This window comes from Branchiostoma belcheri, unplaced genomic scaffold (genome assembly GCF_001625305.1).
Source record: "Branchiostoma belcheri isolate BF01 breed outbred unplaced genomic scaffold, Haploidv18h27 scaffold77, whole genome shotgun sequence".
NCBI lineage: Eukaryota > Metazoa > Chordata > Leptocardii > Amphioxiformes > Branchiostomatidae > Branchiostoma > Branchiostoma belcheri.
The window spans coordinates 711,570-775,610 of NW_017804431.1; the positions used below are offsets into that span (position 1 = coordinate 711,570).

The window sequence follows — 64,041 nt, forward strand, 5'->3', positions numbered from 1 at the left end:
CCTTAAAGGTTAGATTAACATTCGTCTTAAACTCCCGTAGAACTATAAGTCACGTCACATTCTCTTTCGCTTTAAGAAAAATATAAACTACAACATAAATGGCTATTCTTGAAAGGTTAGCTTGACATTCATTATAAGTGCCCGCTTAGTCTCGTCACAACACCTTTCGCTTGAAGAATAATAGGAAATACGACATGAATGACTATTCTTAAACGGTTAGATCAACCTTCATTTGCTTGACTAAATGTAATCATGTCTTGTCCTGTGTAAATACATTGGAAAGTAGCTTCTACTGGCTTGAATGGGCTACCCAGCCGTTTTAAGATGAAAAATAAATAAATTTCAAGAATGCAGACATTCCTTGTAAGCCGTACGTTGACGAAACTTAACTAGCCTGCGTGGCCCACGTTTAACTGTGAAATAATTCAGTGTAGAACAGTTCATTCTAGTCATGTACAAACTCTTTCAGTAGCTATTAACTTCAAAGGATCTCCACCGCTGATGTAGTCACAGCCGATGATGCCTTTTATAGCAAGGTCGTAGCCTGAGGTAAAATAGCTGAATAGCTATAAATGGCAAACCGTTACTGATCACAAAGGCCACTATATGAATACTAAACCCCACAATGTGGTAAAAGCTTGGCATCATGTTTCATATTGAATCACGTTTTGCTTTAAATCATTACCACTTTAACAGTGCGCAAAGCCAAAGGTAACCTGAGTCCAGAAGTGTGAAAACACGTGTATATGTAGTGTTTGAAGTGTCTTGCATATTTTAGCTAGTCAAATAAATACTATAACATTAACATTAATGGCATATGCAGCCGGCCCCATATTCCAGCGTTGATAGGATATCAATAGTAATATAATATATATCGAAGCCCCGAGTTAACGTAAAGAGATCAGTTGTATAATCATAAAGCAATGGCAATGATTAATCAATCGTTATGCAATGCACAATGGCATTGCATTATCATTATAAAGGCAGACCTAGAAGGTCACTACATCACGTTTCAGCGGCTGCAGAGGCGAAATAAAGTTAGTGATGAATTGAATGTATATAAAGTGGTTTTTTATTGTCAACTTCACTGAAATTGTCCACAGCTTGCAGCCACATGCGTGGCTGAATTGGATTAAGGACATTACAACAATTTACTAGTAGTAGAATTACAGTTCACTTACATAAGTACACATTAAATTAACGTATTAAAATTACAGAGTATTAAAATATGTAAATGACACAGTATTAAAATCTTGTTAAAACGCTTTAAATTGATCGATTGATCGATTAAAAGTCAATATCAATATTGCACTTTAAAAGTCAATGTCAATGTATTTTATCTACCATATAACTACAATAATGTAAATTAAACAAACGTACATGATATTGGATATTGTATAGCTATAGAGAGATAGTAGCAGATTACAAACACGACTAAACTCAAACAGTATACCACTTCTCTTGCATCTAAAATTTACGTATTTTATTAACTTAATAAATATAGGCTCAAACAAACAACCAACAAATTATTTCTCGTATATATCATATTACAACTTCTACAGTCAAACGCACAACAACAAATGTACATGAAGACCATATCTGCTTACGTAGGCCAATTTCTGTACACTTTATTTCATAAGCGAGACCATATCATCAATACATAAACATATTGTAACTCATATATTTTATATAGTAGTTTGTAGTAAGAAATGTAATAAGATAGTTTAGTTTTGTAGTATTGTTGAATTTCTGCCACACATTGTACCATGTATGATTGTCGAGCAATAAAGTTCATTCATTAAAAAAATAAATGAATTAGTCTCTTTTTTAACGAGTGACGCACTCTTACTCTGTGTGGAATTTTAAAGGTACCGATTCATCATTACAACATATACACTCAAAGGTACACTCATACATATCTACAAAAAAATCAAATAGTCTCTTATTTAACGAGTTAAGCACTTTGGCGTTTGGAATTTCAAAGGTAACGATTGTTGGATCCGTAGTCCTAATTGCCTTGTACCCAATTTCCTGAGAAAACTTCCACCCAATTTGCCATCGTTAACAAAATGCCGTTTTCCGATGCTGAAACCGCCCGGCCGGGGCCGATTGGCGTGCTATTTCCCATTGATTGCCTTACAGTTGCCAGTCTCAGGGTACCATGTTTACAGATAGACAAGCCTAAAGTATAGAAACTAGATCGACGGGGCACAGTTTTCCATTCAGATGAGTGAGTATACGATGGCTTGCAAACCTTTAACATACATAAGTGCTTAAATAATGACCCACTTTGCCTATTTCCCATTGATTTCCTAACAGCTACCGGTCTCAAGGTACGATGTTTACAGATAACCCAGCCTAAAGTACAGAAAGTATATCGACATGGGCACAGTTTTCCATTCAGATGGGTGAGTATACGATGGCTTGCAAACTTTTACATACATACGGGCTTAAATAATGACCCACTTTGCCCATTTCCCATTGATTTCCTAACAGTTACCAGTCTCAAGGTACCATGTTTACAGATAGACAAGCCTAAAGTATAGAAACTATATCGACGAAGGCATAGTTTTCCATTCAGATGAGTTAACGATGGCTTGCAAACTTGTACATACATACGTGCTTAAATAATGACTTACTTTGCCTATTTCCCATTGATTTCCTAACAGTTACCAGTCTCAAGGTACCATGTTTACAGATAGCCCAGCCTAAAGCCTAAAAACTATATCGACATGGCCACAGTTTTCCACTCAGATGGTAAGTATACGATGGCTTGCAAACTTTTACATACATACTTGCTTAAATAATGACCCACTTTGCCCATTTCCCATTGATTTCCTAACAGTTACCAGTCTCATGGTACCATGTTTACAGATAGCCAAGCCTAAAGCCTAAAAACTATATCGACGAGGGCATAGTTTTCCACTCAGATGAGTTAACGATGGCTTGCAAACTTGTACATACATACGTGCGTGTTTAAATAATGACTTACTTTGCCCATTTCCCATTGATTTCCTAACAGTTACCAGTCTCAACGTACCATGTTTACAGATAGCCAGGCCTAAAGTACAGAAACTAGATCGACGATGGCACAGTTTTCCACTCAGATGGGTGAGTATACGATGTCTTGCAAACTTTCACATACATACGTGCTTAAATAATGACCCACTTTGCCTATTTCCCATTGATTTCCTAACAGTTACCAGTCTCAGGGTACCATGTTTACAGATAGCCAAGCCTAAAGTGTAGAAACTATATCGACGAGGGCATAGTTTTCCACTCAAATGAGTTAACGATGCCTTGTAAACTTTACATGTATATACGTGATTAAATAATGACCCACTTTGCCTATTTCCCATTGATTTCGTAACAGTTACCAGTCTCATGGTACCATGTTTACAGATAGCCCAGCCTAAAGTACAGAAACTATATCGACTAGGGCACAGTTTTCCATTCAGATGAGTTAACGATGGCTTGCAAACTTGTACATACATACGTGCGTGCTTAAATAATGACGCCCTGGGAACTAAAATAACAATGGGTTAGTCAACCTTACTCTGCACAATGCTTATTAAGCACGATTTGCATCCCCTGTTTTATCCTCTGCTAAGCCTCATAATATCTTAAAGCCAATCAGTGCTGACCCTTTCTGACCCCCACCGGCAATTATACTGGCCTTTTTATTGATTTTTTATAGTAAGACAAACATTAATCACATCCATGCGTTCTGAGTCCCCAAACGCTGCATTAACATGGGCGGCACGCGATCCATAAAGGTTCACAGAGTCTTTAAACTTCAAAATGGCCACGGAAGATTGGGTCAGAATTTGATGATGCTTGGTATTAATATCTTAATTGTAGTGTGAGATGCCGTTTTAATTCTTTCCACATTTGGAAACACCCCGTCCCTATATCCTGTCTTTTTGCGGCTTCTGTCTTCGCTATCTTCGCTATATTTGCATCAAATACCCTGGACACGAAACTAATGATATCCATTATTAGACTTCACATTTTACTGGTATCACTGATGACAAATGTTGACGAATAGATTCAAATTTACCACATTAACTTTAATACAACTTAGCTCATGTATCATGTAATTCTCACTGAAAAACACCACTACTGCATCCAGGCATCCTGGTCATTGAACCTCAGATAATGTGTAGCGGTAGCTCTTCTTCCCTCAAGCATGAGACTTTGAAGATGCGCTAACAAATGTCTTCCGTGCGAAGAAGTCTTTTAACTCGGCGTAAGACGAATGCTGCTCATCCGAGCTTGACTTGTAATTTTCACGGTAGGTAAGAGAGTCCCGGCTTCACCCATTCTTCACCCCATCTTCTTAACCACTACGTGAGGAAGAGCATGTTCTTACAATGAACCTGGAGTCCCCACTCCATGTAATTTCATCCTAGAAGGTAATAACCCTTACTGTGTACAATAGGTAAATATATCAAAGAATGTTTAGACCTTAGAACAAGTAGTATTAGTTGACTCATCTATTGCTTTGGACGTAGGTTAATTTCGCTGTACCCATGTATTTTCCTGTATGTCTACGTGTAGGTTTAGACCTTACGAAAGTCGCTGTACTTTTGTTGTGTCAATAAAGTATACATGTACGTATGTAATTAATTATTCATTTACAAAGCAGTTATGGTCACCACCTTTCTTCTTCTCCATTAAGACAAGGCTATGGAGTGATCAACGTGCTTAGGGATGAGCAAGTGTTCTAGGCTGGTTGACGAAAATCATTTCATTACCTAGCTGACAGTGTATGTTTCAATATTACTTCGTCTGCACATCAGTTCTATTCGGTATGGAGGCTTCAAGCAAGGCTCAAGTACACAGTTTTCTCTCCCAAAAAAGACCACTCATATATCGTTGGGTTCATCTTATTTTGATTCAAAAACACACATCAAAAGAACACCAAAAGTCGGTTATGTTACCGCGAAAAGAACCTTTAGTTAGTTTGTTATTTTCGAAGATTTTGTCTCTACATCAAAGCAAAATCTGATGTTCTCCAACTACAAGTACCATGCCGATCAACCTAACGCTTAAACAATTTAAGCGTTAGCTTGACACTTACACTAGCACAACACTAACACTAGCACAACACTAACCTGTGAACATCTCTTGGCACTTTTCTCTGGGTAGATTGTCTGGGCCATAGGTCCATAGTTTTCGTCTCTACATCAAATCAGATGTTCTTGGACTACGAGGAACCATGCTGATCAAGCTACAACTCACTCAGTGTAGCGCTTAAACAATTCAAGAACAGAACACTAACCTTTGAACAGCTCTTGGCGCCAAACAGTCTGCTAAAAACTCGTCCAGTTCCCGAGAAAGCTCCGCGCTTGCAGACAGACGCACGCTCGCATTGCCGGTCGGCACACACTGCGCCTCCGCGGCGGCCGGACTCGCAAGTCCTGCAACATCGATCTGATAAAATCCGTGGGAGAATTATGTTAAAGACCCTGACGAGACCAGAAGTGTGGAGGGCCGTGTGCCGGTATGTGTGCGTGTTGTGATGAAATGCTGCTGAGTATTTGGTATTTATTTGGTACTTATTGGTGATAGGCTCATATTTTCCGTTTTTGTTGTTGCATTTCAAGTTAGTCAAGATATGTTGATGAATAAATGCCACCGTTGTTTCGCTTTACTGACAGCTGTAATATAATCTTTTTGCTAAACCTTAGTATTAACTTAGATAAGTTATAAATAAGTTTCGTTATATTTTGTTCAAATGTGGTGTTGCCTGGGTATCAACTTTATTATATTGTCGCATTTCCGAAAAAAATAAAAAAAAGTTTGAATACTTGTAATGCTGCAATGGCTGTGATATATCATTACCACCACTATGTTAGCTTTACTTGAAGATAAATCTATCATTTTTATAACACTTACTTCAAACGCTATCCGCAATCTTTACCAAAGGTTTGCAGAAGTACAAATATCAATTCAAACATTGGACAGACTATACTTGGAACTGAAACGATCGAAAGACATAGTAGCTGTAGCAGTGTCCAGATGGGATGGGCTATCTATTTTCCAAGTTCAAATTCTTTCTACTGATGGACGAGTTAGGTAATGAAAGGAGAGTGGACTGAGCACAATTGAAAACGGCTGAGTTCACGGATGTCAAGGTAAATGGCACATATCTGGCTGCGAAACCTCGTACGTAAAAGAGACAGGTAATTGTAGTCGTTGGATTTACAGCCTGAAAGTGCCTAACGTGCATGCTAAGTGCTTTGGCGTTCATAATGGCCTCTGCTGTGGTTGTTGCTGCACAGCTTTCCGGCCAAAGGACAACCCTATATATAAGCTGCTGGAGGCTTTTTTAATTTTACTTTAACATCATTATATGAGTATCTGATTGACCCACTGTTGACGTAACACTTCAAAGAAGCCACGTGACAAGCTTCACTGGGTCAGTCTACTGAAGAAGATCAGAGTCAACTGGTCGAAAGTTCTAATTAAGAACTATTCTCTGTGTTGAACCCAAATGTTTGACTTTAAACATGTAAATGTAACTGTACTGTACTGTACTGTACTGCACGGTACTGTACCGACACAGATGGACTTTCATGGGAGTATCTGATTGAGCTGTCTACGGATGAATGCAGTCCATGCGATACTTGTCAAGACGTTAATCTCAATGGGTCAGCCTACTGAGGAAGACCAGAGTGACTGGTCAAAAGTTCTAGGTGAGAACCGTTCTTTGTGTTAGACCCAAAGATTTAACTTTAAACATCCCTTCCAACACAGAGATGGACTTTCATGAGGGTATCTGATTGAGTTTAGCCTGTGTACCATCCTACTTGTATGCCGGGGCTCCCACACTCGCTTCCCTAACAAGTTTTCAGGGAAACGAGTGTGGGAGCCCCGGCATACAAGTAGGATGGTACCCAGGCTAGATTGAGTTGTCTAAGGATGGAAACAGTCCGTGCGATATTCGGCAAGACGTTAAGCGAACGTCAGTTTCAAAAATACTGTCAGCTCCCGGGAAGATTTACCGCTTCGGTTTGCTGTGTTGACATCTCGGGGTTGAGGTCAGTGACCTTCCCCCCGTACATTTTCACACCTCTGCTCTCCGCACGATATTTTCTCACCGCTCGTGACAGTCCGATGCCTTATGCATCATTCCATGACCTTCAAGGACTAGGCGGGATGTATGCATAATAGTTATAATAAATAATAATAATTCATAAAAAGCAGCCTCGCAGCCTGTACAAAAATGCCGAATAACACTGTTTTTTACAGTAACTTGTCTGGCAAATACAAATTAACATTGCAATACATATACAAACACACGGACAAAAACGTTACAAAAAGCCTCACATGGGCACTAAAGTAAAGACCAGATACATGTAGTCCTAAAAGTCCTACTGCGAAGACTCGTTGTACAGGCATATTGCCTTGTGTAAGAAAGAGTTTTTCAGTCTTTTCGTACGGGCTGCTGGTACTGTAAGTGCTGTTCCATTTCTTAAGGCCGTCCCAGTGGCCGTTGTCCTGGCCAGTGGAGCCAGGAGAGAAAGACACAACATTGTAATACTGCTACATTATTACTAACCTAAAGATTATTCTCTTAAAGCCTTTACTTTGGAAATGAAACCGTCAAAGCAAACGAGCAAACCACTAGAATATATCAAAAACAAATAGAAGGCAATGCCCATTCAATAAGTGCTTGGCGTGGCGTTTAGACCATTATAAGCAATAAAGGTAGTGAGCAATGGCGTTTTTGACCTCGATACGGAAATATAACGACCCTCGCCCATTTCTTGTTAATAGCATCTCTGAATTTGATTGGGTCAATCTGAAGATTCCCCACATTACGGAAATGCAGGAACGGACTTTCTGGATGCCTATGATGTGAGCTAACTGCGGAAATAAGTGCCTTCCTGTTGCCCTAATGCTTGGATTTAACGACTCGTATTTTGTCGTGAACGATTTTGCGGATGAATTGCTCTTTGAATGTATTCTAGCAAACCCTAAGTACTCGGTTTTAGCTTCCGAAGCTGTTAGATATCAAATAAAGCTAATTCATATTTCATATTTGTTTTTGACAATTAGTGAAATAGCCCTCTGCAGAATAGATCTGACACCTGGTTGCTCAGTGTCTAGATGTATGGTTGAGCCTCATCACTACCGGATCCTGATTTTGTTCCAACTCGAAAACAATCGCCTTAAGTGAGAATGAAAACAAAGGGCCAAGTGGTAAGAACACTGTAATCATCTAAAAAGGTATAGAGACGTACCCCCATCCCTCTCTCTCTCAAGTCCATTGCGTACGACTTTGTGGTGCCATTTATTTCAGAGTACGTCTTTCTTTTATGTTACATATTTAAACACTTCAGATATATGTAACTACTCTTATCTACCTCCTACTCTTATCTAATAATGCATTCACTATGTTATCTACTAATATAGATATATGTAAAGCTTTTAATCTATTCCAACACCTACGCCTAATGTTGTCAACTAGTAAAGATCTAGTATGTAATGTTTTAAATCTATTTCAGCACCTACCCGCCATTTTCAACTTAATATTTTACTACCATTTATGATGTTATGATACATTAGTTGGGCCACAATGTAAACAGTCCACGTTCTTTAGCCGTGGCTGCCAAGTGGAATTTGTGTATTTGAAATAAATAAACCAAATATTTTTTTTTAAATCCCATGCTTCAGAAGGCTTTTAGACTCCCCTCTACTTGTCTTTGGCTCTTTGACATTGACATAGCTGCTTAGGCTGAGGACCAATGTCCTTAGGGGAATCCAATATCGATCTGCCATGCTTGACTACGTGAGCGATCGCCTGTTACAGATCCACAAATTACTCATTGCTGTCCTTTTTGCGGCCGGGTGGAATTGCCTGGTGTGGCCGGACCTCTGCCCGGCACATTACTGTTAGATCAATACTGCCCAACCTGCTTTCTGTTTTTTTTGCCAGGGGAGTTTGGTCGCCTTGTAGGTTTTACTGGCCGCGCAGGTGGAAGAAACTACCTTCCCGCGGCCGGACTCCCTTGGCCAATTTTACTCTCTTTTTTTGCCGAATTCTACCATCCGTATTCCCGTAGGAAGGCCTGGTGGAGGCTATCAGGTCCTGGTGCCAATCGTTCACTGCAGGAGGTCCCATATAGCCTCCGTAGCATACTTATAGAACTGGGGGTTTGGTGGTCTTCGGCTGTTTTCTGCTTAGCCCAGTTCTAAAAAAACGGGGGTAAATCAACCAGGCCGGCAATGTTGTCTATATGCAATCAGAAAATAGCACATAAAAGCTTCCAAAGACCATGAAGACCCCCCAAACCCCCAGTTTTTGGCCTGCTATGGAACCTAAGGTCCCCGTGTCAATCTTGCGCTGCAGGATGTCCAAGGATTTGTTAAAGGTTGTAATCAAGAAACATGTTTCTTTGTTATCACCGAGAAAGGGTACTCCGTGTAACTTTTACATCTCCCTACCGACAGGGGGGTTAAAAAGGCAGGTCGAATTGCTTTGCACTTTTTTTGGCCTTTCGACCTTTTACAGTGCGCAGAAGAAAGTAACTTAACCGGCCCAACCTTAATGCCTGTTTAGTAGTCTGGCTGCGTGTTTGTCTGCCTACCTTTATTGTTTTCGTGGCTTGAAGCGCTCTCAAAGGCATACACGCGTCTGAAGTGATTGCGTGATAGCTTATTAGTACGTTGACACCTCCATTACACCATTAGGGCACTAGCGTTGCCGATAAAATAATTAGAGCTTTATTGAAGTTCAAATCAGTAAATATAAATACAGACTATTATTTCCAATTGTGAAATAGCTTACTTGCGTTTGTATTTTTTTCTACTTCGCCTAGCCACTAATGAACACAAAATCGGTGCGTCACTTGGCAGTATCTTAGAGCTATGGATCGCTCGAAGATGCAAGATGCTGTATTCAGAACCACCAGTAATATTCTGGATGGTCGTAGCCAAAACCGTTTCTGGAGCAAATCTATGTTCTTGGATGCGATAGAGACTATCCAGAAACGTTCCTAACCCTAACCCGTAGTTTTGGATAGCCCAAGTGTATCCAGAACTATGCCAGAGATAAATCTACGTTCCTGGATACGCCGAGACTATCCAGAAACCCATTCAGGCTTAGAACTAGATAGGCACAGTTCTGGATAGCCGAAGTGTATCCAGACTATGCCAAATCTGTGTTCTTGGATTCACGGAAACTACCAAGAACCGTGCCTTATCCTAAGACGAACCCATTCAGGCATAGAACTAGATAGGCACGGTTCTGCACACAATACAAGCTGCATGAGTACAACCCTAGATGGTACATGAAACTGCGTGTTGGACAGAAAGACTGATGAAGACTGCAGCGAACTTCCGATGTGAACTCCCTACAGACCGGGAAGCCTTCCACTCGGCTTACACATGAACCAGTCAGTACATCTTACAGCGAGCGCGCTGAATGGGAAAACCCGTCTGGTGCAGAATGGGGAATGCTGCTCAAATAAGCATGAACTAAAGTCAAGGGCAACTTTAGAGTGCAGTGAACCTATAGTTAACTTATAATGCAGTTACTTGTGGGCTTAGTTCCTTTGACCAAAAGGAGATCGGTTAGAAAAAATGAAGGATATCTGAAGTTGGTATATCTCAAAGAGAAAATAGAGATGTACTAAGGCAAAACCTGGTCGTCAGAAGAAAAAATCTGGTGATGAATTAAAAATGTTTGGTGATTTTCATGTATCTTCAGAGTTGTGTCCTGATGATTTAATACTTTTAACCTAAATCTGTGGTTGTGTCAAATGATGAATACGTCGATTGTACTTTCTTTTAACATCGATAAACCATTTGTATTTATTGATTAATTTCAGTCCGGAGAGGACATGATATATATTTGGTATGTATAAACAGAGATTGGCCTTGAGTGTGGCATCAATGGCATTTTATAAGAAGATATGACGGTTCACCTTTGTATGATAGCTGCCTAGCTACCCAATGCCTTGTGAGGATAACTAGTGTCATATTGAGGTCACTCAGGATACCATCTCCTAATAGCTGCACCATACTGTTGTACTGTAGAATCATCAATTGTACGAACTGGCAATCTAACCACATGCTATATGAGAGATATTTTACACAACTGCGTGCCATAGAATGCAGCGCAGCGAGATACAGTACAGTTATATATACAATACAATACAGTACAATACGGGAATTTATCAACAAAAATATGACCATAGGTTAGACTTGGTACAGATTACTCTCCCATGACTCCTGTGTTATATTGGATGTGGTGTGCGTGCCATAGAACGCAGTACAGCAAGATACCGTACAGTTATGTATACAATACAATACAATAAAATACGGGAACTTAACACCGAAAATATGATTATAGATTAGACCTGGTACCGATTACTTTCTCATGACTACTGTGTTATATCGGATCTGGTGTTGGTGAACGTCCAAGTTCAACGGAATAGCAGGCGGTGAAAGGCAAGGGCAAAGTGTCAATTATTCCGGCTTAGACGACCTTACAAAGAGCACAGTCACGAGAGGCCATTGGTAAGATTCATTTATGCGGAATACCAAAAGCGCGGATAGAAAACCTTTTGAACTGTCACGTTTTTCAGACGTGGCTGAGATAAACCAGCGTGCCAAATTTGGCTCGGTAATTATTTTGTTTCGCATGTAACGATCGGCCGTTACCCTGTGAACTGTGGAAAAGTTTCTGATTTTTTTCTACTTTGTGTTTCTGGATTTTATTGAACACAACTCACACATCAGGTACCTTCGAAAGTATCCATAGCCTACGTTCCATAGTGTGTAGAATTACTGGAAAATCTATAAATGGGTGACGTAGTCATCAGACTATAAAGCTATTTTACAGTCTAATTTGTTGCAGGGTGACTTTTTTGTTGAGATCATTAAAATAAATCGTCATAAAATACGCATTTATTGTCCAAAAGTTATGATCCAAATGTGCGTGTGACGTCAATGAATATGTGCCAAAACTATATAAAAGAACAACTCCATTTAAAAGATAATAGTTCTTGGTGCTACTGACTTAAATCAACTGCAGAGTAGACAGCAAACCATCTTTATTTTTTTTCTATATTCCAACATTTTGTCATTTAATCACAAGACGTCGTGGCGACACACTCAAGTATTCTCAACTTATCAACACAGGGGACAATACAATACTCATTTTCACCTGAGCGAAGTGAGGAAAGCCGTGTTAAGTGCATTTCCCAAGGGCACAAGATCGGTGGCATGTCAGGACTCGAACCCGGCCGGGACCTCTTAATTCCGAGTCGAGCACTCTGACGCTACACCACACGACCCTACACATATCTCTAATTTCCCAACAATATAATTATGATAATCACCTTATCCACAGTTGGTGACCCTACGTTGACTTTCTAGCTCTAGCAGAATAGCCAGATTAATCAGTAGAACACTGAGATGATGCTGCTAACGCAGTTTTCGCACGTTCCCTATTGGACACTTGCAAATGGGGTGACATAACTGGACTTCGACCGGCAATGATAGCGTCACTCGGATTTCCAGAAAAACAATTTCACACGGGTCGTGTAAGAATCAATAGCTATCAATTATTGTAAAGTAACGTTTATATCAGCCAAAAGATGAGTCCTCTGTTGTTGTAGGCATACATTTGCATTCGTGGGGATGAACTTTTACGTGTTTGGGTAAAACGGTACGTAAAGTTTATCACACCGTAGGTATTTGTAGTAATGGAACCTTCCATACACTTTAGCTTCCCTGTGTCTTACTCCCTAATCCTAACGCTAAATATAGCAACGCGAGCCGATGCTAGCTGATGGAAGTAGCAAAGCCTCGAAAGGCTGAAAGAAATAAAGAGAGCAGTAGTATTTTTTAATGTTTTGGGGTGGTGGGACTTTGGCGTACTGTTATGTCAACTCTGTATTTTGTTGTGTGGCATTGTTGAAATAAATTTTAAAATTGAGTGCAGCGCCACACGGTCCTTGTTACTGTTTTGTTGTGTATCGATGGATTAAAAAAATAGAGCTGTTACTTACGATCCGTCTGGGTTTTTTTTCGTTCTGTCCTGTTTGTTCGTGTCCGAAGACCAATTGCAAGCCCCCACACTTGTGTTACATACATGTAGTTGACACTCACTCCCAATGCTAATTTACTCTATTCTATTTACTCAATCTATGCAGCAATCCAACATGGACATGAACCACTTGAAAGATTGTTACATCGCACAAGGCGACCCAGTCACCTGCAAAATCCACCCAGTCAGCAATAAGAGGAATTTAGAAGCATCCTGCTGAGTTTCCACATCTGAGTCCGGATTACATCGAGCCGCATTGCCAAAATCCTGGAACAAACCTGGTGGTCAAAGTACCAATTAGGTTGCTTTTAATAGAGATCTGCACTTACTGGGAGGTAATGTACTTGACCTTCACTCATTCATAGCGCTAGAATGGAGGTAAAGTCAATCCTGAAAATCCCCTGCTCACATTTCCCAAGTTCAAATGATTTCGTTCGGGGACATGAATCGATTTCTTTGCCCCCTTTCTCCCGGTAGGTCAACTTCCCAGTTTGGCAACCTTCCCGATTCACCGCCGGAACTCCGCTAGGGAAATGTATTAACAAAGAATAGATGTATTACATGAGAGAGCAACATCAATAACAACTTTGCGAGTATTTAGCAATCCATAGTCGTGGTATGGAATCCACTGACTGGCAGGTTATGCTTTGTTGTTCGTTATAAACCGTTTCAAAGCCTTATTTAATGAAAGGAAGGTTCCTCATAAATCTATATGTAAAGCTTTGTAGATTATCAATAAAAGAACTAACTTTTCTGCTTTGATTTCAAAATGATTCTTCATAGTAGAGCCTTTCACAGCAGCAAGCGTTTCATACATATCTCCTGCAGTGGGCACGCCAACGGCATGTGGGAGAATGCAATATAGAATTTTAACACTGCTCTGGAGTCACGCAAACCCATATATTTCTAGATCACCTGCGTGTCCAAACTTAAATAGTTGGCTCCATGGAAAGGTACTGACTTCTACGTAATCCCTTTGGTCCAAATTAAATAGTTGAGTTGAAGATACTACGGCCATGGGTGACTCTTTATGAGTATATTAATTGTGTTCTCTGAGAGCAGAGGTGAACGCTTATGTTAGACAGTAATTTATTATCCAAACCTAAGCTGGCCATTAACTACCCAATAAATATTGTGAGTTTTCGGAGAGGAAATATTAAATAAATTCATAAGATAGGCGAAGCTCACTTACTTTACTTTGACTAATACCAGTCATTTTCCTTCAATACGTAACTTTAGAGCTGGACTAATCAGAATGTAATGTAAGGTACCACAAACTGATTACATTAAGGCAGACTAACTAACTGATTATCATCACAGTTCCATAACGAGAAACAGCTGTTTCATTCCAAAACGTGTTATGAAAAAGTTTTGGAGTGAGACCCGTCTTGGAATACAGATGCTTTCCACTCTACTCCACTCTACCTATCTGATGGATCCAACATGAGTCTTTGCCAAGATCAGAGTGCACTTATAGGTCCTCACAAACGAATCGTTAGAAAATGTTTCTTATCACTTTGACAGAGTTACAGGAAATTGATATTTGCGGACATAGACGGATAAGGAGCAGATAAAGAGTGCAGATATCGCCGTCGGTTGTGGGATATCTTATCGCAGTTTGCCACTCACCGTTCTAATCACACATGGCACATTGTATTTCATTAGTTATCACTAACTAATAACCTTACTTGTATTGCATAGCAGATTGCTTATCTTGTACATGTACGCAGTGATTCGAGTCGCTGCTGTTAAGATTCAAACAAAATTAGTTTTTAAGACTTTGTATAAATAAGAGTATAAAAGGCATTCGCTATTTGTAATGTGTGTGTGTGTGTGTGTGTGTGTGTGTGTGTGTGTGTGTGTGTGAGTGAGTGAGTGAGTGAGTGAGTGATGGGGGAGTGAGTGAGTGGGTGAGTGAGTGAGTGAGAGTGAGTGTGAGTGAGTGAGTGAATGGTGAGTGAGTGAGTGGGTGAGTGAGTGAGTGAATGGTGAGTGAGTGGGGGAGTGAGTGAGCGAGTAAGTGAGTGAATGAGTGAGTGGGGAGTGAGTGAGGAGTGAGTGAGCGAGTGACTGTGTGTGAGTGGTTGAGTGAGTGGGTGAGTGAGTGAGTGAGTGAGTGTAAGTGAGCGTGTGAGTGAGTGAGTGAGTGAGTGAGTGAGTGAGTGAGTGGTTTGTAATGTAGCACGATCACGACAATACAAATGTTTCATATCCTACGCTTATTCTACACTTGGACCATCAATAACAACTCCTGACCAATAGTAAAGCGAATCAGAAATGCAGTCAGTAACGTAGAATGTCCAAGTCGGGCTAATTAGAAACGCTGGAGGACATAATCTTGTGTCCAGAGCTCTCGTTAAGGAATACGCTTCTTGGCAGGCACGCAAATCTTAAGGAACAGTCAAGGTCATGTCCCGAGTGACCTTGTCTGCTTTTCGTTCTTGGTTGTGACCGAAATAAATTGGATATCGATCCGGGCTCTAATGAGCAGCAAATGAAGGACGGAGTCCGCGGGGTTGATGTGAGACAATCGGCCTTGTAGTGTCAAGTCCCCATTAGTGAAGTTTTCAAACAAAGTTGTGCCGGCGTCCATCCGTGGCAGAAGGTAAAATAGGAAAGTGATCTCGCTCCAGTTTTAGCTCACTGAAGAGCTAATCTCCCACTGGTCGTGACAGAGAAGACAGATGTTATGTACAGTATTTACAGAGAAATTCCCCTAACTCTTCTCGACAATCACACTGAACAGTGAACAACGGCTTAAGGCCCCTTCCTAGGGACAGAAATCCTTTCCGTGAGCGACAACAGCCGGGATTCAAACTCCCAACTTCTTGGTCTAGTGGTAATAGGGTCGCTTAAACCACTGGACTACGCACGCTACTTTCTCCTCGCGTTTGTTTCTTGAAGTTTCCGATAAGGTCTAGGTTTAACTGGCAACTTGCCATCCTCTTTAGTCAGAAATCTATGACAAAAGCGTTTGAATCTCAACCCAAGCCTACGTATACATCATCATTTCCTGCGGATGCAGAAAGTAACATACAAGCTTGCGAGAAAAGTTTTCTTGCCGAAGTCTTTGATGATATCGATTTGCAGAAAGCAGCAAGAACAGTAAATCTATGAGACCAAAGAAACTAGTGATTCTTGTATCAGATTCAAGAGTCAAATCTGAGTGCCTGAAACGCTCGGGGCAATGGAAAGGCGGAAGAACGTTATGGTGCGCAGAAACAGATAACAAAGGACAAAATTTTTTGATGGCTCTATTCTGTACACGAACCTCTGTGTCTTTTTTATTGAAACATACAATGACAAGAGGTGGTGGCGACACAGTCAAGTTACACTTATATTCATGTCGCCACCAGACAATACATAATACAAGCAAGCAAAGCACGAATTTTCATACAGAAGTTGAATACAACAATCAGCTAGTGAAACACATACATAAACACTGACAGGATCGATCAAGACACTACAAGAAACTATTTGATTCCAACAAAAATGTCTACACATGCAGCAGTATTTGAGTATTGTATAAATCACCTTCATGTTTTACGGGCTTTAGCCGATATGCAGCCTTTTATTAATGCTCGACCTTACGTTACTTAGATCAAAGTCAAAAGTCGTAATAAGTAGTATTAAAAAACTTGATTAATTCAGACCTCGAGCATACTTGATAAGTCTAAGTACGATTTTGCTCTCCTTTGAGCGAACAGCTCGGACATTTTTCCGATATCGCCGCGCCCTGCAAAGTGATAACAATTGGCCCATGGGGACTATTTAAATCCCATCTCCTTCACTGAGATGTATGGAGCCAGGAGGCCCGTATCTCTGACACTCAGCGACCAGAAGTGACTAGCCTCAGGGAGGGAATATTTCACAGTGCGCCAGATCGTTAAATTGTGGACTTGGACTGATGTTAGTGCGTTGCAGTAAGCACCCCACCGATCATACTTTTTTTTATTCTATTCAAAGAAGCAATAATTGTTTCGTCTTATTGCAAATTCATGCCCGAGGGCTAATTGCAGGAACAGAAGAAACATTTGGCATAAAAACACACAATTAGTAGACATAGAACTACTGATAACTCCTAAGAAACTAGTAGTAAAAACTACTGGGTTTGACTTCTTTTTTTTAAAGACAGAGGAAGACAAAGGATCCCACTTTTTCTGTAATTTGTGGGTTTTCAGATGTTAAGAGGAGAGTAGTTTTCTTTTGATTTGTATATGTGTGAAAGTTAGGGTAGAATTTGTAGGCTACACCAAAGAATTCATTCAATAATACAAACGAAAGGACGAAGACAAACTGGCGGCCTATTAGAGTTATGCACAACTTATATTCTAGTCAACACTTGTACATTAAAAATGTAATGTTTGACAAGTCACTAAAAACAATACAGATAAAGAAAATAGCTTTGACGAACGTGATCATACTTCATGTTCAACGCGCTATGAATGTGATTGTCAGCAGCAAAGCTGAACTCATGTTGGTTTTATGGTCTCTTTATTAAATTTCCAGAAACACATAAAGCCTCTCTATGCCTAGGAGTAGGCTTGAGCAGACGGATGAGACGCATTTAGATGGCCTTCGCAGATAGGAACCTATTTCATGGTACAGTGGGTAGGATTGTCGTCGGCGTTTTCGCACGTTGTTCCTGGGACGAAATGGCGTTTATAGCTCATTACCAAGCTGACGGTGACGCCCAGCGTTAGCCCCCATAGCATGCCAAAAACTGAGGGTTTTGGGGTTCTTCGGGGTCTTTGGGAGCTTTTATGTGCTGTTTCTGATTGCATATAGACAACATAGCCGGCCTGGTTGAATTACCCCCGTCTTTTAGAACTGGGATAATCAGAAACCAGCCGAAGGCCACCAAACCCCCAGTTCTATAAGCCTGCTACGGAGGCTATCCCAGCGTCCAAACTCCTACGAAGCCATACCAGATGAAGCTCCCAAAATAGTCCCGGCAAATGCGGAGCGCGGAGAGATGGTATAATTTTGATTATCTGCACGCTGCTGCGATCGTTATGACTGATATTACAGGTAATCTGCCCCATACGTCACCACAGCTGCTTACGGTATTACGGCGTTATGAGGAGACGTTAATTTTCTGAGTTTACAGTCATATTGGAAGACTTATCCACAATGGGTGCATTACCTTTAAAGATTTTATCATTTTGCTGGGTAAACTCTTTATATTTCAGTCGCGAGCTTCAAAAATGTTAAATTTCCAGTCCTTATCACAAGTTTGAACATTTCATTGCGTCCCAGAGGGGAAACTGCAGGGGCCAAGTGGGGGGCTTTATTTAAGGCTTGAGTTTTTGTTTTGCCTGATTTTGTTATTTATTTATCTTTGTTCATTTAAATGGAACGTTTGCATGCAATAGGGAGGCTTCATTTTTGTCTTTCTATCTTTGTACGTATATGAATAAAAAAATTATGACGCTTGGCGGGTGGCCAGGCAATTTCCTCTGATGTCCTCTAATACTATCCCCTTCGCCATCTTACCGCCTTCGTCAAAGGCATTTCCAAATCCTTCTCTTTGAGCTCTTTGACGGTCCAGCTGCCATTAAAATGCTTTACTAGCCCATTGGAATTTACAAATGCCTCTTCACGGAAAGTTGAACGGTGGGAATCGTTACCTAACTGCCCATTCTCTGTCCGTTTCATTGCCACTTAAAAGCATCCACTGCTCAGAAACGCCGACGCTAAGTTAAACTTGCTGCACTGACATTTGTCAGACCTTCGCGATAAAAACAACAGACAGGTACGTGCTAAAAACCCTGTAAGGAATTCACAAAGCTGCTGTAGACATTACGATGTATTGTAATTCAATTTATTTACACGGTAGCAAAATTTCACGGTCTGAGAAAAATGGACATGTTCACGGAACTATATATTCACGGTGACAAGAGCAGTAAAAAGAAAGTCCAGGAATTATTTGTTAGCTGTAATGATAAGTTCGCGGTACAGAAGTGACAGTGAAAACAGTGAACATAACAGTACAGTGAAAAAAATCAGGAATTACAGTATTCTATTACTTTTCAGTATCGACCCACCTTGTAACCCGGCGTCAAGACACCCGTAACCTTAAGCGTCCTTATAAAATATACGCCAATCGCCTTTTGTATACACCAGTGAACCTGTTGAAACTATCATTTAAGTAACAGTTCTCACGTGGGGTTGATTAAAAAAAAAAACTCTTTCGTTCAAATAGATCGTACGATCTACCTACGACGAAGATTTTTTTTGCGACCAGCGTGTGCGCCCGTCGTATTTTTTTAGAAATAATGGGGTGAAATAGTTTAAGAATCTATTTATCTGATAAATTGACGTTTTATATTATCAATGTTCTTTTCATGAAGAAATTAAGAGAATGCCAACGGTCTTAAAATTTGTTTAAACCTCTATCAGTACGCTGTAAATTAATCACTTACTGGTTGATTATTTCCCGCCCGTATGAACGCCATCCACCACCCTGCCCATAGAACAGGGTATCGGGTTACAGGTGTTCCCGCGCGCGGGAACCTGGGCTCGTCGCTGGCCTCTTAGAGCCTCACTTACTTCACTTTAGAGCCTTAAACAGTTCTAAAGACTAAATCCGTGACAGATATTACGTCTTGTAGTTGTTTTCTGATGTAAATATTGAGTGTAGTACAATTTATTCCTCAGAAAAGATGGAATGCCACCAGAATTCAGTTTTAACTCAGTGCAAGGCAGTAGAGATTATTTCCCGCCAACAACGAGCTCCTGCCAACTTCCAACGCAGGGTATCGGGTTACAGAAGTTCCCGCGCGCGCGAATCTACTGGCAACAGAACTGACAGCTGACGTCCAAACAATCAGAACAAGAAGGCTTAGGTCTACAGGTCACTGTTATAGGAGTAGAGAAGTGATTGTGGCAGAGCTAGTAGTCTGGACTCCCCGACCCTAGCATGGGAGGAGGAAGACCGGCAGACCGACTGCAACCTACATAGACTGTCTCAGGAGAGACACTGGCCTGGTGAAAGACTGTTTAAGCCAAGCGATGGAAGACTAGAGACTGTTAGGCTGCCATTTTGACTGGAGGCCAGGCACACCAGAACTCGGCGTAAGTCAGTAAGTCAAACACTTTTAAAATCCGCAATTAGTGGTTATGTGTCATATCCAAGTTCACTAAAATTCACGTAAGCATTTTTTCCGAAGGACATACATGTAACTTTGAACTAAATCATTGCGGTTAATCCGAAACGAAAACAAAGTTGGTGCTTATGCTTCCCATGAAGTTTGCTCTTTTCAAAGTCAACCCAAGTACGTGTAACAGTTACGATAGCCAGATTGCAACAGCTATTAGCATGATGAAAACTTCACCTCAAAATGGCTACATAAAACTAAGCCGAGATGATCCCATGCCGAAATCAACTTCATCTGATCGGCAAGAGTTATGACAGTTTCAAAGGCTGCCAAATGGGAAAACCTAAATATGGCATGATGTTCCGATACTGCTGATTGTACATTTTTGCGAAGGGAAGCTTACGACTGTACATTGCTTGCTTCAAATGCTCCTCTTTGTCAACTCGCCTACCGTTAACTTTTAAACAGTCTCTAGCTAAAGCATGTCTGAGTTAGTACCACTATTGATTATCTTCCCTTGAGATGTTTCTTTTAAAGATTAAACATCGCGTAAGGAGAAAACGCATCCAGTTGCCTGAATGTCGTCTTGTGTACTAGTACTTTAATTAAAATCGATAATTATGGTCTGATTTGAGGGAACTTTGGTAAAGAGTGAAACGTGACTGTAGATCTTGTCAATTTAAAGTTTGAGACAGTTTGACAAATTTGCAACTTTCAATCTAATATCGTTACCGTTAGAAGACTACACCTGTGTTTTCTTTTGCACATTTCATGTTTCAATTCAAGGTGAATAATAGTTATAATTCTATGAAGGATATTTAGCCTTCTTGCTTTTTATATTGTCTTCTTCATACTCTTCCACATATATATGTATCAAGCTTCACTAACTTTACCATAAATTCCTGATGTTGGTTTCTATCATGGTGGTTGGTGGCAATCTGAGGAAATGTTACCTTCATCACTACCACCATTATCAAGAAAAAAGTTATTGTTACGGTAGTACACAATGACAGCTGAAGGACAAGAGTATAGCTTTAACACATTTGGCTACAACTTTAACAAAGCAGTGAAATCATAAAGAGAAGATGCCTCTTCATCAACACAACTCATACAACACACCAGAGACGCAGTCTTACCGAACGGCTTTCCTTTTCTTTTTTTCTTCACAAAAACAGCGATTGTGATACACCATGACAGTTGAAGGACAAGAATATACTATATAAACTTAAGACATTTGGCCATGCACAACTTTAACAAAGCAGTGAAATCATTAAGAAAAGATGCCTCTTCATCAACACAACTCATACAACACACCAGAGACGAAGTCTTACCAAACGGCTTTCCTCTTTAGACAAGACAAATTGCAGGGTTCCCTGTTAGGAAGACTCCGGAAATAGGATACGCCATTGATTGATACAGGAGCTTTCTGGCTATTTTGCATTATCCTGTCTTGACTTGTCTCACTTTTGTTCCCTTTTCGACTTCAAAAAAAATTGTCTTCACTTTACTTGCATACCAATCAATAGTTTGACGAAAGCTAGTGGATACTACCTGAAACGTATGGCCGTTTCCAAAATCATTTCCTTTCTTCCTTCACCACCTTTCTTCTTTTCCATTAAGGCAGTACTACGGAGTGATCAACATGCTTAAGCATAGGGATGAGTAAGTGCGCCAAAAAGCAGTTACTCAAGCAACTGGATATGATTTTGGAAACGTCAGACGTTTCAGCTAGTATCCACTAGCTTTCGTCAGTGACTGAGAGACCAGAGGGGAAATGCAGGTTACCTGACGAAAGCTAGTGGATACTAGCTGAAACGTCTGACCGTTTCCACAATCATATCCAGTTGCTTGAGTAACAGCTCTTTGGCGTATCGTATTACCTGGATGTCTAACCTTCACCAACGTACTCCGGAAACACAGTCTTCTCTGAGAGGAGGACACGTTGCACACCTGATTTACAGGTCCATAAGTAAGAAACATAAACGGCCATCCATCTCCAGCTTAGTGCAGAACCAGATGGAACGCGTTCAGCGGTCCCAGGGGCTGGCTCCATTCAGCTAAATGACGGATCCATCAGGCGGAATGGATACTAAGCTGCTTAGAGGAGGTTTGCAGAAGCTTTATGTTTGTTGGTAGATAAGAACACCTGCAACACTGGCGAGGCGAGAATTTGTCTTACTTAAGATAATGCTCCTCGCACCTGCACAGTGTAACGGCCTTCACCCCGGAGTTATCCCTACCAAGTTTCATAGGAGGGCATCCTTACTTAGCATAGTCTTAAGCTTATAGTAATGAGACATAAGAAGTAATTTTTGTGTTTGTAGTATTAGTGTTAATACTTAGGCAGTTTATTGATAGAACACTGCACGTTGTAACGGCCTTCACTCTGGAGTTTTCCCCACCAAGTTGGGAGCGCATCCTTAGCATATATTCCTAAATTTACTAGAGTAATGAGACATCAAAATTGCCAGTAGTGTTTTTCCATATTGTGTTGCGGTTATGGTAGTTCATTTGGTAGAAGATTGAAACATTTGTTTTCTAGGTCCTTGCCCTTGAGCAAGCTTTGGAAGGTGCCCTTCAGCACCTTCCAAAGTGCCAACAAACCAGACTGACTGCTTCTTGAAACATGTAGGAGTCTACTTCTATTTTGTACTTGGTTTTAAGAAATAGAATTGAACAGGTATCGCCTATATGCTAAGCCAGTTAGGTAGTTTATGACTTAAGTGTTTTCATAATCATATTTCATGTAATTTCATTGAAACAACTGCTTTGAAACTTATGCCAAACTGTCCTTGAAGTGCACTATCCACGGGCATATCTCGACTGTGGATCGTTATACTAATTTTCCGGTCTGTTAGACTTAGCATATTGACACATTATTCTTAGGAGATCAGAGGTTTTGTCGGAAACGCATTTTAAGCATACCTATATCTCGTGTCACCCTTGGTGGGGTCGTGAGGCGTGCTCGACTCGGAACCAAGACATCCCGGGTTCGAGTCCTGACATGCCACCGATCTTGTGCCTTTGGAAAGGGCACTTTACACTTTCCTCAGCCAGGGTAGTCCAATAACTAGCCTGTGGCCTGTGGCTAGTACAAATGATACTTGCCCTACTGACAAGATAAAACAAGACAAAACTTTACAGTAAAATATGATGCGGGTAAGAAAAAAAAAACTTCAAGAACCTCCGTAAATAGTTTCATCAGGTTGGTAAGACACTGAGTAAAGAGACTTGTTTTTTACACAACCAAGTCTTTTATTCAGCCGACGTTTGGGTGACCGTCTTTCACCTTCCTCAGGACAATTCTGATGCGGGAATGCATCTATAGCAGCGACACCTGTGATGCAATGCAGTGTGAACCAGTTAAAATTGCCCTAAGGAAAGTGATAGAGTCTCTTTACTCAAAACTTCTAGAAGTTTGCTAAGTTGACAAGAACAGTGTATGTGGTATTTCGTTATAGTGTGCGTCCGTGCTTCCGTCCAAAAAAAAAGATTGCCACATGAGGAATTCACTTCATTGTGTTCGTGCCAATGTAACAAATAACCCTTCGGAACGGTGCCAAGTAAACTATCAGACAGACGCACAGGCGGGAGACTAACCACTGCTCCCAGAACAACTCATGTTATTATAGCCTGTCGGCTTTCCCTATTGATAACCCCGCTTGCGGACGAATTCTATCGATTACACCTCTTTGAAAACCTGCCAAAGAGAACGAGAGATATGCCCGAAGAACGTCAGGGTAATATATAAGTACTCTATTACCAGCAGCTGTAAGCTCCCTGCTTTTGATGTTTAAGTCTGGCTAATCATATCTACTGTGGAAGAACCGTGATATCAAAGTAGGCGTATTACATATGGGCGATATGTGGTTATCTGATGGTCCAGTGGGGCTACTGGAAGCTTGCCTTGGCTCTAATGTTCTCCTTGCGGCCAATTGGGACATCAACCTACCTACGCACTTCTCAAAAGTGCTTCCACTGCGTTTTAAAAGTTACAGGTGGGAGGAAAATTCATGGCTTGATTCCATATTTTAGTGCAAATCAAGCACTGAAGTTCCCCTGGGTTGATGATTCACGTGTCGTTTCACCGGTTCAATTGTGGAATATTTTGTAAGAATTAAACTTTTTAATTTTATTTGTTCTAGACAGTAGGCACAAACGCCACTGATCACAACTGTTGTTGCTATTTCACACGTGCTTGACATAACTGAAGTACAAGGAGCAAAGACTTTGTGAAATTCCTGTGTAAATGAATGTGTACAACAAGACGGAACTTTGCAGTTGGCTGCAAAGTTCTTGTTTTTTATAAATATAAATCATTTGATTAATTCATTGATTGATTGATTGATTGATTGAAAATTACAGTGTCATAACTTGTTTTAACCATTCTTTATTCATGAAAAGCTGCAGGCCAATAATGGTAGCTTCTTTAACGTTTCTACTGTACGAACAAGGTGGCGTCAGTAAAATTGCAATTGGTCATGATCACAAGTAAACTTGCAATTGGTCATGATCCATAACCCAAAGCAAACGGGTCACACGAATGCCACGTGATGGTGTCAGTTAAACTATCCAGACGACTGTATCTGTACGATATAGCCGGTATATATAACCACCACCCTTCAGTGCTAGCGTAACACACTAGCTTAGAGATAAAGAGCAGCATACTGTATGTATGTAATAGGTTAAGTAGCACCCAAAGTTTCAAAATTTATCCATCAGGTCGAACTTTAGGAACTTGACTACTGAATGTTATCTGTACAATTAACAACTTTTCATTCATGGGATTAAATCGGATGCACATATTGACGAGGCTGAAATGCGAGGTGATAATTTATTTGTATCAACATATCAACAACAACATCTCTCTCAGCCTTGACATACAGGGCTGAATTCTGATGTTTGTTTACAATATAAATCATTAATTAATAGTAGGGAAATACAAATTACAATCATGTCGGAATCTACAGATTAATATGATATCACTTTGGTTCATCAAATTTAGGTATTTAGATAAATACTCATCTATCCTTTCACAGCAGGGATAATCGTGTAATAAGAAACACCGTTAAGTTTTTGCATGTTCAGACTGAGATGTAAGTCTAAGTATAAGACTGAGATACCTTCACTGCGTACTTCAATAAATGAATAGTCATTCCTGCAGGAAGGCATGCGTTTCAAGTGATCTGTCACTAACGGGAACGACATAAAAATGATTCGATCAAGATCATCTAAGCCGTGAGCTTATTGAAACCGTTTCAGGGGATCTGTCACCGGCTTACAGCGTCAGGGCCTAATGCGTAATCGATGTGGAGGGGTGCCAGGCAACGTTTCGCCGGAATCAGCCACGTCGGGTTTCATTACACTCAAAAAAGTTTGAAGTGAAAAGGTAAAGTTTTGCCCAACTTGGAATTAAGAGCTGTTTTTATCCTCACCCCTTTGATCACCTTGAAAGAAAGTGGCCACCGATCATTGTACGTTAGCTTTAGCGATGGCAAGGCATGGTGGGTCTTTAAGGGAAGGAGAAAGAAAAGGCAAGTATGAGAAAATAAATTAATTGCTAATGGCGGGAAGAGGGGCAATCTGAATGCTACGTTGAGACTCACAACAGCATCTATGTCTTCAAAGACAACGTTTAGCCCAACAGAGAAAAACAACATAGGGAGAGGGAGGCAGAGAGACAGAGATGGTTAATAGATGTGGAGGGGTGCCAGGGAACGTTTCGCCGGAATCAGCCACGTCGGATTTCATTACACTCAAAAAAGTTCTCGGACAAAACTTTGTAAAGTTTTGCCCAACTTGGAATAACAACTGTTTCTATCCTGACACCTTTGATCTTATATTATATTAATTAAGGAACGTGAAGGGGGGTGTACGTTAGCTTTAGCAATGGCAAAGCCAGTAGGGTTTTTAAGATAATAATAAAAAAAGGTAAGTATGAGAAAAAAGATTACTTGCTATTGGGGGGGGGGGCATCTGAATGCTACGTTGAGCCCCTGAATCAGCTACATTGAGCCCCACAAGAGCATCTATGGCTTCAAAGACAACATTCATAGCCCCTCAGAGGAAACAACATAGAGATAGACAGAGACAGAGAGACATAGACAAAGAGATAGATATAGACATTAGACATACTTCCTAGAGATATCCTAGAGATAGACATACATACATACATACATACATACATATGCATTCAAAATTCATCGTTCACTTAGCTCACCCCTCCCCACACCGACATGGATATAAATACTCATTCAATCACTCACTCATTCACGCACCCATTCACTAGCTCACTCACTCACACTAATGACTTCCTACTTGATGACCAAATACGTCTTCCACGCCCGATGTTCCTCCCTGGCTGCACTTCTGCCAAATCATCGGCCCAATGATGAGGCACGCCCGCATTTTCGCTTCAATAGCCTTTTATCGTCTAAACGGCCGGTATACATCACTTATGTGACGGTGAAAAAGAGGATGCGGCTGGCATTAGACAGCACCGGACAAAAATCACGACTCTTTCCAATGTCTTTAACTAAAAGACATTGGAAAGAGTCGTAATTTCTTTCCGGTACTGTACGAATACGTGATTTCTGTCCGGTACGAATTGCCTTAAAGTTTGGCAATTCGTGGAAGTGCGCCGGTATACGTGGCATCTCTGTTCAAGTGGGAGAATCCTCCTACATTAAGTGTGCGGACTACTCGGTCAGAGTTAAAGTGTCTTAAGTACTACGACCCTCACCTGCTCTTCTGTCCACCAGCAAGAGTCACGGCATACCGGAGCAGTCTACAATATTATGGACCTTACCTCTGGAACACTCTTCTGCTATGATGAGGCATGCCCGCATTTTCGCTTCAATAGCCTTTTATCGTCTAAACGGCCGTCATACATCACTTATGTGACGGTGAATAAGAGGATGCGGCTGGCATTAGACAGGACCGGACAATGGGCTAAGTAGGACGTATGGAAACCTCGGAGAAAAGAGTTGGCACCAAGCATTGATAATAACTCTCTGACTTACAGTAGTTAGAGGTACTCACAAAGTGCATATTTTATATTCATTACATTGTATATCCATGCCCAGGTGGACTAAATGCACATGTGGCCACATGTGGTTGAAGAGATGTACATTGAACACCAGTTTTGGGACTTCAGAGGCGTTTGTTAAAATATATGAAGGAGGAAACAGTTGACCGATCGTTGTGGGTTTTTTTTTGTATATTTGGTAGCTTAAGTAATGCTTGAAATAATAAGACTACAATTATGCAAATCAAGATCAAACTTACATAATCATTGAGGTAATTCCGCAAATCTGATGAGTTCCATGATATGACTATTCCAACTTGTGACATTAGTTCTGAACGGTTTCTGAATGCGGTTGCCCCGAAAGCCCACAGACAAGTTTATATAAAAAATCAACATCAATTTTCTGTCACTGTATCCATTTGTGTTACAGCGTTGAAAGTTTGAAGGGGAAACATAACTGATTGTCTTTCCAACTTTCGTGAAACTTGTCAAATTTCACTGTTCTGTCAACGTCACATGCATGTTTAATACCTCAAACACAAATGAGAGCTCTGCAGCTCATAATCCAGCTAAAAAGGCGCCTGAGTAATACCGTGTTCTGCATTTAATACTAATAATTTTCCTGTCAAAAATCATTTTAATAAGCAAAGTTGATGAAGAGGCAGACACATAAATGATAGCCTGTCAAACGCTACAGTCCCACCGACGCCACAGGTATTACACCTTAGATTAAACAGGGCGAGACTTGAAATAATTAACAGTATCTGTACTAATACCAATAATTCCCGTGTCAAAATCTATATAATAGTACAAAGGTGTCTACATTAATGAACTCTTGTCAAACGCCTTGCTTTCAACCTGGCTTAAACTAGGTAATGATTGGAAAATGATTGAGTGTATAAACCATACCGGGTTCTGAATGTAATACTCGTAATGTCCATGTCAAAAACATTTATTAGGAAAATGGCTTACGTGTAATTAAAAGCTTGTCAATCGTTTTTCGGTACTGTCAACGCCACATCGAGAGCTCCTTAGTTTAAACTTGTTAAGAAGTGAATTAAAAAAAGAATTAAGAGTATCATGATGATGATGAGCCATAACGTGGTCTGTATATATCTAATGTAATTTCCATGACTTATCAAAATCCATAAAAATGTACAAAGTTATCGATATCCGTTTCAATGAAATCTTTAGAAACGTCTCTGTGTAAACAAAATGAAGAGTGTTAACCATAACAATTGTTTCGTACCTAATGTAAATTCCGTGTCAAAAGCTACATGAATGTACAAAGACACCCGCGTGAATGAAAGCTTCAGAAACACCCGTGTTTCATTCTCGCCACATGTTTAGACGACACTGTTTCGAATGTAGCTTTCTTCCTCGCCACATGTAGTGTAGCAACATCCCCATGCAACGTGAAACGAGCGAGAAGCAGAAAGTAACGAAGTGTGAAACCCTGATTACTCCGCGGTCTGCATCTAAACACACCAATTTGCCAGCCCTTCCATTAACCCACATAGGACCACCGGGACGTCCCAAAACTCCATCTATAACCACCAAACCACTTACCCGGTCCTCAACCCTCAGTAGTAATGGCAGAAACGGAGCCTCGCTAACCCCCAGAACGATCCTCAGAATTTAGGTCGCTCGTTTAGGCTAATTCTGCGCCCAGACGAGGCTGAAATGGGGTTAACCGTGATCCCATTTCAGGCTGCGTTAGCGCCCCTTGACTTAGGCCACAGCAAGTAAATTTTATGGATGACATCCTCCGCAGACCCCAGATCTAATGAGAAAAAAAAACAACAAGGCGGGCCGAAAAAAACAAGGTTCCTACATTTTAAAATTTGTACTCAATCATTGTACAAATGATTTTGATTCAGTGGGAACACCACATATACACAGCCAGCACCACATATCAGTGCATCAAAGTAAGAAACAAAATATTAAATCAGAGCCTTTCCTTGTCTCCTCCCTTCATAGTTATCTGCCATCTACCTTCCGGCATGGCAACAGACATCTTTGCCCATTTTCGGTATGTTGACCACTGTCAGAAGGCAACAAAATTTCTTTTTTTTTCTCCAAAATCAGGCGAAAATTAATGCGCGCGCTGATGTCATCCATAAAAATGACTTGCTGTGGCCTTAGCGCCCCTTGACTCACGATGGACGGATGCTGATGAGAAGTAGCGTTAATGGCTCCCGTCGGAGCTGCAGCAAGTCTTAAATATGATCCACAGGTTACTGAAATGAAGGCCTTACCGGTGTATGCTGTAGGTAGGTCAACCGACACTGTTCCATTGGGTCTATTCTGTAAGGAGAAGGCTTTATGCAGCCGCCTGTGCAGGCCTTAGAGGGGGTGGGTTTTGTAATACTGGGTTTTGTGAAATTGGTAACGTGTTCTTTGCCGGCCATCGTATAACCAAAAAGGCAATCGTAGCACCGAGGCGCGCGTTTGTTCTACAATTGCCGGTTGGTTGTACGATGGACGGCTAAAGGACGCGTTGACAATTTTACAAAACCAGTATTAAAATCCCCAACCACTCGAAGGCTGTATAGGAAGCTTACTCTTTGCCCTCCCAACGAAGTTACAAAGATACGTATTGTTTATAGCCTTTAGACATAAAGCTATCAATAATGAATTAGTTACACATATTGAGTCCTTTCAAAAATGGGTCAACCGTCACTCTCCCCTTGGACCTAGTTTGCGTTGGAAGGACATTATGTCCCTAGGGTACGGCATTTCAGGATACTTTATGTTTTATATAACCGTCATCAAATGATATAAATCGTTCATGCATTCGTTCCTGATATGCATTCATACCCATATGAGTCACTTGTCACTTTAAACTTTAAGTGTACAAAAATAGGTCAACCTTTACTCTGTCTTTGGTGGCAGTTTGCGTTGGAAAGTCGCTTTGCCCCAAAGGTGGGAGATTTGACGAGACGTAATATTTTATCGAGCCTCCATAAAGCAACTTCAAACCGTCCATGTTATCAATTTGTTAGCCATATGACTTACTTGTCACTTTTAACTTTAGATGCACAAAAATAGGTCAGCCTTCACTGTGCCTTTGGGTCTAACTTGCGTTGGAGAAGAGATTAGGCCCCTAGGGTACGGGATTTGAGGATGCGTAACGTTTTATATAGCCGTTATAAAACATGAAGTAAACCCTTCAAAAATCCTTCAGCAATCAATTTGTTACCCATGTCAGTCACTCGTCACTTTTCACTCCAGGTGTGCAAAAATGGGTCAACTGTGTCTTTGCCTCTGGGTCTAGTTTGCGTGGAGAAGACATTAGGCCCCTAGGGTACAGGATCTGAGGATGCGTAACGTTCTATATAGCCGTCATAAAACTACATAAAACCGTTCATGCAATCAATTTGTTACCCATATGAGTCACCTGTCTCTTTTAACTTCAGGTGTGCAGAAATGGGTCAACTGTGTCTTTGCCTTTGGGGCTAGTTAGCCCGAAGAAGATATTAGGCCCCTAGGGTATGGGATTTAAGGATACCCAATGTTTTATATAGCTGACATAAAACATCATGAAACTGTTCCTGCAATCACTTGGTTGCCACTTGTAAACTTAGGTGTAAAAAATAGCCGTCAGCCGTCACTCTGCCTTTGGGCTTATTTGTGAGGAAAAGACGTCATGCCCCAGAGGTGCAAGCTTTGAGGATACTTTATGTTTTATACAGCCATCATAAAACGATATAAACTGTTCATGCGATCAATTTGTTACCCATATGACTCACTTGTCACTTTTAACTTTAGGTGCACAAAAAATAGGTCAACCTTCACTGTGCCTTGGGCCTAGTTTGGAAAGATGTTATGCCCCATGGCCAAGGGTGGGAGATTTGAAGAAACGTAATGTTTTATATGGCCATCATAAAACGACATGAAATCGCTCATGTCTTCAATGTGTTACCCATATGAGTCACTCGTCACTTTTAACTAGGTGAGAATACAAACTGGGTCAGCTGTCACTGTCCCACTGGGTCTATTTTCATTTTAAACGTTTGAAAATGAAGTACATGGGTTGATAATACATACATATATCATAACGTTATGGCCTTTAGAGAACGGTAGCAAGACATAAAAGTTACAAACACGTTGCAATTGCTGAAATGAATTCCTAAAGGCCTTATAATGTAGGCGTGAAAACTAGGGCAGTCGCCACTGTTACTGTACCATTGAGGACACTTTATATTGAGAAGAGTCTTGCCTTCAAAGGAGGTACGGAGGTATTGAGGATATGTTACGTTTTTATAGTCCTCATGGAGCATTATAATGTCGCGAATGTTATTCACAGGTTACCCAAGGAAGCAAGAGGGTTGATTATACGTTACATAAATCAGAATCATATAGCATTCAGGGAATAGCAACAACCGTAAAAGTAGCTAAAAAGTTGCTGAAATGAAGGTCTTATCGCGTTAAACCGTAGAAGGGAATACGAAACTAGAATAACAGTCACTGTAGTATTTTTCCTCTGGTCCCATATTTCACATTGAGAAGATTTTAGGCCTTACAAAATGAGTTATGAGCACCGAGGATATGCAATGTTGTATAGCACTTTAATACAAAACTTGGCCAGCCGTCACCAACAGTCCCACAGTTTATATTTTACCAGGAGAGAAGTTTCTTCGAAGATGTACATGAAGTGGGTTGTTGCACAAAATAGCCTGATAACTTTTACATATATCTATGCAGCATTCTATTTGTTGTTGGCTCATGGAATACGCATTACTTTTGCAAATCTAAATATACGATATCTAGAAAATTCATCGAAAAACCTTTTAAATTGACTGTCAGACATGGCACTTACTCATAGCAGAAGCAGATCTACTTTTAGATGGCTTAAACGAGGTCAACACAGACAAACTGAAAACTTTGTCTACTCAACACTACATGATATTGATATGCTCTTCGTTACCACCTGTTCGTTTTGATAACTTCGAGAAGCATTTTTATTTGGAAGACGGGTGTCATTTTGGTAATCCCAATGCCGTAAACAATAAACTTAATTAATCCCTGATTCCCTTTGACTTTATTCTTTAAAACCGTTGAGAAGCATTTTGATAGGGGGTGTCATTTTGCTTATCCCAATGACATAACCGATCACCTTAATCCCTGATATCCTTCCGTACTGAGAAACTTTAATAACATCGAGAAGCATTTTTAATGAAAAGGGGTCTTTTTCCTAATCCCAATGACGTATCACCTTAATCCCTGATTCCATTCCGTACGCTCAGAAACTTTAATACCACTGAGAATCATTTTAGCTGAGAAGGGATCAGTTTACTTATCCCAATGACGTAAAGATAATCTTAATCCCTGATTACCTTCAGCACCGAGAAACTTTAATACCATTGAAAAGCATTTTTGATGAGAAAGGGGATCATTTTGCTAATCTCAATGACGTAACCAATAATCTTAATCCCCGTTGAGAAACTTTAATACCATTGAGAAGCTTTTCTGATGGGAGGGGGAGGGGCAAGTTGATAATCTCAATGACGTAACTAATCATTTTAATCCCTGATTTCCTTCCGTGCACTGACAAATTTCTCCTGTCTTGCCCGGATGCCTTCCATCACCCTAATCTCCTCCTCAGCATCGTCTTTCCCGTCTACTTTGTTCAAGAACTCGTCTTTAAGAAACTTCTCTAGCGATTTGTTGTACTTTCTCAGGTAGTCGCAGTCCTTGGAGAAGACCGTGCACTGCGCATGCTGGAGGGGTTCGATGACGTCAATGTACATGCGCATGCGCCTGACGCCCGGGAAGCCGAGGCGAGTGATCTCCTGGTGCGACACGCCGCCGCTGTTGTACAGGATCCGGAACTTCGTGAAGAAATTCTTCGTCACCGTCACGTAGTTGTCGACCTCTTCCACGTCGTTCTGAAACAAAAGGTGAGAAACTTACTATAGTATAAAGGATTGAATTCCATTTCTCAAGCTAACCAAACTGGGGCTATTATATCACTCTATTTCAAACCAAAGACAACCCCCGAATGTAAAGTTTCGCACCCATCACTAGAAATAAAAGACCATACCAATTAATCAACCCAGCAAACAATCCACCACTCCATCAACCACACTCATCTCGGATGCTGCTTTCGACAAGTAACATTTTTACCCCATTCCCAGGACTAGAGTGAAGCTTGGCCATAGAAACATGAAACACACGAAAACTGACTAAACGGATACCTTAGCTAATAGAACGCGGCTGGGACACCTTTAAAAAGTATCGACCTTGTACAATTTCCGTTGATTGAGTTGGGGTGGGAATTCTCGCCCTCCCGGTTGGATCACGCTAAGCTCACTCCTAAGCCATTAACGCCACTGAGCTATTCTGGTGTTCTAACCAAACCCGTGATGTTGTACTGGGACCGATCCATCTTCCACACCTATCCACGATCCTGAACAGAATGGCTCAATATCAGTTGTTTTATCCAGAACAGTGCTATATTCTGAACCATGCCCTGACACAGTTCTGGATAGTCCACGTGTATCCAATACCTGGGATAGTACCTGGACGAAATTTCGAAAATCCACGTTCTTGAATACGCGACCGGACTATCCAGAATCCTATAAACCTGACCCGTTCAGGAATAGAATTAGATAGCCAAGGCTCTGGATACGACTGAGACTATCCAGAACCGTGCCTAATCCTAACCCCAACCCATTCAGGCATAGAATTACATAGGCACAGCTCTGGATACGATAGAGACTATCCAGAACCGTACCTGATCCTTTTTAACCCATGCAAGCATAGAACTAGACAGACTTTGTCTAACTAAGGTCAGAATCTTACAATGCATATAGAAGTCCTTCTATTGAAAGATCCTTGGTCTAACGTACGTCATACCTAGTTTTCGCACTTGAGGTATTTTCACAGTTACAAATCGTAGATCTGTCAGAGCGGACCAATTAAGATGATGTATTTGTTATGATCGTAAGACGGATTACAGAACTCGGTGATAGTTTGTCACAAGGAGTTTGTCTCAAGGAAAACCATGTGCCTGCACGTTTGTCTCAACCTGACAAGTGGGTGTTGGCAGCTCAGGCATTGCTATGCAAACAAATATCGCCAGGAGGTGCTTTTGAGCTGTGTGGCCACATGCTGAACACCCTGGACATAGATGCCATGCATCATTAGTTAAATTAGTGGACAATTGTCTGACTGAATTTTCCAAGTGTTTGTTTTCTTTGTTCTAGGAGTAACCAACGTTCTTCTGTCTCTAGGACGGTCAGAGCCCCGGCTAGTGTCCATTGTTTGTTTGTTTGGTCTAACAGTAACTAACCTTTACCCTGCCACGGCCATAACTACAGCACTCCGGCCAACTGTTGTATCCAGTGTTTGATTGTTTATTTATCTGTTTGTTTGTTTGTTTGTTGTAAGAATAACCAACCTTCATCTGCCACGGCCACAGCCACAACGCTCCGGCCAGTTGCTGTGTCCATTGTTTATTTGTTTTAAGAGTAACCAACCTTCATCTCTGTCCACAGTGTTTGTTTGTTTGTTTGTTTGTTTGTTTGTACTAGGAATTACCAACCTTCACCTGTCTCTGCCACGGCCATGCCCGGGTATTTGTATTTATTTGTTTGTGTGTTTATTTGCTTGTTTTGTTTGTTTGATTGTTTGTTCTAAGAGTGACCAACCTTCATCTGCCGCTGCCACGGCCACAGCCAGAGCGCGCCGGCAAGCTGCTGTGTAAAGTACTTCTTCTTGGCCCAGTCGGCGGCGAAGTCGGTGACGTCACCCTCCTGCTCGGACAGTCCGTACAGATAGTGGATCGCCGCGTCCAGACGGGAGTCGAAATAGTCGTCCACAAGGCTAACCAGCTGCAAGGACGCCTGCTTCTGCTGCTCAGAGTGCCACTGTGGTACAAAAAGAGTACGTTACAGTCAATATTGACAATTTGTGGCGTAGCGGCAGAGTGCGCGACTCGGAACTAAGATTCCCGTGTTCGAGCCCTGACATGCTACATGCCACCGATCTTGTGCCCTTGGGAAAGGCACTTTACACGACTTTCCTCACTTAGCTCAGGTGTAAATAAGTATTGTCCTGTCATGTATTTGTCCCCTGTGTTGGTGGCGGCATTAATATAAGTTGAAAAAACTTGAGTGTGTCGTCACCACCTCTGGTGATTACATATTGGAAAAAAAAATATTGACAATTTCTGCTGTTCCTCTTGCCACTGAGGTTAAGGAGGAAAGTCGCAGGAAGAGAGTCTCATGATGTTTTTCTTTTCGGATGGGGACGTCAAGCCGACATATGAGGGGGATCACGGCGTCAAACGTTTCTATCTAAAAGTACAATAGTGCAAGAAAGTCGTGCAATTCTGGACAATGGGTAATGGTGCAATACAGTTATCTATTCTACTTGTGATTATAACCAGGCTGACCAGCTGTAGGGACGCCTGCTTCTGCTGCTCAGAGTGCCACTGGGGAGAGAACAGGGAGAAGTGGTCATTAATGGGAGAAGTGGTCATTAATAACCAGGCTAACCAGCTAGAGGGACGCCTGCTTCTGCTGCTCAGAGTGCCACTGTGGGGAGAACAGGGAGAAGTGGTCATTAATGGGAGAAGTGGTCATTAATGGGAGAAGTGGTCATTAATGGGCAAAGTGGTCATTAATAACCAGGCTGACCAGCTAGAGGGACGCCTGCTTCTGCTTCTCAGAGTGCCAGTGGGAGAAGTGTACCTTTGGACTTTCAACAATGCCATCTAGCGGTTCTCTCCGAAAGTACAGGACAGAAACACAGGAAACGGTGTCAGACATAACATCAAACCACAAAGTTCCTTGTTGAGAAAATCGTGTCTGCCATATGTACATTTTTTCACCTCGGTGAAAAATACTTCATTCATTCATTGTGATATACTAGCAATCGCTATAGGTAGAGCCCTTGCTCGCATTGACACATGGCGTTGGGACAAGAATGCGGAAGTAAATACAGTTGACCCGATGCTATTTACCATGTAACACGCCTTGCCATGCGACACAGGTGGGGTATTGTACACTGAGTGTCAACATCAGGGATAGTGTAGGGAAAGTCATACACAGTCATAAAGTGAACTATGTATTCTACGTATCAAAATGTATTGGAAGAAATAACGGAGGAATAATTATTTTGATAGGCCTGTTTTTACTTCGAATACAGTTATTACATGTTTTGTTTGCATTCCATTGTCCGTTGATTTACAATATTGCCACCACATTTTTTTTTATTATAACATTTCAAGACTGGACATGGTGACGGCACACTCAAGTTATATCAACTTAATATGCAGTCACCAAGGCAGAGGGCCAGTACAGGTCAAGACAACACTTATTTTAATTTCAGTTAAGAGAGGAAAGTCGTGTAAAGTGCTTTTCCCAAGGGCACAAGATCGGTGGCATGTCAAGACTGGAACCCGGGACCTCTTGGAGTCGAGCATGCTGCCGCTACACCACACGACTCGAAGTTGGCCTGTGATATAGACAACTCGCCCGATATACCAGTCCGACACTGCATGGAAGACCCCCAGGCTAAAACGTGCAGCAAATGTCACATGTAACTAGGGCGTTACTACAGCACAGACAGACCCTAGGGAACGCCCCTCCCCTAATAAACTGACACATTTGTTGCGATTTGTTGCCATATTACCATTTGTAGCGAGTCTCACGACAGAACTGCCACAGATAAGGATCGATCTTTATCATAGACATCTATTCCCGTCACAATACAGCTTAGATTTACACGACACCTACAGATACACGACTGTTCCGAGAATTATGTCACCATTTCACTGTACCAAATCCGCCGTGCGCCGTATACACGTGCAGCGACGCGTTATCACTCAAATAATCTTATCATTGGTGAGACAACATATTTTACAATCCCAAGCTTACATGCAAAGAATACAACGTATGTGCGCACCATGTGTACATGACGTCCATGTAAGCTGTCTGTCAGGGGCTTAACGCAAACACAGACGTATCATTGGTTTAGCTTGCATGCAGGACGGTTATCCATTTCCTGTCGTGTCGTATGCATGCACTACACGTATGTGTACTGTGTATATCGTCCATGTATAAAGGCTGTCTGGAGCTTAACACAAACTCGTAGTCTAATAACATTTGATAGACAATATATTTCACAGTATACGTTGCACATCCACCATTTCATGTTGTGAACATACAATGCGTGCATGTGCGTATCGTCCATGCTAGACTGTCAATAAAACACGGGATCATATGGGCGACTTCACCCGTTCATAAGCCCATAACGTTAACGCACCTGTTCCTGTGACACATGGAACTGATAGTAGGAGAACCCGGCCGCGGCACACGACACTGCAGCAGAGATCTGTCCGATATACCGTAACATGAACGACATGATGGCCGCTTCCTTACACACACACACGCACACACAGCCGTGCAAACACTGAGGCGATACCACTGTCCTGATATAGCCTCCCGGTATGACCTCTATTCATAGTCATATATGCGAGTCGGACGTAAGGGGAGAGCCATTTTCAATAGAGGGGATGTGGTAGCTGGTAGATTATTTTTTACACACTCTGGTATAAGCGACTACAGACCGGATCGTAACTGTTACCTGTTTGCGTTTTACAGTGCTGATTCCAAATCTGTTTGTTCAAATATATTGACACATCGGGGGTGGTCACGGTACGTGAGCGGAATAAACATGTTAACAGTGAAGCTGTAACCCCTGCCTACGCAAATGAAATCTGCCGTTACCTTTAGGATGATCCGATCACTTCAATGAAAGATGTACAACAAGTTTGGCTAGAAATTGAATCGGGGCTGGGAGAAAAAAATTGTATTGTTTCTCACCATTCTTTGTATCTTAGCCTGTTAATTAACATGCAGTTGAGCGGCATTGTCCATCTAGAAATAGAACGTGGCCGTATCATTATGAACAAACGTACAATAATATGCACTCAAATATCATCATAATTCAGTCGCAAAACAATTTTTGTGATTCTTTGTTTTAATACTATAGCTAGTCAGAAATATGCGACACAAGGGTTGAACCATTTACAAAACAGGGGTGCAGTAGCCTTTATACGATAGTTAAGCAATCTATATTAAGTATATACAGACCATCTTGTCTCCTGTATGCTCACAATTTATTGGATATATTGACATATTGGATGCGGTAATCCACAACGATGCCCCCCCCCCCCCCACGAAAATAGTAGCGCCCATTCCTGACAGCAAGCAAGGAAGAGAGAAGCTGTCTCCAGGTTTGGGAAAAATTGGAATCTGGGGGCGCGATGTGAAATGTACTGTCTGTCCCCTTTGGATACAGAAGTTTTCTTTTACACAACCAAGATTTCTCACCCCTAAGTGCTGACGTTTCTATCAGACACCTTCCTCAGAGCTTCAGACTGGAGTTCTGCCTCTCACCGCTATCTTATATTACTATATACATGTACATGCCAATTGTTATAATTGTAGTCACATTCATTATGTTACATATATTTTAAGTTCACATAAATATCGCATTTACACACATGCTAATGCATGTAAATGTATACACCATACCCCATAATAACATTAATAACAACAGAGAAGAAACTACTAGCGGAAATCTACGAAAATAAAGTTCTTACTCCATAGCATAAATAAGTAGTATTTACATCTTCTATAAGTTATGCTTTGCACAGCTTTCCATAACTTTTTTCCATAACCATTTCCGCTATCTTCCTCAAGGCATACAGTATATCACATTAACGTTCAACTTATGGGTTCTATTGGTGCGCCAGCCATTTTCATCTTCTGTCCTCTATATATACTTTTGTATTTGGTACCACAATTTGTATTCATGTTTTTATGTTTCATTAGCAAAGGAGCTCTATAAGCACATTACATGCTTTCTGTCAAATGATCACAGATCTATGTGACGTAGAAAATAAATATAATGCATTAACAGACTACTCCCCACGGAGAGATTTTTAACTACCTACTTCATCGTCCGTTGTACAAGCTATACATGGACATTGCCACCAACACAGGAAGGAAGAAAAACACCACTAACAGAACAACTGTCTGTATCCATGCCGGGCCACTGGGTGTCAATTTACCTGCAGAAAAGACAAATATTTTCATTACAATGTCGAATAAAGAAGAATTTTGAAGTTAGTAAGCAGCAGTATATAACTGAGGTAGGCATATTATCATACATTAGTTGATATAAATATTTCTATTCAAGATATGAGAAAAATGCATTCATACCTATCCAAAGCTTCCAGTTACATATGCGTTTGCCGAAAAAAGTTTTGAGGTTTGTCTTCAGGAACCACTCCATTTTCTCTTCCTGGAAAAAAAATCATAATTTGTTTTCTTTAAGAAGGTTTCATGAATTTTAATTCCAATTTCAAATATCAAATTAAGATAAGGGAGCGGAGTATCTCCTAATTCCAAAATAATTCTAACCAAACTTTATCAATATTTATATTTACCCCTGTACTCTCATCAGACCACAGCCACGCCATGTCCTCCTCAACTTGTATCTCTTCTCTCTTCAACAACCCCAGTCGCACCTCTGCAAACTTGACTTCAGAGGGGAAGTCGCCGTTTCTGGCAACCCTCAGCGCTTCTTGTGCCATCTCTGTGGCCCTCTGTGTGTTCCCACGGCGTCTGAAGAGGTCGGACTTTGCGAGGTACCAGGAGCAGCGCATGCGGCTTGTGATGCCCTCCCATAGGCTGTTCTCCACTTCCTGAAGGCTGCTCTCTGCTTTTCTCAGGTCCTCATCCGAGATGAGGTCGGGGCTTGTGCCGGTCGCGGTGCCATCGTACCAGCTGCCTACCAGAGCCATGGACAAACGGACATGACTTCTTCGCAGGCTGTTCTTGCACGTTCTCTCCTCTTTGTCGAGCCCAAATTTGTAGTTCTCAATGGCGGCCTCAAAGGCGGCCACTGCCTCCTGATATAAGGCCTTAGCCACGGTCGGGGGGTTTTCGCATTCGTATAGAACTTGGGCTTTCAGCGCAGCCAGGTTGTACCAAACGGACGCCGTGTCTCTTCCGGGTTTCATGTAGGGTAGACCCTGGAAAAGGACAACAGATTGATAAAAAAATTAAAGTTAAAGAGAGATTATAAAAGAGAGAAAGCTATCACAGACCATACCATCAGACAAATCTGCCGACTATGGCTTGGTTGCCTGTATTAAATGCCCCCCCCTCCCTTGTCTACCACCACACAACGCTGGCTGAAAAAATTTTAACCAAATAGGAAGAATGATTTTCTGTGGGAGTTCATTTGTGGGAATATGTTACCCTTACATTTTGTTTGCAAATTTCTACTATCCTATAACTTCATGGGAATACCTTTGGTTAGATAAAATAAAGGAATTATGAATTCATAACACCTGTAGAGCGAGATAGTTGACGTTATCCGCCTCGTCATGCCGCTTTTCCTTGCGGAGTAGTGCAGACTTCAGGAACAGCCTGTGTGTTTGCTGCTGTGCCGGGTCAGAGACTTTCTGCACAAGCTCTTCGGCACGCTGTAGGCTGGTGTAGCCGCTTTGCAAATCGTCACGGAAATAAGCACCGACCACGTCCTGTGTAGGGAAGGAGGATCAAATAGAAGATATACCACATTGTAAAATACTTTGTCTAGTATTATGTTTACAAATAAAATATGATGACATCTCCTAGGGGGAAAACATTAGCTTTGAACAGCAATTTTAGACCCTTGCCAAAATGTAGAGGCGAATTATTTGCTTGCAATATTCTGACCGCCTAGCCAACGAATGTATGAAGCACAATTAAAGAAGTGATAAAAGTGCGAGCTAAAGAAAATAGATACTAACTTCTCCTTGCGTGTGAAATCAAAAAACTCCTTAGCTAAATGCATAAAAAAATGTCCCAGCCTTACCTCAAGAACAACCCGCACCAGAATGTCGGGATCGTCCTTAAAGTGCTTCATTGTAGCCATCAAAAACTTGTCATACATGTCCCAGTTTCCTGTCAAAGTAGTAAGAAAAAACAATAACAATACCTATGAAAAATTTATATTGATGTGTATCTCTAAGTCCTTTCGTTGGTGAAGAAGAATCGATCCAACCCAACGACTGATGTAATCATTTTTTTCTCGTTTGAGCATTGTTTTGTGTTTTGCAGTTTCTGCGTGTATTGCTAGAGGGCGCTTTTCACCAGAGGGGTGAGGTCTGCTATATTTGCTTGTTATTGCTTGTGCTTGAAACGCACTTGACGATACACAGTGATGTACCTTGCCCTTGTAGCAGTTCCATCCTTGTGACGATACGCTGGGATATGTTGTCAACCCTTTTACCTGTTGAAAACATGTTGATAATAGCCAAGTAAAATACAAGATGATCATCTTTCCCTCAAAGTCAAGTAAAGTATAATCATGAAATTTAAAAAGGGTTGATACTGATGCTATGAAACACCATAGAGAATAAATGGACGTAAGTACCATTCACAAATAAACATATCTTAAAAACACAAATAAGCACAGACAAATATTTACTTTGTAACATGGCTTATCACAAAAGAAGCCTTCTGCTGTTATCACATTTTAACGACCTCTTCGTTATGAATAACTTACATGATCCTAGCTTTGGCATGGATTGTAATACAATGAACGGAGGATGCTCTGGGATTCCTGTACAGAAAACAGCGGTGATCAATGCATAAACACAAATACAAAATCAACTGACAGCTTTAACACAATGATAAGTTCTATTATGTTGCCTTTTGATAATCTTGATAATGTCAGAAACAGACTGGTTATCAAATTAAACGTCTGTGTTATATTCAATAAAAAAACTAACATACCTTTATACGTCCAATTGCTGTTACTGCTCTTTGGCTGCTCGGTTTTCAAACCGAGTTTAGCTGTCCAATCGCCTTCGTCCTCTTTGTAAATAGGCTCTTTGGCATTTTCGCTGTTTTGGTCTAGAAAGATTAAAAAAAATGTTCTGAAATTCTGGAGTAAACTTTTTGCAAATCATGCAACATGCCTTATGGCATAATAGGTTATTGTGTCCATGTAGATATACCCGCATGTTGCCAGTGTATGTGCATTTGCATCTCATATTCCTAGTTTATGTCTTTGTTGCACACATTTTATTAATCTTTAAAAAAGTAAATAAACCAACCCACATTTAAAATCTAGTTAAGATACATAAATAACTATGGGTCTACTGAGTAAGACCAGAGTGACTGGTGGAAAGCTCTAGGTGATAAAACTACTTTGTGTTGGACCAAATCAAATTTTTTAAAGTCTAAACATGTACATGTAACTACCAATACAGATGAACTTTCATGGTAGAATAAATGACTAAAGGGCCCACCTGTTTGTGTTCCAGTTTCTGTGTACCTTCGTTGGTCATCTTTGAGAGTCTTACTCGGGTCCTCCACCGCCATGTAGCTGCCGTGGCTTTCTATCTGTATGCCGACGGGGTTGGTGATGTTGTACACTTTGTACACCACAGGCGGCCCTATGTAAGGTACCAGTGGAAGGCCGCCGGGCGGTAGGTGTTGGACTACCTGTGTCTGCCGCTCAGAGTCGTACGGAACAAGTGACTCGCCTGGAGACATACATTTTCTGATAAGCTTTGTAATGAATACACGCCGTCATTCAAATACTGTTTGACAAGCCACCCTAGTGGGTGGTGGTACCAGTTGACTGATACAGTTATGTTTGCAAGTGCGAAAGTTTTAGGTATAGAAGTTGGCCATACCGGAGTGTAACAATGTTACAAAAGTATGCCTGGATGATGACACTAAGGCTATATACACTTTAATAAAGTATGTCCCTCCACTATGGGATGAAAAATCCCAAACCGTAAGCTTTTCTGCACGCACCGGAAATGATGCTAGTGTTCATGTGCCACCTCAGATGCTAGATCATAATAATATGACGTCAGCGCAAACGTGACATAAGCAACCAGTCACAAGATGGCGCCTGCATGACGTCATTGCAACATGGCAGCGACTATGTGGCCGACGAAAACAATAATTCTAACATTCGTCAAAGTTGTAAACTCGTCAATACTGCAATAAAGTGCTAGTACTCGGGTACTTGGAATGGCAAAGTAAGAACAGTCTGGCTTACCTAAATCAGCCCCCGTGTTTCCAGCCATTTGGTCTGTGTCCATTCTGTCTGGGTCAGTTACTGTTTACTAACAAGAACAGTTGTGTCCATGAAAATGGAGGCTCACTAGTTCAAGGAAAGCATAGGTCCATCCAAAAAGTCCCCTATTGATATGCACTCTTCCGGGGAAAGTCTTTCCGCATCGCTCACAAGTCAGAATATGTAGAATGTGTACAACACTACGAAAGTGAAACCGATCCCAGTAGCCGGCGGGTTTCGCCGGTCTTGCGTCACATCCAAGGTGGCTGGAATGACCTTGAAATGACCTTGAAGTTCGGGTTATCTGTACTCGAACTCCTATAAAACGGAATGACGTTCCTTCTTCAAGTTCTTGCCTACCTGAGAAGCTGTAACGTTCGCAAGTGTCGCGTCTCGTTGGCCCAACTCGTCCTGTATGCCAGGATTGGAGGGGAATCCCCACATATTTATAGTTTCTGAAATTCCCGTTTCGCGGTAGGCGTGAATGTATTTAAACCAATGCCTGAAAAATCTCTGCTATAGTGTGTAATGAAATGGTAGAGAGGAGGACTAAACGTTCAGAATTGGAATTTGACTTTAATCACTGTTCGCTAGATCTCATTGCAACACTTCCGGATAAAAAGACTGAGTACACGTCACCTATATATGGATGACGTCATCCATCCAAACAGGGGGCTTGGAACTTGGCTACTTGATTACATCGCATGGTGTTTTTGTTCTTCTGATTTCCCAAGTTGGATTGGGTAAAAACGATTATTTTTTTTTAATCCCTACTTAAATTACCCCCCCCCCCAATAAAAGGAGCCTGAGCAATTGAAACCTCCCTGTCGTAAGCTGATGTGAAATTTTTACATATGACGTTTTAGAAACAACCCTGTATCGATAGGTGTATGTTTTTAAACCTTGTTACACGCCTATTCGCACGTTATGAAGTATTGGAGCGAGCTCTTTAATGGGCCATACTCCTTTATAACAGATCTCAAATCCAGTAAGACTGTTCTAGGACGTTCTTGTTTACTTTGCACCGGTCCCATAGTTTGCCTGCGTTTTCTTTGTTTTGTGTGTAAGTTGATACGAGTGTACAAATCAGTGCAATTCAGCTGCGAATTATTAATAAAACTGTAAGGCCTGTAAACTGTAAGGCCTAGGCGGCACCAGCATTATAGCTGACATCATGGGTGGGTCGGAAAAGTTGAGAAATAAGAGCAGGCCTGCATGGTGGGTCGCTAAAAACGTTTCAGTTCTTTCGACATTTATGGCTCAAATATATGCTGGGCTATTTTTATTCTAACTGCCAGTGTTTGTTGATAAACGCCACACAGAGATGCTCATTCATTGACAACAACTGGAGTCGCAAATTTGAGTAAGTCCAATCCTTTGTGTTGGAAATTACAGCTTAAACTTACTTCATAACATGGGAATATGATTAAGTGTGCAAAACATGTGCGACCAAAAATGTTTATAGCAGCGTACGTGACATCGGACACGCGAACACGACGTTGTTTGTACAGCCCTACATGACCCACCCAATTTAACGAGCCTTCTGCTTAATAATCTCTTCCCCTTTTAGTATAACCAAGCAGCAAGTTTGTGTAAGATTAGTTGTTATCAGTGAAAGAGCAGAAACCAGACGGAGAATTGTTTTCTTAGACGGCCTGTGCGTACGTGACACCCATACAAAAGTTGTGCATCCCTACAAGCCATCATTGCATACTCCTTGACTTTTAAGTCTTAAAAGACTGTTTTGGGCGTATTATGTACAATTGACTTAGTTTTCTGATTGTAACAGGATTCTGAAAGATAACGATTATGATATTTAATCAGAAATTGGTACATAATAGGTACAAAAAGCCAGGTAAAGAAACTATGGAGACTAGGTATACACTGTAGTTTCGTACTTGGTACTGGGGTGCCAGAGTATACAGTGCAATTTTCGGGAATAGAGTGCAATTTTACGGAAAAGAGTGAAATCGTATTAGTATACAGTACAATTTTACGGAATACAGTGCAATTGTATTAGTATAGTACTAGTAAAGTTGCACTGTATATTAGTAAAATTACACTGTAAACTAATACTCTAGTATTAGTATACACTTGGTATACCCACTTATATACTAGTACTCTATTCCGTAAAATTGCAGTGTATACTCCGGCACCCTGTGTTAGCGCGTGAGTCACAAAGAAGGTACGCTGCCATTCATTGAGTCTCTACCTTGCGTGGAGCCCTTTGTTGTCGGGACGCTCATATTTCAATCACGTGCGTGTGTGTCACGTCAGACAGACAGACCCTCCGGCTACTGACGGTTCCGTGTTCATACAAACACGTACGGACACGTTCTGTCAAGTTTAGCGATTTCTGACGCAGATTTTGTTATTGGAGCTCATACATGGCATTGTGTGGAAGCTTAAGAACTCGTGGGATGGTCTAATTGTGTAAATCTTTTACGTCAAGATGGAGAATACTGAGGGAGACTCACAGGACTACTTAGATCCAGGAGAAGGTAAGAAGCTATCAACTATCGTAAAATTCTTAAGAAGAAATTATGGTTTCATTTTGAAACTTAGTTAACTAGTAGTGGGTACCCTGGTAATGAAAACTATGGGAATGAAAGGTCTTGTAAGACTTGCAAGGCGCTGTCTGTGTTCGCAGCAGTCCCAATTAAGTACCAAAGCGATTACGTGGAGTGGGAGGGGGGCAAGTTACAACCTTTGTTATCACCAAAATAAAGTGATCCCCTTACACGTATGTATTGGTACCTATTGGCAGTAACATAAAGTCGTTTTGGGCAGCCGATATCTTAAATCTTTATGAAAATTCAATCCAAGGTTTTCGAGAGCACTACTAACTGTATATTCCTTGTCGAGTGCGTTAAGGTGTTATAGGACAGTTAATAAGGAACTGCCTTTAAAGTAAGTATATAGTCCACCGTGTAATACAATTATGTAGTTTATTTTTATAGAATCGTTGTTAAGTATATGCAAGTTGACATACGTGGTATTCTATCACATTGATGTACAATTGGTAATTGGTATATAAAGATGGTTTTACATGTACCAAAAGTTCTAATCGACACTTTTACAGCTGGTCAACTGGTGCCTTTCAACCCAACCCAAGCTGTGCAGCAGTACGTACCGTGTTCACATCAAGCATGTGGTGCGGTCGCGTTACCCTACAACGGCCCACCTCCAGTTTACAACGTGTACAACATCTCCAACCCTGTTGGGCTACAGATCGACAGCAAAGGAAGTTCCATGACAGTGGATACGAAGGACGTGGACAAGAAGGCAGAGAATACGAAACATACCGCAACACAGACAGGTTTGTTTACTCTCCAAGCAGAGGTTTGGGTTTTGGGGGTATTTTTAGCGTGCTTTTAGGCTTTTTTAATCGGGGTTTCTCTTTTGCACTTTTTTTCCCTACCAAAATGGGTTTGGTGGGGAAAAAAATTCAGTGCAAAAGAGAAACTCCGATTAAAAAAGCCTAAAAGCACGCTAAAAATACCCCCAAAACCCAAACCTCTGCTTGGAGAGTAAGGTTTGTTTTCATTTGTGGGAGTGTTGGACAAGAGAGACTAGACTTAACAAGAATGTATACTAAGTAGATCACACAACTTATTCCTCAGATGTGATATACATTGGTTATTGGCATAGCAAGTAGCACACATATTATATCAAAGCAAAATAATAAACCTTTCACTCATACAACTTCCATTCAACTTTTATCTGATAAACAAGACACAAACAGATCACAAAACAGTACCAAATGTTCCACATTACATGTTGTGTATTACCTACTCAGAACCAAACTGAAACTGTGTCTCTATGTCAGACCCTTCTTGCAGACAAAACGTTAGTGGAACAAAAGAGGAAGTGATGTGCAGAAAACATGACTCATCTAGTGAAAAGGTATGCCAAGATTTGTTTGCAAATGTGTAAGCGGCACAGCTCTTTGTTCTTATCTAACACGATTTCTCTATCGGCGCTAACAGAAGTAAAAGCACGAAAAAGTTAGTTACTAAGCTAAGCTTAAGCGATTTCCACAAGAACTTGACTAGCTTTGGCAGGAAACCTTACCTTTATTGAGTTTTCAGAAAATCAAAACACAATAATAAGGTCACCTGCGTTTCGTTTCAGGGTCATAGGCCTCAGTATTACAAGTCCTTTTTGTTTACAAATATGTATATATATGACGCCTTAAACCAAGAGTAAAATACTAGTTCTGGAGACAAGAAAAGATATCATAATAAGACTCATATTCAACTGTGTTTTTAGTCCACCCCAAGTTATCAAAAAAAAAAAAATGCTGCTGTACTGTACCCGTAAAGTAAAGTACACTACAGTACACGGGTTTACGTATGGTGAGTCATACTAAGCATTTAAAGCAGCTTAGTGTTATTATTATCTTACAGAAAGAAAAGCAGGAGACAGGAAAAGAGCCGACCAGGACCTCGAAGAATGGTCTACATTTGATGTTCAAGAAGATGCCTCGGCAAGGAACTTTTGGTGAGAAAGAACTGTACTTTAAATCACATTAGATTGAATTTACCTGTTCTATTAATATGCCCCCTGCATGTCTTACACCACCTGAGGGGTGTTACTCAGTACCTTTTCAAGATCATATACTCTGTAATTTACTTTATGTTCACGGTAGCAAAATTTCACTGTCTGAGAAAAATGGACATGTTCAAGGAACTATATATTCACGGTGGCGACAGGTGCAGGAAAAAGAACGTCCAGGAATTATTTGTTAGCTGTAATGATAAGTTCATAGTACAGAAGTGACAGTGAAAACAGTGAACATGAACGTACAATGAAAAGAATCTTCTATGTAATATAATTACCTACATTCTACATGTATTAGTAACGAAGGGACATCTTTACAGGTGACAAGAAACTGGAGGGAGATTGTCGAACGATAATTTCGCGAATGGAAATACTAGAGGAAGAAGGTAAACATTCTAGATTATCATACTGCATTCAAAAATGCAGTATATATTCACTTATCAGAAGTACTTATGTATTACAACATCAAACTTGAGTATCTTAGAGACTTAGCAAGAGACAAACGACAATGGATTGAACTGTACAGAGACATACACTGATTTGGTGTCAATTGTAGTTTAGAGTTTGTCTACTGCTAATTTACAGCCAAGAACAGTTATCATTATTATCATCAGTTTTGTTGTGTATTTGATGTTTGAATTCAGTACATTACATTGTGGACTCCAGTAGAGTGTCACAAATAGGCTGTAGAGAATCAGAAAGAAAATCCATGCATTTTTTACAGGAAAATGGCACAAGTACGACAAGTTCTACAGAAGAGCCTGTAGCCACTTTGCGGAAAATCCTGACATTCTCATCCGTATAGTTCTTGAGGCAAGTCATGCTTTTTCCTAGGGGTGACTTTCATAGAAATCTATCTATAATTTTTAATCTTATATGAATTATTTAATAAAACCTATCATAAATAAAAAGGAATACATTGTAACTCATTACATGAAGCCTATCGTGTATATAAAAAGATAATACTATAACATTAATTGTTTTATATACTGTGTAGTTGTTGTCTATACTTTTCATGTGTACCCAGGATTACCTGAAAAGCAGGCCGAAATAGCATGAGTTGCAATAACTGGTAAAATAAATAAAGTAAAAGTTAAGTGAAAGTAACAGCATGTTTTTGTTGTTAACAGAACATTGTTGCAGCGTACTACCGCGACGACTTGGCAGCGGGCCAACAGAGCGTCCTGCGCGTCCAGGAGTTGATATTCCTGACCCGGGACCCGGTGCACCACCAGGCAAGGACGAAATGGCTTCAACAACCCTTTCTTAATGCTGAGGTCACATTTCCAAACCGGGGCCCGGCCGGTTAGCCTTATGGAACGAAAAGTATGATATAAAAGACAGCAAAGCACAAATAAGTTCTTGAAAATGATAATGGGCACTATTTGATCATATTATTGATATAAATTGTTGATTTTTCGTTAATCGAAACAGCCCGGCCGGGCCCCGGGTTGGAAATGTGACCTCAGCATAAATAGGGCCATAACACTGTATCTTGTCCGTTGTAATTTTCGGTACGCAAACTCTTTGGAATTTAGGGAGTTTTATCCCTGCTGTATGGTTTGCTTTTTGATGTCACGAATAAAGAATAAAGGTCTTCTACACAGGCTCACATGCTGTACCTAAAGTCTGCGCTGTTTCGTAAGGAGAAGAGGTACAGGGAAGCTGAGAACGCCATAGTCTTGGCAAGACAGGTAAAGCACCCGATAGATAGCAACGTTAACGTTAGGACCAATTTCCTTTTAACATTACATGCTCAGTAGTTATTTTAAGGAATTCGTATTATCTGTAGGTATCATTCACGAAATGTAATATATATACAGATTACAATAAGAATTCAATGTCGGTAGCAATATGGAAAACTAGTCTGTGTATTCTGGCCATGCCAATTATTGTACATCATAATCGACATCTGCCATGAGCATTTTTGGAAAGTATTACTAAGCATTTATAGGGATACAGCAACAATGGATTGATCTTTTATATTTGATCTTTAGGGTTTGGACCAAATGCAGGTAGGCCGCGACACGGGAGAAATCTGGTACAACGTCGCCGCTCTGTTTGCGCAAGTTCTCAACGACGAGAGCGCAGAGATCGCCACTGGCGAGTTCCAGGCGACAGCCGCAGAGGCCTTCCATGTAAGTAGAAGTAGTAGTCACTGTAGTAGAATGCTTTTTGGCGACGTCTCAGGGAGGAGCCTAATGGTACAGTATCGTGTGCAACTTGCAAGAATTCTAGGATACCTACCTACCTACCTACCGACCTACCTACCTACCTACATACCTACCGACCTACATACCGACCTACCTACCGACCGACCTACCTACCGACCTACCTACCTACTTACCTACCTACCTACCTACCTACCGACCTACCTACCTTCCGACCTACCGACCTACCGACCGACCTACCTACCTACATACCTACCGACCTACCTACCGACCTACCGACCTACCTACCTACCTACCTACCGACCTACCGACCTACCTACCTACCTAACTACCGACCTACCGACCTACCTACCTACCGACCTACCTACCGACCGACCGACCGACCGACCGACCGACCGACCTACCTACCTACCTACCTACCTACCTACCTACCGACCGACCGACAAACCGACCGAACGACCTACCTACCTACCGACCGACCGACCTACCTACCGACCGACCGACCGACCGACCTACCTACCTACCGACCGACCGACCGAGGTAGTTGACCGAGTTGATCGAGTTGACCGAGTTGACCAGGGTAGTGGACCGAGTTGACCGAGTTGACCGAGTTGATCGAGTTGACCGAGTTGACCGAGTTGACCAGGGTAGTGGACCGAGTTGACCGAGTTGACCAGGGTAGTGGACCGAGTTGACCGAGTTGACCGAGTTGACCGAGTTGACCGAGTTGACCGAGTTGACCAGGGTAGTGGACCGAGTTGACCGAGTTGACCGAGTTGACCAGGGTAGTTGACCGAGTTGATCGAGTTGATCGAGTTGACCGAGTTGACCGAGTTGACCAGGGTAGTGGACCGAGTTGACCGAGTTGACCGAGTTGATCGAGTCTACTGAGGAAGACCAGAGTGACTGGTCAAAAGCTGTAGGTGAGAGAACTTTTTGTGTTGGACCAAAAGTTTTAACTTAAAACATGTAACTACCAACAGAGATGAACTTTCATGATAGTTGACTTGACGTGACTTCCAGTCCGCCATAGAACACTACAGAAAGGGCGAAGATGAGGACGGATCGTGTAGAAACAAGCTGCGCAGAGCGCACATCCGCTACGCCATGTCTCTGCTTCGCTGCTGGTCGGAGGTCCGTTCGTCCAACAGAGGGGAAGACGTAACGGAGGAGGACCTGAGGCAGGCCGGGGACAGTCTGGACGAAGTGGAGAGAAGTTTGTGGGACGGGATTCCCAACCGGATGCGCTACTACTGGCACCTGGCTAGGTCAGACATGTTTTATGTTTACCGAAGGAAAACATATTCTTTTTGCTGTTTCTTCTTCTTCTCCAAACAAATAAGGTCAATAACCTGAACCAGACGTATGTCACCATGGTAACTAGTGTTGTGTTACATCATGTTGCAATTTACAGCAAGAGGGATTTAGACTCCTGTCACCATATATATGAATGTGTTTGTGTAAGAATTAACAGAGCAGACCATATGTAAAGGTAAACATTATGCATTTGCTTTGCAAATGTTACCTTTCTAGTTACGTTAACCTAAAGAGGATGTGGTTATGTAACTTTACTACCATATATTCTATTTACAATATAAACCCTAAAACTCTTATTGAATAATATCTCTAGTATTCAGGTTACATAATATGATTATAGTTACTGATACAGTCAAACCAAGTGATGTCGCCTGTACTAAGCATCGCACATATATTGGCCTACACATTGATACCACGCTTTTTTCTTTCAGGTCGGACCTGTTCAGGTACAAGAACAGGACGCAGAGAGCGTTAGAAATGGCAGAAGAGGCGCTCAAGATCGCGGAGGCGTCAAAGTTTCCGTCCGAAGTGCAGTTCGCAGAAGGTCGAGTGAAACTTCTGTCAAAACTCGTCTCTGATCAACGATCACTGAGCGACATAAAGGATAACAAATCAGATCCTATTTTGGAAGAACTATTTGAAGATGAAGACCACATCGTGACGTGCAATAGTAACAGGAACTTTTACCTAGTTCTGATTGGTGTAGCGGTTGTTTTTGTCGCTCTCTGTGTACAGTACCTCTTGTATTATCATCAGAGATGACGATTTCAGAATGAAAATTCGAGAATTCTAGATAATAATGTATGTTACAGATTATAATCTAATGTTTGTAAGAATATGTAGATTGTTGTGAAAACCTTTGCTATGTTGTCACCACTGAGCAAGAACAAGACTGGTTATCTGCTTGCAATTACATGTAGGACACAGTTTCTAATATGTTGTAGTATTTATTTCTTTGGAAAACTGTTGCTTCATACCTTAGGTCATAAGCAAAAACAATGCATGTACAAAATTTATACAAAAGCAAAGCTGGACTTTGAAAAAGATCAGTTTAATCAAACTGACTTCTGACAAGACCAACATACTCTACTCTCTTGTTATGAGATTGGTCGGGACTTGGGATTCCTATTGGGATTCCTATTTATCTGCTGCGCATGCTGTATAAAACAGGCAGGTATACTCATGCAGAAGTCTTTTTACACTGGCGTTGATGCTTTGCATGACTGTCTAGGACAAAAACGTAAAAAAAGTACTTTCTGTCATCTATCTGCTAAATGCAGGTGATTAAAGAATTTGAAGGGCTAACTGTGCCTCTACATATATACACCTACATGTATCTGTGTTTCTTTTTGAAGCTTTTGTCCAATCATCTCGATTATAGCTGCATGGTTCTATCAGCTTATTGGCACCATATGATTCAAAGGGGGAGGGGGGCATTCCCCTTTCTTTAAAATCTTCTCTGCATATCTTATTTTCTCCCTAGCTCCCCCTAGCAATTTTGAGGTACTCTACTGTAGCAAACGGACATGCATCGCTACACATCGTCACAGCCTAGTCACTAGTCTTTTTATGCTACTTTTAATGCTTTGTAAGACTGTTCTTTTTTAAGCTTTTGTCATCAGTGTCCTATCACTTCAAAGGGGAGGGGGTGTTCTTTCTTCTGCAATGTCCCTTTGCTATTTCTCCCTATCTTCCCCCAGCGATTTTCAGGTACTCTCCTGTGGCGAATGGACATGCATCGCTACACAGCCATGTAACTGCCTCCGCTACTTCCTCAGGTGTGGCGACCCTGCCTGCCGGATAGCTGGCGTCTGTTTTCGCCTGCCAGTCTGGCCACTGCGCTTCAAACCGATCTCGCATGGGGGTGTCTGTCGTAGCAGGACACACCGCGTTTACTCGGATCCCCTCCTTAGCGTACTCTGCAGCCACGGTTTTTGTTAAACCGATGATCGCCCACTTCGTGGCGCAGTACGGCGCGAACTCTGGCATCAGGCCAAGCCCTGCGGTGCTGCTTGTATTCACGATGCTCCCCCGTTGCCCCTGGAAACGACATAGGTCAGGTTTTCCCGCCCATTTTTTAGGATCGCTGACGATTCTCTCCTGTTTCAGCATCTGGGCAATCTCATACTTCATACACAACCACACACCCTTTAGGTTTACGTTTATAACGCTATCGAACTGGTCTTCTGGATAGTCGGCGATTTTCGCTCGAGCAGTGCCCTCGATTCCTGCGTTGTTGAAAGCACAGTCGAGTTGCCCGAAATGTTCGACTGTTGTCTGGATCATTGCCTGGACACTCGCACTGTTACCGACATCTACCTGCACAGCCAGACCTGGAGATATATGAAGAAACTGATGAATTAATCGTTGACTGAATAGACAAATGAATAAAAGAACTGCTGAAATGTAGAACAGATGAAATGTAGAGAAAGAGAGATAAAGAAACAACTATAAAGAAAGAAAAGTAAGTGAGTGAGAGTGACTGACTGAGTGTGTGCGTGCATGCATGAGCGAGTGTGTGAGTGCGTTAGTGAGTGAATGAATGAGAGTGAATGAATGAATGAGTGTGAGTGAGTGAATGAGTGAGAGTGCCTGCTGTGTTGAAAGCGCAGTCGATGCGACCGAAGTGTTGGACGGTTGTCTCGACCATTGCCTGGACACTCGCACTGTTACTGACATCTACCTGCACAGCTAGACCTGAAGATATGAACAATATTAATATGAATTAATCGTTGAATAGATAAAAGAATAAAAGAACTGCTGAACAGATGAAATGTATAGAAAGAGAGATAAACAAACAACTATAAAGAAAGAAAAGTAAGTGAGTGTGACTGAGTGAGTAAGTGCGTGCCTGCGTGCGTGCATGCATGAGTGAGTGGGTGACTTGAGTGAAAGAATGAATGAATGAGTGTGAGTGAGTGACTGAGTGAGCAAATGAATGTGTGCATGAGTGTGTAAATGATTGAGCGAGTGAATAAGTGTGAGAGACCTGGAATTTTCAGCATGGTGACTGTCTCCCTAGCACTGGCCCAGTCCCAGTGAACAAATGAAAGAGAGAGAGAGTGAGTGAATGAGAGAGAGACCTGGAGTTTTGAGCATGTTGACAGTCTCCGTAGCCCCTGCCCAGTCCCTGTCTGCCACGGCACAGTTGTACCCCACCTCAGCAAACCTTACTGCCGCCGCCCGCCCGATGCCACATGCGTATGTGTGTGTGTGTGTGTGTGTGTGTGTGTGTGTGTGCGCGTGTGCATGGGTGACTGAGAGACCTGGAGTTTTGAGCATGTTGACAGTCTCCGTAGCCCCTGCCCAGTCCCTGTCTGCCACGGCACAGTTGTACCCCAGCTCTGCAAACCATACAGCCGCTGCCCGAGTGTGTGTGTGAGTGAGTGAGTGAGTGAGTGAGTGAGTGAGTGAGTGTGTGAGTGAGTGAGTGAGTGAGTGAGTGAGTGAGTGTGAGAATGAGTGAGTGTGAGAGTGAGTGATTGGGTGAATGAGTGAATGAGTCAGAAAGAGAGACAGACCTGGAGTTTTCAGCAAGTCAACTGTCTGCCGAGCGCTGGGCAAGTCCCTGTCTGCCACGGCACAGGTGTACCCCAGCTCAGCAAACCGTACTGCCGCCGCGCGCCCAATGCCGCTGCCCCCGCCGGTCACCAAGGCAACGCACTTTCTCGTGGTCCCGCCGGCCGCCATGGTTCACGGTGTGTTGTGTGGATATCTAGAAAGGAAAACATTAGTTTATTTCGATACCCTTTAGTCTAAGACGACTAGTCTTCCAGGGTTCAAAACATATACATATGAACATACTGACAACAATATAAAAGAGAATGAACATACATAATCATCACCAATTATATACAGGTTAAACAAACTGATCATGAATTAACTTAACATATACAAGTTTACAACTTAGCTCATGTACAACTGGTGGATGGCCTTTATGAATTGATGCAGACTGGTCAGTGTTTTGATACTGGGTGGCAGGGTGTTCCATAGATTAATGGCGTGGCAGAGAAATGTTCGCTTTTTGCTGTTTGTTTTTACTAAAAAGGTAACATTTGCAAAAATGCATAATGTTTACCTTCTCACATGGTCTGCTCTGCTAATTCTTACTTAAACACATTCATATATATGGTGACAGGAGTCTAAATCCCTCCTGCTATAAAACTGTGACATGATGTAACCCATTTAAAAACACTAGCTACCATGGTGACAGACGTCTTGTTCAGGTCATTGACCTTATAATATGCAAAATAACATGCGAAACGACACAAAATACAGTCACGTAAAATGCAGTTCCTATAACTTGACGTCTTACTTCTTTACTAAGTAACGTTACATGTTTGCAGTTACTTTTTTCCACCACGCCCCCCTCCCCACCAACTTTCGAAGTCACTGCGCAATAATGTGTCATATTTACCAGAGCTAACGCTGTATCTTTATAAAATTTCCCTCTGTGTTTTTACTCACATTATTCATGTCACAGAGGTACTAAAATACTTGCAATCACGGTAAAAATGGCAAGAAAAAGTCCTACCTAAATGTTACAGATATCAGATCTTGGCAACCTTCGCTGTGGGGTCGTAGGTGAAAGGTTATTGGACTAGACCACTATAAAAAGGGGTGGTGGAACGTTGTTTTGAACAAATTTTGCAGACAATGAAAATTTCCCGGGGCTGCACAGGATACATCATAAAAAAACTAATTAAGTTGCCCATCGCTGTTTTTAGAACTTGAAAACCAGATTTTTCAAAGTCACTAATCTAGTCACGGACTTTTCAACCTGAAACAACAGTATCCCAATGTGCCTACTGGAAACTCGTAAGGCCATGTTGAGTTGATTATATGGATGACATCCACGCGGACATGAATTTTCGGCCGTTTTCCAAAAAAAAAGTATTAAACCATACTGTAAATCGTACAAAAAGGTTGCAAAATGAGCAAATATAAAACGAAACCAATGTCGTACAATGCCAAAATCAAACCAAAACTGCGAAAATGTAGCCAAGAAATGAAGTTGAAGACTAGATTATTCGCCAAACCATACTCTGTGCCATTTGTTCAACCTTCAAAACCACGTAGATTTCATAATGACAGCAACTTCTTTTTTGGCCAAACTTTTTATTTATTCGCACGCTCGCATCAGTTTTGGTCGGTTATACCGGCTATTCTGATACAGAAACATCCAAAACTGGGCTAAGAAAACAAACTAAGCTGAGTGACGCACACACACATGCGCAACAATGTATATAATTAGTGCCTCCCGGCGCAAAAGTGTTGTCTCAAATAAGTCGAACCGGTTTTCTTACTAGGACCTATGACGTCAAAGGGTCAGCTAGTTTGACATTTGCGACACACGTTACGCAGACGACATGATTTTTTGACACATTTTTGGCCACATTTTTTGTTTTGCCACAGTGGTGTACATAGGAGGTTAACGTTCTTGGGTGTACGTGTTAAGAACATGGCCTTTTTGCTCAGAAAGGGAAGGCAATGTTGGTTTGGCGTTCGCGGCCTGGCGTCCTACCAAAGGCAGGGTGCAGCGGCGGTCACAGAGTTTCCCGACAAAGTATCAGAGGTACGTAACACTTGTAGTGACCTTTTATAATTTGTTAAACGGCATTGTTCCTTCGGCAGTTAATACGTAGTTAATAGCTAGCCTCCATAGCATGCCAAAAACTGGGGGTTTGGGGGGTCTTCAGGGTCTTTGGGAGCTTTTTATGTGCTATTTTCTGATTGCATATAAACAACATAGCCGGCCTGGTTGAATTACCCCCGTTTCAGTTTAGAACTGGGCTAATCAGAAAACAGCCGAAGACCACCAAACCCCCCGTTCTATAACATAGTATAAGCCTGCTACGGAGGTTTAAGTTAATAGCAATATCAAGATCTCACGAGAATCAGCTATTTCCTAAAAAGGTTGATTTTTCGTCAGAAGAATTTCTCGACTAGCAGTGACCCGATTGGCTTCGATGGTAGCGACATATTTGACAGACTACTACGATAATTTGTTGTTTAGGGTTCTGATACAGACTACACCATAACAGCTACGTACAGACAAAGCCATGCCCTTGTACATACAGGTACCAAAGCATCAAATACATTGTACAATTCCATTTTATTTTTCACATCCATTCCAGAAGACTAGTAAGTTGCCAGTAAGTAAATGTGATCAAGAATCTCATAACACTGCCTAAGGCCATGTTGATTTGATTATATGGATAACATCAACGTGCGAATGAATTTTCGTCCGTTTACTCACTCACTCACTCACTCACTCACTCACTCACTCACTCACACACACTCACTCACACACTCACACACACTCACTCACTCTCACTCACTCTCACTCACTCACTCACACTCACTCACTCACACACTCACTCACTCACTCACACACTCACTCACTCACTCACTCACACACACACACACACTCACTCACACACTCACACACACTCACTCACTCTCACTCACTCACTCACTCACACACACTCACTCACGCTCACTCACACACTCACTCACACACTCACACACTCACTCACTCACTCACACACTCACTCTCACTCACTCACTCACTCACACACACACTCACTCACTCACACACTCACTCACTCTCACTCACTCACTCACTCACTCACTCACACACTCTCACTCACTCACACACTCACTCACTCACTGGAGACACTCATTCGTTCATTTATTCATTTATTCCTTTGCAGCAGCCTACTAACAAAATCGCACCAGCCGCTTCAGTAGACCAAAGCCAGAAGTTTAACGTGCGAGTGGTCACCAGACACATCGAGGTCCAGTCCACGGCCGACCGCGCCCCTCTGTCCGACGACAGACCTCTGGTCCTGCTCTTCTCGTGGTTGTACGCCAGTCGGAAAGTGTTGGACAAGCATCGCGTTTTGTACCACAGACGGGGGTACGACGTTCTGACGCTCAAGGGAGATCCTCTGTTCGCCTTTTCACCTACAGGTCTGTTTGTTTGTTTGTTTGTTTGTTTGTTTGTTTAGCCAGTCGGAAAGTGTTGGACAAACAACGCAAAAGGTATCTTGTAGACTATGTCGGGCCCCGTCGAGGGTCAGTTCAGGTTTGTTTGTTACGTTTGTTTGTTTGTTTGTTTGTACGACGTCCTCACGCTCATGCAAGGGCGACCCTCTCTTCGCGCTCTCAACCACAGGTTTTTTTTGGTGATCTCCATTAGTGTGGATTTTTACACTAATCTTCCTGGAGTCTGCAGTGAAGTGTCAGGTAGTAGTATTTTTTAATGTGCGTGGGGTGTGGCTCTCCCCACCCAAAATACGGGACCTCGATATAGCGTCCTATCCGAGGGACGTCCCTAACCAAAGCTAAGTACTCATTTTCACCTGAGTGAAGTGAGGAAAGTTGTATAAAGTGTCTTCCTCAAATAATCAACAAAGATAGAATACTTATACTCGTACTATACAAAAGTACATAAAGATGACACAGAAATGTACACAAGCAAACAATACAAAGCAGGCATATTTGGGACAAATTAGATATAACTAAATTATTTCATTTGACTACAGGTTTGGGTGGGAGAGTTGCCGAGGACGCTCTGAAGTTGATAAAGGCGGAAGCGAAGCCGACACAGCCGTTCCTCGTGCACAGTGTGTCTGTAGGGTTCGCCCCATACGCCATGCTGCTGAAACAGGCACGGGAGAACCCGGAGTACGCCGGCGTTCTGGACAGGATTGTCGGGCAGGTGGGTAAAGATACTCTTTTTACACATCATCATCATCATCATCATCATGCCTCCTGATTATAAATCCGGTGAGGTACACTCAATAAAGTTACTCCAGTACACACTGTCCCTCATGGCGGACACTAGAGCAGTCCCTGCGAGACCAGTGTCTCTCTCTAACATGGACAAAAGTGTAGTCAATGGCCGTCCCACTCTACGTCTCCCAGCAGGAAGCCACTGCATTAGTCTACCAGCTGGTTCGTTACTACGAACAACATGCCCTGCCAGGGCGAGTCTATGTCGTCGGACTACAGATGGAATGGGGGTTTGTTTGTTAGATGTTGCCTCCATGAAACATTATACACTGTTCTTAACATTCTTGTATATTCTATATGTACGATTCAGTTTCTTGCTCTGGGTAGCATTCATGGCCCATGACTCAGAGCTGTAGAGTGCATGATTTGTTTATTTCTTGCAAAGTATTTATCAATATGTGTTTCTGAATAAAGAAAATATTCACGGTTGTCGGTTAGGTGTTCGACGGTCCAGTCGGTGACACCAAAGGGTGTGCAGTCGGGGTGGGCAAGTCCATCAACAATCCTGTCGGGAAGATGATGTACACAGCCAGCGTCTGGAGCTATTTCACGTTCGTGCCGGGAGTGTTGAAGGCACACGATCAGGTATGTAACAAGAGTTTTGTTAAGTTTGGATGTCTTTAGAAAATGCATAGTTTTCATCTCACCTTGGAATGAACACGAGAAAAAGTCATAAATGATGACATTGTCGACATGTTTTTCGTTTAATGATATTTCATTATTCTTCGTAGATATACATGTAGCTGGAATACAGCATATTTTCCCCGTCTTTGCTGCTTTAGTTTTCTCTCTCTCTCTCTCTCTTTCTCTCTCTCTCAATTTCTCTCTCCCCCTCTCCAATCTTTCTCTCTTCTCTTTCTCCCTCTCTCACTCTCTACCCCCTTTCTCTCCCCCTCTCTTTCTCTCTCTTCCTCTCTCTCCCTTTTTCTCTTAGTCTCTTGAGTAACTGTTTTTTGGGGTATCTGTTTTGTTTTGTTTTGAACACAAGAAAAAGTCACGAAATGAATGAAATTACATCATCACAATGATTATGGCCAAAATATGGATGTTTTTCGTGACATTTCTGTTTTTACTTCCCCAGACCCGGTACTGTTGGGAAACCATGGTCCCGAAGACGCCGATCCTGCTGTTCGGTTGTCATGACGACCCGATGTCCACCCGAGCGTACAACGAGCGCTGCGCAGAGAGCTGGCGCATGCGCGGCTGCGACGTACGAATGCAGTTCTGGGTCGAGTCTGCGCACTCCAACCACATGAGAATCCACAAAGAACAATACGTCACCGCTTTGGACAATTACCTGGATAGTATAGAACTGTAGATACAGTTTTAACTGAGAAAAATGCAATGGTGACCACTTCTGCACCTCATTATACGACCTCATGACGAGTATGCAAACTAGTCAAGAACTGTAAAAATAGTCTTGAAACTAACTAGAAACACATTCATTATATATGGTGACATGAGTGTAAATCCCTCCTGCTATAAAATTGCAACATGATGTAACCCAACACTTGTTACCATGGTGACAGACGTCTGGCTCAGGTGATTGACCTTACTTGTTTGGAGAAGATGAATAAGAAACAGAGCAAAAACAATATATTTTCCTTCTGTGAAGGTAAACAATAAAAGACTATGTCTATTATATAGTAAAGACACCTACACTGGTGACCACTTCTGCATTTGGACCACCTGGTCATTAAAGTATTCCCAGTCCAACCACATGAGAATCCACAGAGAACAGTACGTTACTGCCTTAGATAACGAAATTTTATTGCAAATTCATGCCCGAGGGCTAATTGCAAGTACAAAAGAAACATTTGGTATAAGAACAGGCAATTTATATACAGAGAGCTACTGTTAACTCTAAAAACTACTGGGTTTGACTTCATTTTCGAAGACAGAGGAAGACAAAAGATCCCACTTTTCTGTAACTTGTGGGTTTTCTGATGTTAAGAGGAGAGTATACGTAGTTTTTTTGATAACTACCTATATCGTCTACAACTGTAAATATAAGCTAGTCAAACAACAAACATGCCCCGGATGCAAACTTCTCGTGCAACACTGCCATCTTACGGTATTTTGTCAAACTGCAAGCAAAGAAGGCCATGAACTCATTGTCTTGGTGACGCAATGTAGTTTACCTATTTTAAAGGTTCGTTTCAGAATCGGTAAGAGCTGTTTATCCCCAAATGCAGGCATGGTTCTCGTATATTATTTTAGAGCTGAAATTTAAAACATGGCCGCATAATTTCACATATTTCAATGTGTGTCGTCTGTTATATTCTTTGTTACGTACCAACTTATGATCAGGTAGTGAACCATGAATTTCAAAACACAATGTTCTTCATACAGTACACGTATATGCGGACGCCATTCTTTGGTCTGTGAAGTAAGGGCATGTGTCATAGCAAAACTGCCACATTAAAACTCCCTTGCTAGCCTTCCCAAAAGCTGCCACAATAACTAAGCCTGGTAGAGGCTATACGAGTCCACGATATAGGTACGTGGGGCTTTTTAATCTCCTTCCACCACCTTTTAGTTACCTCCTTAATTGAAGTCAGGTACCTGGGTCGTGTAAAGTAATCTCCAAACAGATCTTGCGGTGAGGGTAACACAATGGAACAATGTCCAAAGACAATATCAAATTGGCCAGCCTGTATCCATTTCCCCAAGGATACTGTCAGGCAAATGGATACAGGCTCGCCAATTTGATACTGTCTTACCACAACCGAGAGATCTGCCCTTCCCAACACAACTTTTATATATCCAGGAATGCCAGTGATCAAAGGAAAACACCACCCCCAAGGGCACAAGATCGGTGGCATGTCAGGACTCGAGCCCGGGACCTCTTGGTTCCGAGTCGAAGGCTCTGCCGCTAGGCCATACTTCCCCACTTGCCTTACCAACCTAATGAAACTATTCAGATATGATCAAGGACAATCTCTGATATTGACATTTACTGCCATTTCTTAGCACGTTTTTTTTTGCCGTCGTTTCATACTTGAGGCGTTTGAAAAAGCAAAACAGGCTCCATGATGTTTATTTTTAGTACCACAAATAGCTAGACACCAGCGTACGACCCAGGATTAAAACTATCAGTCACGGATATAAATAACTGGGTTGTGTAAAAAGAGTCTCTTTACTCAGTTATTTATATCATTTATATATAGAATTAATGGATATGTACGAAATACAAATAATTTGCCATTGCCCTCATACAGAACTGAAATGTTTCCTTGCTTACTACAACCTTCCAGCCTACAAAATAAAACTGCATTTCTATTCACATATCCCAGTCCATAAATCTCGCAATTTGTCGGGCATTTCATACTCATACCGACCTGATGAAACTATTCCCGGCTATAAATAACTGTCGACTCAGGAAGGTCTCACCACCTCGTGAGAGTCCCGTGATGCTACATGTATACACCCCCAGGCATACAGGTTGTTGTCGTCCCTCTGTCACCAGTAATTTACATACAGGTGATCAGGTGTGACGACTTCACACATATACAGGGACACAGGTAACCGTACAAGGCACAACACCTGTCACTAGCCAGGTAAACAGGAAGCAACACAGCGAAGGAGAGACAAAGGGCTTTGTATTCGTCTATACTTCGGAGAAAAAAACACCACTGACTACTGAAAAACTCACCGCTGCTTCTTGAAGCAAAGTTCAGAACCATCTTTGATACAAGGTCAGTATAACAGATCCTTTTTTGTTTGAGTTTTAAAAACTTCAAGAAAACTACAAAAAAATTTCAAGAAGAACTTCATATTGCGTTCTTCCGTGGATCTTAACTCAAACCTTCTCATGACTTTGCCCGTTTTTCAAATCAACCCTGTCCTCACTATTACAGTAGTATTCTAGACATGTATATTACAGTATGCATAGTTGCATATAACAAAATTTCAGCACAACAAAAGAAATTATATTCTGGTTGAGAAAATCTGATCAAGGACAATCACATTGTCTGGTATTTACTGCCACTTCTGGCACATTTTTCATTTTTTTTTAATTTTTGGAGCGTTTGAAACAGCAAAACAAGCTTCATGATGTTTATTTTTAGTACCAAAAATAGCTAGCTTGAACCAGCCTACGACACAAAGCAAGCAAGCAACCGTTTCCGTATTTTTGCCACACAGATATCAGTATTCTATGGGGTAGGGTTGATTCGTCTTCCTATATTTACAAAAAAATGACTGCCTTTGACATGTTTGAGAACGATTTTAAATGGCCTTAACTCACTTTTCCGGACAAATTAATGTTATGAAAGGGTGACATTTACAAGATGTACTAATTACTTTGTTCAAAAGGACGTTAGCCTTTATATATATATATATATATATATAACCTTTTGTTTTGTCTGGACCTCTCGATTTAAAGAACGTTAACCCATTTGTTGGAAAAACCTTTAAACGGACGTTAACCTTTAACACACTGACAGAAGACTTGCGTAAGAAGCTATTTGTGGCATATCTGACAGGTGTTACGAAAGAGACTTCTGCTCTAATTTCTAACAATAGTTTAGAAATTAAACCATCACACCTGTTTCTTCTCGAACCTTCTACGGTCTTCAAAATGAAGCAATATGGAATCTACATACAGCTCAAAATACATCTAATCGCTAAGGCCAAACCGTCTCAATTTTATGGATGACATCCGCGCGCGCATTGATTTTCGTCTGTTCTCCCTGTACAAGAACCAAAGCCCTACATAATGAATGTCCAAGCAAATCTTTCGGTGGCCGCAAAAACAGTATCAAATTGGCCAGGCAGTATCCATTAGCCTGACAATGTCCATTAGCTACTACTCTGGTCAATGGATAATGGAGATTATACATCATTATCAGTATTATCAGGTGTAAAACGGTTCCCTTGTGTACATTG

General features: G+C 41.5%; 5 protein-coding genes and 1 long non-coding RNA gene across 9 annotated transcripts in view; 3 read left to right on the forward strand and 3 right to left on the reverse strand.

Moving 5' to 3' along the window:
- Positions 1-32,711: 32,711 nt before the first annotated feature.
- Positions 32,712-37,630, reverse strand: LOC109485645. Of its 2 annotated transcripts, XM_019789335.1 has the most exons (4): positions 37,469-37,630; positions 35,583-35,633; positions 34,849-35,016; positions 32,712-33,084 (listed from the first exon to the last, which is right to left on the reverse strand). In XM_019789335.1, exons 1-4 carry the CDS (start codon positions 37,565-37,567, stop codon positions 32,719-32,721), a joined length of 684 nt encoding a protein of 227 aa, XP_019644894.1. In that variant the 5' UTR covers positions 37,568-37,630; the 3' UTR covers positions 32,712-32,718. The 2 variants fall into 2 exon arrangements, 1 of the variants encoding a protein (XP_019644894.1); XR_002141143.1 differs by lacking the exons at positions 32,712-33,084; positions 34,849-35,016; positions 35,583-35,633 and adding an exon at positions 35,696-35,736 and having other exon boundaries at positions 37,469-37,572.
- Positions 37,631-39,611: 1,981 nt separating this feature from the next.
- Positions 39,612-43,310, reverse strand: LOC109485563. Its single transcript, XM_019789251.1, has 9 exons — positions 43,283-43,310; positions 42,519-42,755; positions 42,001-42,120; positions 41,771-41,827; positions 41,432-41,494; positions 41,078-41,166; positions 40,569-40,760; positions 39,997-40,247; positions 39,612-39,927 (listed from the first exon to the last, which is right to left on the reverse strand). Exons 1-9 carry the CDS (start codon positions 43,308-43,310, stop codon positions 39,612-39,614), a joined length of 1,353 nt encoding a protein of 450 aa, XP_019644810.1.
- Positions 43,311-45,528: 2,218 nt separating this feature from the next.
- On the forward strand, positions 45,529-52,139 carry LOC109485623. Of its 2 annotated transcripts, none has more exons than XM_019789312.1 (9): positions 45,529-45,801; positions 46,383-46,619; positions 48,184-48,249; positions 48,588-48,676; positions 48,994-49,098; positions 49,471-49,557; positions 49,861-50,001; positions 51,058-51,302; positions 51,783-52,139. In XM_019789312.1, the coding sequence occupies exons 1-9, from the start codon at positions 45,753-45,755 to the stop codon at positions 52,111-52,113; spliced, it is 1,350 nt and encodes a 449-aa protein (XP_019644871.1). In that variant the 5' UTR covers positions 45,529-45,752; the 3' UTR covers positions 52,114-52,139. The 2 variants fall into 2 exon arrangements, with proteins under 2 accessions (XP_019644871.1, XP_019644870.1); XM_019789311.1 differs by lacking the exons at positions 45,529-45,801; positions 46,383-46,619 and adding exons at positions 47,133-47,206; positions 47,710-47,803.
- Positions 52,140-52,934: 795 nt separating this feature from the next.
- On the reverse strand, positions 52,935-56,250 carry LOC109485624 (2,5-dichloro-2,5-cyclohexadiene-1,4-diol dehydrogenase-like). 2 transcript variants are annotated; one of them, XM_019789313.1, is made up of 3 exons: positions 55,886-56,250; positions 54,873-55,066; positions 52,935-53,684 (listed from the first exon to the last, which is right to left on the reverse strand). In XM_019789313.1, the coding sequence occupies exons 2-3, from the start codon at positions 55,039-55,041 to the stop codon at positions 53,038-53,040; spliced, it is 816 nt and encodes a 271-aa protein (XP_019644872.1). In that variant the 5' UTR covers positions 55,042-55,066; positions 55,886-56,250; the 3' UTR covers positions 52,935-53,037. The 2 variants fall into 2 exon arrangements, with proteins under 2 accessions (XP_019644872.1, XP_019644873.1); XM_019789314.1 differs by lacking the exons at positions 54,873-55,066; positions 55,886-56,250 and adding an exon at positions 54,435-54,542.
- A 376-nt stretch (positions 56,251-56,626) lies between these two features.
- On the forward strand, positions 56,627-60,484 carry LOC109485625. The gene is made up of 5 exons (XM_019789315.1): positions 56,627-56,926; positions 58,068-58,326; positions 58,902-59,077; positions 59,590-59,736; positions 60,233-60,484. The coding sequence occupies exons 1-5, from the start codon at positions 56,813-56,815 to the stop codon at positions 60,467-60,469; spliced, it is 933 nt and encodes a 310-aa protein (XP_019644874.1). The 5' UTR covers positions 56,627-56,812; the 3' UTR covers positions 60,470-60,484.
- A 2,037-nt stretch (positions 60,485-62,521) lies between these two features.
- The window catches only part of LOC109485586, a 3,698-nt gene continuing 2,178 nt past the window's right edge, over positions 62,522-64,041 (forward strand). Inside the window, exon 1 of the long non-coding RNA XR_002141139.1 lies at positions 62,522-62,849. This is a non-coding gene — a long non-coding RNA (uncharacterized LOC109485586). The remainder of the gene's footprint in view (positions 62,850-64,041) is intronic.

Coding starts and splice junctions, on each gene's coding strand:
- LOC109485563 (XM_019789251.1), bottom strand. CDS start 43,310: ATGGCTGGAAACACGGGGGCTGATTTAG. Junction 42,756..43,282: donor AAACACGGGGGCTGATTTAG/GTAAGCCAGACT, acceptor GTATGTCTCCAG/GCGAGTCACTTGTTCCGTAC. Junction 41,495..41,770: donor CATGCCAAAGCTAGGATCAT/GTAAGTTATTCA, acceptor TGTTTTCAACAG/GTAAAAGGGTTGACAACATA.
- LOC109485645 (XM_019789335.1), bottom strand. CDS start 37,567: ATGTCGTTCATGTTACGGTATATCGGACAGATCTCTGCTGCAGTGTCG. Junction 35,634..37,468: donor TCCATGTGTCACAGGAACAG/GTGCGTTAACGT, acceptor TTCTCTCCCCAG/TGGCACTCTGAGCAGCAGAA. Junction 35,017..35,582: donor TACAGCTGGTCAGCCTGGTT/ATAATCACAAGT, acceptor GTTAGCCTTGTG/GACGACTATTTCGACTCCCG.
- LOC109485625 (XM_019789315.1), top strand. CDS start 56,813: ATGGCCTTTTTGCTCAGAAAGGGAAGGCAATGTTGGTTTGGCGTTCGC. Junction 56,927..58,067: donor TTCCCGACAAAGTATCAGAG/GTACGTAACACT, acceptor ATTCCTTTGCAG/CAGCCTACTAACAAAATCGC. Junction 59,737..60,232: donor TGTTGAAGGCACACGATCAG/GTATGTAACAAG, acceptor TTACTTCCCCAG/ACCCGGTACTGTTGGGAAAC.
- LOC109485623 (XM_019789312.1), top strand. CDS start 45,753: ATGGAGAATACTGAGGGAGACTCACAGGACTACTTAGATCCAGGAGAA. Junction 49,099..49,470: donor GGGACCCGGTGCACCACCAG/GCAAGGACGAAA, acceptor TCTTCTACACAG/GCTCACATGCTGTACCTAAA. Junction 51,303..51,782: donor TACTACTGGCACCTGGCTAG/GTCAGACATGTT, acceptor TTTTTCTTTCAG/GTCGGACCTGTTCAGGTACA.
- LOC109485624 (XM_019789313.1), bottom strand. CDS start 55,041: ATGGCGGCCGGCGGGACCACGAGAAAGTGCGTTGCCTTGGTGACCGGC. Junction 53,685..54,872: donor TGACTTGCTGAAAACTCCAG/GTCTGTCTCTCT, acceptor ATATATCTCCAG/GTCTGGCTGTGCAGGTAGAT.